The 72,089-nt window shown below is 39.1% G+C and overlaps 2 protein-coding genes across 2 annotated transcripts in view; both read right to left on the bottom strand.

Annotated features, from left to right (window-relative positions):
• Window positions 1–24,825: 24,825 nt before the first annotated feature.
• LOC130033546 (amine sulfotransferase-like) lies at window positions 24,826–53,470 on the bottom strand. The gene is made up of 7 exons (XM_056125311.1): window positions 53,352–53,470; window positions 49,527–49,675; window positions 47,043–47,251; window positions 43,362–43,488; window positions 42,475–42,569; window positions 26,417–26,600; window positions 24,826–24,966 (listed from the first exon to the last, which is right to left on the bottom strand). The coding sequence occupies exons 2-7, from the start codon at window positions 49,663–49,665 to the stop codon at window positions 24,845–24,847; spliced, it is 876 nt and encodes a 291-aa protein (XP_055981286.1). The 5' UTR covers window positions 49,666–49,675; window positions 53,352–53,470; the 3' UTR covers window positions 24,826–24,844.
• A 12,343-nt stretch (window positions 53,471–65,813) lies between these two features.
• The window catches only part of LOC130033578 (amine sulfotransferase-like), a 16,915-nt gene continuing 10,639 nt past the window's right edge, over window positions 65,814–72,089 (bottom strand). Inside the window, exons 6-7 of the mRNA XM_056125353.1 lie at window positions 69,100–69,286; window positions 65,814–66,263 (exon numbers count right to left, since the gene is read on the bottom strand). Of these exons, the coding sequence (XP_055981328.1) occupies window positions 66,142–66,263; window positions 69,100–69,286 (309 nt within the window). The 3' untranslated portion in view covers window positions 65,814–66,141. The remainder of the gene's footprint in view (window positions 66,264–69,099; window positions 69,287–72,089) is intronic.

Below are 72,089 nucleotides of genomic sequence, written 5' to 3'. Positions count from 1 at the left end.
GCAATCAACATGTTTATCAAGCCTTTCTGACCACCTGCAGCCCATGAGGGAAAAACATCACTTAAGTTGTGTTTCTTCTCTCCTTAGTACAGTGACTTACTTAATTAACATCTTAATTCTACTTCCTAATATTTGCCATTCTGTATAGACGCAGTTATAGACACATTTAGGCTTCTAGGGTGACTCTCCTGGAGACATCTCGCCACAGAATCAGACTGAACGGGCAAAGAGAGAGAACTTTGAGAGAGAGAGAGACTTGTGGAGTGAGTTGGGAAGAGAGTTGTGGCCAGAGATGGAGAGAGTTGTGGAGAGACAGAATTTGGAAGAGATGAGAGATGGAATAAACAGAAACTGATCACCAAACATCTTTTTTTTAATGTTAATGATTTATTCCTAGATATAGTGAATAAAGAAAAATATTGTAGTCCCAAGTTCCTAATTATCTTTATGCTCTTTTTTAAAAAAAATTGGTAACATTGACTTATAAATTCTTATAGTCACTGTTAGCTAAGTTACATAAAATTGGTAGTACATTTTCATGGTATTACACAGCACAGCATAATTAAAGTAAAGAGCAAGATGTTCTGTGCTCACCAAACATTTTCACCCTTCTTCCTGCCAGTTTAATCATTTCTAACCCTAGCAGAGCCCGTATCTAGCAATTACATTTGGGATCATGACAGAATTTGCCCAAGACCATGCTCTTAACTTGTAGTTAAGCATTATGGCACTTTGGTCTGGCCCATCGCAATGCCAGGGTAGCTCACAGCCTGCCCTGGGTCCATCCAGTCTCTCCTCAGGATCCTGCTTTTGGAATCTAGGAAGAAAGGACAACTGAGGCTTAAGGTGAGAGAGCAGATGTCCAGGAGGTAATATACTCTGGAGTCAATTAGCTCCCAAGTTTCAAAGCATATCTTTTTATTTTTCTTTCTTTGTCCATACAAAGATCAATTCCTCTGAAGTTAATAACCATGTGGAACAAATTAAGGAGAAGAGAAAAATAATTATTTACAAATGAACAGAGTCTGATCAGGAGACAAAGGTAATTAACAGGTTGGGGGAGCAATCAACAAGCTTAAGCTCCCTGTGGCTAGGGAGGAAGGGCAAACCAATGTAATCCTACAGCTAAGGACTAGATATTGAGGATGAGAAAGTCCAGACAAAACATTGAAGATGAGGAGGAGAACTGAGACTTTGGAGATGTTGAGATCTACGAGGAAACTAAGATGATAGAACTGTGACGTTACAAAGTGGAATGTACTTTTCTGTCTGTGTACAATGGTGAAGGAGCAAAACTCGTCAAGGAATGATCCAAAGTTCGTTAGAGAACTTCACTAAACATTGATAATCGTGACTGGATATTCCATCTATCATCTCTCCCAAACTCTCACCACAACTCTCTCCGCAACTCACTCCACAACTCTCTCTCTACTCTCTCTCTAACTCTCTTCAAGGAATGATCCAAAGTCATGACTGGAGAGAGAGTACAGTGAGGTAGGCACTTGCCTTTCTCATGCTGATTGGAGTTCAATGCCTAGCACTCCAGATCCCCCCTTTAAACTTTCCAAAGTCATCCCTGAGCACAGAACCAGAGGATGTACTGCAGAGTGTGAACCCCTAAAACCTGCAGGGTGTGACCACCTCAAACAAAAAATAATATATGGAAAATGGGTGATAATGTGTAAATAACATGAAACTGAAAGCTGTACTTATTTATAAAGAATTGTGGACTAACAGTCTGAAAATAACAGCAACAAAGAAATCAGGAGAAAACCCCACTTACAAATAAGAAAACAGCCAGTACTTGAGACATGAGGAAAACAGTATCTCCATGTATAAGAAAGTTTCAGTTGGAAAGAAGATGAAGGACAAACTGTCCCAAACATGTTTAGATAACAGAAACTGGTTTATAATCTAACTATAAACTTCAAAGGCAGCACAAAGGATGCAATGGCAACAATTCTAGAAGGGTAGGATTAAGCCTCCTCAAAGTATACATATATATATATATATATATCTTTTTCTATTATAAATTTCTCTGTTGGTTTCTTCTTAATTTTATTGATTTATGCTCAAATTGTCACTATTTACTTTTGCTTTCATCTCTCTTTCTAGCCAAATAGTTTTTTAATAGGTGTATATATACCAGTTTCTTTGCCTAGACATTTGTTCTTAGATACTTGGGTGATTTCCAGATCAAGGCTATTGTGAATAGTGCTGTCATAAATATAGAAGCACAAATGCCTTATTAGAGAGTTTTTGGGGCCCCTTACAATATATGCTTAGAAGTGGAATTGCTGGGTAATTTGAAATTTTAATTCTTAGCTTTTATGATATTTTTTGAGTAGTGTTTTTCAAAAGGTTGGACAAGTCAACACTCCCATCAACAGTGGATGAGGCTTCCTGTTTTCCTTGACATCCAGCAAGCTCTGATTACTTTGGGTTTTGGTATGCACCAACCTCACTGTTGTGAGATACTATTATATTTTTTTCCATTAGCATCTTCTTGATCACAAATGCGGGGAATTTTTTCTCATACACCCAGTGCCCATCTATATGTCTTCTTTTGAAATAGATCTACTCATCTCTTCTTTTCCCCATGTTTTGACGTAACATGTTTATGTGTGTATATGTGTCTGTGTGTGTTGCTAAGTATTACATGTGCTTTTTATGTCTTGGATATTAATTCTTTGTCATATGAGTGCTATGCATAAATATTTCTCCCATTCTGTGGGCATTGTTTTATTCTAGTCATCAACACTTGATTTGTCTGTTGTGGTGCAGAAGCTTAAATTGATGTTATGATGAAGCTAGATTTGATTCAATTTCTACCTATGTTTCCCTCAATATACTTTATGGTGGGGATCTGATATTAATGTCATTGTTACATTTTAAAATGACATTTGTGTAAATATCACTTGTATCACTTGTCCTCCCCTTGCTCATTAACTTGAGCAGGCGCCAATAAGGTCTCCATTCCTCCCTGTTACTGCCACTGTAGCCCAATGGCATCTGCTCGCTTTAGGAACATGAAGAGCGTCAAATTATTCATTCAGGGTTTTGACAAAGAAGTCTGAATATCTCGTAGGTGAGAGGCCACACATTCTTTTGACTTCCCGTGAATCCAGTCGGTAACAGCTCTAGTCCGGAGGTCACCACTAAATCGGTTTACGTGTTTGGTCAATCTGATTTTTGATGCCTTGGCAAAACAGACAGCATCCCTAATTCTTGATCACCGATGGAAGCTGGAACTCCAGATTCCTTCTCCTGGTTGAGTGACATGTGATATTCCAAGCATAGTTCTTTCAATTCCTCTTTGGGATACCCGAATAGCATTCTCATCCTGTTTTTGTAGGGCCCGTGTCTCTGGGGTGTCTGTTAGTGGAGAAAGAAAGGTGGAGTTGAAAAAAATATGTCTAGAGCTGGACATATCATCCTTTAAACAACTTCTTGGACGCTATTAAAGGCATTTCATGCCTTTCCCTTCCTCCTGCACAACTCAGGTGCCAGGTCATTCATCATGTTGAGTTCTCCACCTAGGTACACATAACTACTGCATTCAGAGAATTTCGGTTCGTTGAGAGCAAATGGAACATCAGGAACTAGTTCATTTCTCGTGGACATTATCTTGGGGAGATTCATCTGCAGTCCAACGTTTCCACACTCACGGTTGAAGTCAGCCAGCATTTGTGCCAATACTTAGCTTATACTTGGTGTTATTAGATCAGTGTCATCAGCAAAGCAAAGGTGGTATAGTTGCCGACCGTTTAACTTCACTCCCATTCCTTCCCATTCTAGTCATTGCATGATGTTCTCGAGGGTGCACTGAAGAGTTTCGGTGAAATGGTATCACCCTGTCGAACCCATCTCTTTACGTTGATGATCACTTCCTTGTAGAACGGTGAGATCCTGGTGGTGAATCCGTAATACAGCTCACGGAGGATCCTGAAGTATTGAGTTTGAACACCCTCTTTTTCTAGGGCTTTGATAACTACTTCAGTCTCAGAATCAATGGCCCTCCTTAAGTGAATGAACATTAGGCAGAGCAGCATCTTGAACTGTCATGATACCTCAGTGAGCTTGGTCACCATGTGGATATCATCAATCATGCTGAAGCCTTTTCTGAACCTTGCTTGCTCGAATGGTTTTCCTTAGTCTAGTGTTCTGCCAATCCTATTTCAGATGACTAGAATGAATAACTTTTAGACAATGGACAACAGGCAGATAAGGCAATAGCTGCCGATGTCGTGAATGTCTCTTTTCTTGTACAACAGAGCAGTCCTGCTGGTTTTCCATTGGGACAGAACTTTGCATTCAGACAGGTAGTTTGTGAAGAGCTGAGCCAGTGTATTGATGACTACTGGCAGCAGATTCTTCAGGTGTTTGGGTCTGACCTTGTCTAGACCAGGTATTGTATACTCCTTTACAAATGAAACGGCGTGTCAGATTTTAGAAGGGAGAACACTGGGAACAACATATCCATCCTGTGGAATTTGGGACGTGGGCACGTGGACATGACTATGGAAGAGATCTGAGTAGAAGCTGTGGATAATCTTTTCCATTGCCCTTCTAGAAGATGTGATAGATCCATCAGAATGTCAGAGGGCAGACTCTTTGTCTTGTAGTTGGTGAAGGACAGGCAAGCGTTGCAAATCCTTTTCCTGGTTTCTGCAGCATCAGCCAATACTGCTGCTCTTCTCTCTTTGAGCGCTTGCTTTATCGCTTCTCTGCACAGCTTTGTGAACTCGGAATGCCATTTGTTGAAGAGACTGGCACTGCTCTATTTCACATTGTAGCTCCTTTGTTGAAAACTTAACTGACCATATTCATAAGGGTCTGTTTCTGTGCTCTGAGTCCTAGTTTGTTGATTAGAAATTCTTTTTATATTCAATTTCTTTCTTCATGTGTTACTATCCCTTATTTTAAGTAATCTAATGACTTGTTTTTTTTACCTGTTTATGATTCTGACCCCTCTAAATGACCAGTCTCAATCTAAAATCTAAGACTAATACCAATTGCTTATATAATAAACGGTGCAAAAAATCTGCTCTTTTATTTTATATATATATAATCAGAACTAGTAATTCATGCATTATTACTAATATTTTCTGCCATTTACTTATTTCACTGTGGATAGATATTGTGACATTCCTATTTGTTGTTTTCATGTTTGTTTGTTCTTTAAATTATTGTGGGAGTTCCTTCCTTACTATTTGGAAGGAAGCAACTTCAAAATCCTAAGTTGGAAGTATCAGATCCTCAAAGGCCCATGCAGTGTTCAAGGGACCATACAGTCCTGTGTAAGATTTTGCACATGAATAACACGTGCTTTGCCAACTTGAACATTGCCGATTTTTATATTTATATTTTTTGGAGGAAGATGCTTTAAAATACTTATGTTAGACAATTTTATAAATTTGTCCTATTATGTTTCTTTCTAGTTATATTTTTCCCTTTAAAATTTGTTAATTGTAGTTCAGGTAATAGAATTACCGCAGTATTTAATTTTATGAAATTGATATAGAACGTTACTGCACACCACTGATATCAATGTGCCCATGATTCTCCACCCTTATTTTGATGTCACCTCTGGTCTGACCCTCCTTCGCTCCAAACAATTATTCTATTGTTTGTTGATTAACAGTAATGGTTTTGTTATATATCTTTTTTCAATTAATTCACTATGAGGTAGACCCTTATAAAGCTGTCATGATTAGATTTCAGTCATATAGTCTCCCATTCTTATAGTGTCCCAGTCATATAGTGTCTCCTCTTCCTCCACCTTCTTCTTCTCTTTCTTCTTCTCCTCCTCCTCCTCCTCTTCCTCCTCCTTCTTCGTCTTCTCCTTCTTCTTCATCTCTCTGTCTCTCTGTCTCTCTTTCCCTTGTGTTTGCAATACAGATACTGAAAGTTTATCAGGAATATTCCCTTACGTACTTTTAAGACTCAGTCTTGTTCGTTCAGCGTGATTCTTTCCAGTTATTATGGTCATATAGTTCCCTTCTCTATGTTACCTACCTCAATCCCCACACACACAGTCTTGTTGTTGATTCCAACGATTGACAAGACCTCCCAGCTCCTATTTTCCCAGGCCATGGATATTAGTCTTCTATGAATGAATGCAGAATTCTATATCTGTTCTCCTCCTTCTCACTCATTTCACTCAGCATGATACTCTCCATGTCCATCCATTTATAAGAAAATTCATGAATTCATTTTTCCCAACGCCTGCATAGTGTTCCATTGTATAGACGTTCCATGGTTTCTTTATCTATTCATCTATCTTGGGCTCTAAATTGTTTCCAGATTCTGGCTATGGTGAATAGTGCTGCAATGGACATAGGAGGGCAGATGGTGATGGGGAGGGCATCATATTTACAAACTTCAAACTCTACTACAAACTAGTAGTAACTAAAACAGCATGGTATTGAAATAAAGAAAGACCCACAGACCAATAGAATAGGGTTGAGTATCCTTACACACACCCTCAAATATATGCTCATTTAATCTTTGACAACGCAGCAAGAAATATGAAGTGGAGCAAGGAAAGTTTCTAACAAGTGGTGCTGGCAAAACTGGAGAGCTACATACAAAAACAGTTGGCTGAGACCAATATCAAACATGCACAAAAGTCAGATTAAAATGAATTAAACACCTCGACATATAAGATACACGGAAGAAAATATAGACTAAACACTCCATGATATTGAAGCTAAAGGTATCTTCAAAGATGAAATGCCACTGACCAAGCAAGTGGAAACAAAGATAAACAAATGGGACCACTTTAAACTAAGAAGCTTCTGCACTTCAAAAGAGATAGTGACCAAGATACAAAGACAGCCTACTAAATAGGAAAGGTTATTCACCCAATATCCTTCTAATAAGGGGTTAATATCAAAGATATACAATGTTCTGGTTCAACTCTACAAAAAAGAGAATCAAACTCCATCAGAAAATGGGGCAAATAAATGAACAGAAACTTTCTCATAGGAAAAATTTGAATTGCCAAAGGGTACATGAAAGAATGCTTTTCATCAATAGTAATCAGGGAGATGCAAATCAAAACAACAATGAGGTGCCATATCACAACACAGAGATGGCACACATCTAAAAGAATGAGAAAAACAAAGCCAGTTCTGGTGTGGATGTGGGGATAAAGGGACTTGTCTTCGTTGTTGGTGGGAATACCTACTGGTAGCTCTTTAGGAAAACAACATGGGCATTCCATAAAACAAAACAAAAGAACTAGAAATTGAGCTCTCATTTCACCCAGCAATACCACTTTGGAATATACCATGTTGTATACTTTTAACTCCCTTGGCCACTATTCATGTTCCAGACCCTCAACTTATGTTCCCATGTAACTTCAATCAACCTGATAGTGTTCCCTTACCCTCTCCCCTCCAACATGGTACTATCAGTTCTGAAATCTAGTGTACAAGGTTTACTTTCTAGTGATATTATCCATATATGTGATTTATTTTTCTATACTACTCATTAGTGAGATCATCTTTTAGTTGTTCTACACTGTTTTTCTTTCATTAAGCTTGGTATCTTCCAATTCCATTCATCTTACCATAAACTATGAATTTTTTGCGGTTGCACAATATTTATTGTGTATGTTTGTCACAATTTCTATACTTTATTCATCGGTCTTTGAGCATTTGGGTTACTTTTGTACATGGCTATTGTATTAAGTGATGCAATGACCATAAATATTTTCAAATTAATGTATTTGTGTATTCAGGGCAGATACCTAAAAATGGGTTAGATGTGTCAAATGCATGTTCCATTATTAGTTTTCTCAAGAAATCTCCATATTGTTTTCCAGAGTGAATGTACCATAAAACATTCTTACCAACAGCACAGTGGGTGGGCGTTTGCCTTGCAAGCGGCCGACATGGCCGACCCGAGTTTGATTCCTCCACCCCTCTCGGAGAGCCCGGCAAGCTACTGAGAGTATCTCGCCCACACAGCAAAGCCTGGAAAGCTACTTATGATGTTTTCAATATGCCAGATACAATAACAAGTTTCACAAGGGAGATGTTACTGGGCCCGCTCGAGCAAATCGATGAACAATGGGAGGACAGTGACAGTGAGAGGACCAAGAGTGAAAAAGGTTTCTTTTTTTCCTATACCCCTGTAAACACTTGTTTCCTTTATTTTTGATATATGCCATCCTCACTATCATTTTGATTTGTGCTTCCATCATTCTAATAGATAAAATGACCTCTTTTTCATAAGCTTCTTATTCAAATTCTTCACAGAAGTGTACATTAATCCCTTCTCTCCGTTTTTTTCTGGATTTTGGGTCACATCCAGGATGGTCAGGGTTACCCCTGGCTCTGCTTTTAGGAATTACTCCTGGCAGTACTTTGGGGACTATAAGGGGTGCCGGGGATTGAAACAAGCTCGGCCACATGCAAGGCAAACACCTTTTCTTTAGTACTATTGCTCTAGCCCTCCTCATTTTTGGGGGGGGGGATATTGTCTTTTCCATCTTCTGTTTTCTCCTATCCCTTTCTTAAGAAATGGTCCTTTCTATTCATTTCATATCTCTTATAGCTTAGGTATTTCGTATTCATTGTTAAATTAATTACTAGATATTTAATGTTGTACCACGACTTTAAAAGAAATAGATTTTCTGATCTTTATCTCTTTTGGTCCATTGTTTGAATTATAAAAATGGAACATATTTTGTGTATTCATTTTGTAGCCTATTACTTTGCTATCCTGGTTTATTATTTAAAAAAGGATAATTTGACTTTTTTCCGCTTGTATCCCCATGGCTTCTTTTTTACTGTCTACTGGCTCTTGCATGTCCTCTTAAGATAATATTGAAAAGTAGTAAAAAAAGTGGATATTCTTGCCTTGTACTTAAGAGGGGATATTTTCATTTGTTATTTTGGGTAAGATTTAGCTGTGGGTTTGTTTTAAATAGTTATTACTGTCTTGAAGAATGTCCCTTTTATACCAGTTTTGTTGAGGGCTTTTATTGGTCATGAACTGATGCTGAATTTTGTTAAAATATTTCTCAGTAAAACATGATATATCATATTATTTTTATCTTAACTTTTGTTGATGTTTTGGCACATAACATTAATAATTTGCATATCTCAAAACAACCCTGCTCTCCTGGAGCGAATCTTTATTGTAATGTATCACCCTTTTGATTTGTTGTTGGATTCCATTCATTTAGAATTTCTTGAAGATTTCTGTGCTGTATATCAGGCATATAGATATGTAATGTTCTTTTGCATTTTTTAGAAACCTCTGCTTTTAGGTACTACAATGATGTCTTTATAGAGATATTAGTTTTCTTCAAAGTTTTGAAATATTTTCACAAGTACAGCTTGTATATTTTCTTTCAAGTTTTGGTTGGACTCTCTAGTGAACCTATCTTCCTGTTGAAATTTATTCTTGAGGAGATTTGTTTTTCTTTTTGTTTTTGTTTTATTAGTGAAACACCATGAGCTACAGTTGTAGACTTACAAGTTGTTGTGCTTGGGTTTCAGTTATACAATGATCGAGTACCCATCCCACCACCAGTGCCCATTCTTCACCCCCACCAATCCCAGTATCTCTCCCACCCCCCTTTCCCCCATCCCACACTTCCTCTGTGGCAGGGCACTCCCTTTTTTTCTATCTCTCCTTTTGGGTGCTGTGGTCTGCAGAAGAGACATTGGGTGGCAAACATGTTCGGTCTATAGACTACTTTCAGCATGCATCTCCCATCCTGGGCGAATCTTGCCAGCACCCTTTATTTGGTGCTCTCCTTCTCTCTCTGAGCTGCCTTTATCCTTAGAGTGTGCAGCTGGCCTCTAAGCCATGGAGTGAACAACCTGGTATTTATCACAGCTGTTCTTGGGTGTTAGTCTCTTATTTTGTTACTTTATGTTACCCAGATGAATGCAATCTATGTCTGTCCCTCTCTTTCTGACTCATTTCGCTTAGCATATTATTTTTCATGGAGTACCAATTGTATGTAAATTTCATTGACTTCATCTTTTCTAACAGCTACATAGTACTTCATTGTGTAGATGTACTAAAGTTTCTTTAACCAGTCATCTGTTTTCGGGCACTCAGGTTTTTTCCATATTCTAGATATTGTAAACAGTGCTACAATGAACAAACAAGTGCAGATGTCACTTCGACTATACTTTTTAGCCTCTCCGGGGTATATTCCCACCAGTGGTAATGCTGGGTCAAATGGGAGCTCAATTTCTAATTTTTTGAGAATCGTCCATACTATTTTCCAAAAGGGTTGAACCAGCTGGCATTCCCACCAGCAGTGAAGGAGGGCCCCTTTCTCGCCATATCCCCGCCAGCACCGGTTGCTTTTGTTCTTTTGAATGTGGACCAGTCTCTGTGGTGTGAAATGATATCTCATTGATGTTTTGATCTGCATAGCCCTGATAATTAATGATGTAGAGCATTTTCTCATGTGCCTTTTAGCCATTCAATTTCTTCTTTGCGAAAGTCTCTGTTCATTTTGTTGCCCCACTTTTTGATGGGGTTGGATGTTTTCTTCTTGTGGAGTTCAACCAGTACTTTGTATATCCTTCATATCAACCCCTTCTTGAATGTGTATTGGGCGAATATCCTTTCCCATTCTGTAGATTCTCTTTGTGTTTTGGTCACTGTTTCTTTTGAGGTGCAGAAGTTTCTTAGTTTAAGATAGTCCCATTTGTCTATCTCTGTTTTCACTTGCTTGGCCAGTGTCATGACATCTTTGAAGATACCATTAGCTTCAATGTCATGGAGGGTTTTGCGAACTTTGTGTTCATTGTACCTTATGGAATCAGGTCTGATGTTGAGGTCTTTGATCAATTTTGATCTTATTTTTGTGCATGGTGTTAGGCAGAGATCTAAGTCCAGTTTTTTGCATGTAGTTGTCCATTTTTGCCAGCACCATTTGTTAAAAAGACTTTTCTTACTCCACTTCGCATTTCTTGCTCCTTTATCAAAGATTAGATGATCATATGTTTGAGGGGAGATATCAGTATTTTCAACCCTGTTCCATAGGTCTGCAGCTCTGCCTTTGTGCCAGTACCATGCTGTTTTAATTATTATTGCTTTGTAGTAGAGTTTGAGGTTCGGGAGGTTAATTCCTCCCATTTTCTTTTTCCCAAGAACTGTCTTAGCTCTTTCTGGGGGCTTATTGTTCCATATAAATTTCAGGAGTGTTTGCTCCATTTCTTTGAAGAATGTCGTGGATATCCTAATAGCATTGAATTTGTACAGCGCTTTGGGAAGTATTGCCATTTTGACAATATTAATTCTCCTGATTCATGAACAGGGCATATTTCTCCATTTCCTCACATTCTCTTTTATTTCAAGAAACAGCATTTTGTAGTTTTCTTTGTACAGGTCCTTCGCTTCCTTAGTTAAACTAATTTCTAGGTAGTTGATTGTCTGGCGTACAATTGTGAATGAAACTGTTTTCTGAATGTCATTTTATTCTCTCTTACTATTTGTGTATAGGAAAGCCATGGACTTTTGGATATTGATTTTATAGCCTGCCACTTTACTATACAAGCCTATTGTTTCTAGGAGTTTCTTGGTAGAGGTTTTAGGGTTCGCTAAGTATAGTATCATATCATCTGCTAATAGTGAGAACTTGATTTCTTCCTTTCCTATATGGATGCCCTTAATTTCTCTTTCTTACCTAATAGCTATTGCTAGTATTTCCAGTACTATGTTGAACAGTACTGGAAACAGTGGGTATCCTTATCTCATCCCTGATCTTAGGGAGCAGGCTTTCAGTTTTTCCCCATTGAGGATGACGCTTGCTGTAAGCTTGTGGTAGATGGCTTTAACTATATTGGGGAAAGTTCCCTCTATCCCCATTTTGGCGAGGGTTTTCATCATAAACGGGTGCTGGAGCTTGTCAAATGCTTTCTTTGCATCTATTGATATGATCCTATGATTTTTATCTTTTCTTTTGTTGATATGATGGATCATGTTGATTGATTTCCGAATGTTAAATGATCCTTGCATCCCCAGGAGGAATCCCATTTGGTCATGGTGTATGATCTTTTTGATGAGTTGTTGAATTCTATTGGCTAGTATTTTGTTGACAATCTTTGCGTCCATGTTCATCAGTGATATAAGCCTTTGGTTTTCTTTGTTTGTGGTGTCTTTGTTTCCTTTTGGTATTAGAGAGATATGGGTTTCATAGAAACTGTTTGGGAGAGTTTCTGATTTTTCAATTTCCTGGAAAAGCTTGAGAAGAACTGGCAGTAGGTCCTCTTTGAATGTTTGGAAAAATTCTCTAGTGAATCCATCTGGACCTGGGCTTTTGTTTTTGGGAAGACTTTTGATTACAGTTTCAATTCCCTTGATGTTAATAGGTCTATTCAGGTATTCTATATTTTCTTGACTCAGATTTGGAAGATTATAGGAATCCAGGAATTTTTTCATTTCTTCTAGGTTCTCTTGTTTCGTGGCATAGAGACTTTCAAAGTAGTGTCTGATAATCTTTTGAATTTCTTTGGTTTCCGTTTTGATATCCCCATTCTTATTTCTGATTCGGTTTATTAGGATTCTCTTTCCATATCTTTGTGAGTGTTTCTAGGGGTTTATCTATCTTGTTTATTTTCTCGAAGAACCAGCTCTTGGTTTCATTGATCTTTCGGATTGTTCCTTTGTTTTCCATGTCATTGATTTCTGCTATAGGTTTTATGATCTCTTTCCTTCTGCCCGATTTGGGCTTCTTCTGTTGATCCTTTTCTAAGATCTTGAGCTTTGAAGTCAAGTTGCTTATGTGCATCCTTTCTTACGTCCTTACATGTGCTTTCAGAGCTATAAATTTTCCCCTTAATACAGCTTTAACTGCATCCCATAAATACTGGTAGCTCATGCCCTCATTCTCGTTTGTTTCCAGGTGTTTGATTTGGTTCTCCATGCCTGTGTGTGATTCACTTCTATCCTCAGTGCATCGTGGTCTGAAAAGATTTTTAATACTATTTCTATCTTCCTGATTCTATTGAGGTATGTTTTGTGGCCTAGCATTTGTGGTCTAGCACATGGTCTATTTTGGAAAATGTTCCATGCACACTGGTGAAGAATGTGTATTCTTTTTTGGGGGGGTGTAGAGCCCTGTATAGGTCTATAAGTCCTTTCTCTTCTATTTCTTCATTCAAAGTCAATGTTTCCTTGCTGAGTTTTGTTCTTTTTGATCTATCCAGAGGTCATAAGGTGATATTGAAGTCTCCAACTACTATTGTGTTGCTAGCAATGTCCTCCTTAAAATCTGTAGCATTCGTTTTAAGTATCTAGCTGTTCCTTCATTATGTGTGTATACATTAAGAGTGTGATTTCTTCCTGTTGTACGTATCCTTTGATGAAGAGAAAATGGCCTTCGCTGTCCCTTCTAATCTTTTTCAGCCTGAAATTAATGTTGTCGGATACTAGTATGGCCACCCCAGCTGTTTGAGAGAGCTGTTTGCTTGCAGAACTGTTTTCCATCCTTTAACTTTGAGTCTGTGTTTGTTCTTATTGTTCAGATGACTTCTTTGTAGACAGAAGAATGTTGATTTCAGTTTCTGGATCCATTTTGCCACTCTGTGTCTCTTGGTAGGTGCATTTAGACCATTGACATTAAGGGAGATTATTGTCATGGGTTTTGTGCCATTTTTCTGTAGGAGTTGGTTGTGTTTATACATGTTTTCCTTCTTATCTTACAGGAGCCCCTTTAGTCCTTCTTTTAGATTTGGTTTTGAGCCTATGAATTTCTTGAGCTGTTGTTTATCTACAAAGTGGTGTATCATTCCGTCGAATTTGAGTAAGAGTTTAGCTGGTTATATTATTCTTGGTGAGGTGTTCATTTCATTGAGTTTTTTCACTATTTACCACCATGGCCTTCGGGCTTGGAGGGTTTCTTCCGATAGGTCTGCTGTGAATCTAAGGGGTGCTCCTTTGTATGTAATTTCCTTCTTTGACCTTGCTGCTTGTAATATTGTGTCTCTGTCCACATCATCCATCATTCTGACTATGACATGCCTTGGAGTGTTTTTTTCTGGGGTCTCTTTTAGCTGGTACCCCTCTGGCTCCTTGGATCTGGATGTCTCCATTTGTTAACTCTGGGAACTTTTCAGCAATGATTTCTTTGACTGTAGCATTTTCATTGGGGTTGTCTCCCTGTCCTTCTGGTACTCCAATGATTCTAATGCTATTCCTCTTGGCATCATCCCCTAGGTCTCTGTTTCTCCTTAAAGCCATTTTGAGGTCTTTTCCTATTGCTTGTTGTTCCCTGTCAGATTTTTGTTGCTCATCTTCAAGCTCGATGATCCTCTCTTCAGCTGCACTTATCCTATTGCTAAGGGCACTTACTGACTTTTTAATTTCATCTACTGAATCCTTTATTTGTGACACTTCTTTTTGTAACTTTTTTATTTCTGCTTTCATTTCTTTCTGTATTTTCTCGACTATCTGGTCTATTGTTTCTTTCATTTCTTCTTTTAGTTTTCTGGATATCTTTTCCATTGATTCTTGGAGTAGATCCTTGAACACCCTCTGAATTTCATCCTGGAATTCTTTATTGAAGAGAGCATAATTGTGGACAACCTCAGTTGAGGATTCAGGATTCTTTTCTTCGTATTCTCCTTGTAGTGGAGATTTGCACTATTTCTTCATGTTATTTTGCTTGCCTAGATGTAGAACCCTGAAATCACAGTACTGTTCCCTCTTATCGTGGCAAAGGATTTTGGATAAGGTTGGTCCATGGTAGCCACCCTTCTCCCTTTCTAGAGTCCAACCTTCTTCTCAATCAGGCATTATTCTTTGTTTTATAACCGACATTGAGTGAAGCTTTGGAGGAGATGCTTTTTTGTATTGAGCTTGTACAGCTCATTTCATACAGGTCTTTACTTAGAAATGGAGTAGGCAAGTGGGATGTTGCTGTATTGTAGTAGATGTGGTCAGAAATTTTTGGTCAGTATCAGGCGACAAGGTGTGGGATAAAAGTCCTGAGTGCTAGGATTGGGAAATATAACTGCGGCTGCATGAGCGCTGTGCCCAGGAGAAGGCCACGCCCGTTTCTGGGAGGCCACGCCCCCTACGTAGTGGCCATGCCCCTGTCCCTTCCCAGGGTCACTCCCACCCAAGATCCTGGAATGGAGGAGGGGCAATGGACAGTCCCACAGAGCTGCGGCAGGTTTCCCTGCTGGCGGCTGTTGGGTTCCTCAGGAAAAGGCACGGGGCTGGGGGAGAGGACCAGCGTTTCCAGCTTGGGCTCCCCCTACCCACCTGGAGGGGAGGGGCCAATTAGGTGATGGATAATCCCACAGAGCTGCGGGAGGTGTCCCCGACTGGGGGCTGTCAGGATCGGCACTTGAGTAGATTTTTTTAAATTACTATTTTCATTTCCTAATTTACATTGGAATATTTAAATTTCCTCTTACTCTTGTTTGAGATTTGAAAAGTTGTTTTGAAATTCATCCATTTGTGTAGGTTCTCCAGTTTGATGGCATAGAGTCAATCATAATGTCTCTTATGATCATTTGCAGTTTGGAATATCCATTGTAATCTCTCTCCTTTCATGCCTGATCCATTTTATTTTGTTTTCTCTAGTGTGAATCTAGTTACAAGTCTCTCTCTCTCTCTCTCTCTCTCTCTCTCTCTCTATATATATATATATATATATATATATAAAGGTAAAGGTAAAGGCCCTCCCGTTGATCGTCGATTTGCTCAAGCAGGCCCAGTAACGTCTCCATTGGAGACTTTGTTGTTACTGTGTCTGGCATATCGAATACTCTCGGTAGCTTGCCGGGCTCTCCAAGAGGGGCGGAGGAATCGAACTCGGGTCGGCCATGTTGGCCGCTTGTAAGGCGAACGCCCTACTCGCTGTGCTATCGTATATATATATATATATAAAGCAATAGCACAGCGAATAGGGTGTTTGCCTTGCAAGACGCCAACATGGCCAACCCGAGTTCAATTCCTCCACTCCTCTCAGAGAGCCCAGCAAGCTACTGAGAGTATCTCGCCCACTCAACAAAACCTGGCAAGCTACCCATGAAGTATTAGATATGCCAAACACAGTAGCAATTGTCACAATGGAGACTTTATTGGGCCCTCTCGAGAAAATCGATGAACAATGGGAGGACAGGGAGAGATATGTAATATATACATATATACATGTGTATATATATATATATAGAGAGAGAGAGAGATGGCTTAATTTATAAGAAAAGAGAAAAACTAAAAAACGTATATATACATGTATATTTACACATATTGCACATATATTTATATATATATATATATATCACTGTATAACTGTCATCCCATTATTCATCGATTTACTGGAGCAGGTACCAGTAACACCTCTATTCCTCAAATCCTGAGATTTTAGCAGCTTCTTCTTACTTGTCTTTTCCCAACAACTGGAGGCTCTTTCAGGGTCAGGGGAATGAGACCTGTTGTCATTACTGTTTTGGGCATATCAAATACGAAACAGGGAGCTTGCCAGGCACTGCCCATGAGGGTGGGAAACATTTGGTAGCTTCTTTTGCTCTCCGAGAGGCATATATTTATATATTTCTCTCTATGATTTCTTGTCTACTGTCTGAACCCATCAAATATGGTGTGGTAATTATGGAAAATGTGTAGGTCCAGAAATCTGCCTGGAGCATGGCGGCTGTTGGGTAGTGGAGGTCAGCTGTGGGAGCTGGGTCCCTTTGGTGGGGCGGGCTCTCACCCACCCCCCTCTAGGGCACCCGATTTGGAAACAGCATGGCGCAGAGTCCAGTAGCATTGTTATGGGGGCCTCATTTTATACTTCCACCTGAGAGTAGCAGCCGTGAGTTCTGGAGGGTGACTGATGAGATTATCTGGTGCTGGCAAGGTGTGGCTTATGGGTATGATCCCTGAGTCACCAGAGACTGGGGAAAACAGTAGGAGGATCTCTGCTCCCAGAGGGTGTTGTGTCTGGAGTCAAAGGTCACAAAGTTAAGCATTATCTGGGTTCTATGGGACTTCATTTATGTGTGAAGCTCTGCCTAAGTGTTCGGAAAGCAGCCTGGAGCGTGGTGGCAGTTGGGTAATGGAGGTCGGCTGTCGAGGTTGGGTCCCTTTGGGTGTGGAGAGTTCTCACCTACCCCGCTCTGGGGAGCGCCGGGTGAAAACAGCCTGGCGTGGATATATACATATGTTCTGGGACTTCCCATAACTACTAGTTTGACTCACACACTGGCCCTGCTCTAACGATTCCCAACTAAATCTCCAAAGAGTTGCAAGTAAGTCAAGCAGTTAAAATTTATGAAAACACAATTCTCTGCAGCTCTAGGGGACTCTTGGGAGGTAGGGGACATAGTAACTGCCTAACTAAAGTCCCAGTAGCTGTGCACACAACTCACCACTGCACCTACGTGCAGGGTTCAACTCCATTACTTCATAATATTCCCTACAGAGACTCCAGACTGTGAATAATTTCAAGTATCCAAGTGCCCAGCCTGAGAACTCATGTGTCTTCTTGGAGTAGGGAGGGAAACCTCCGTTCCCTGCTCCATATTTCTTGAAGCCCCAGAAGGCACACCAAATTCCCACAGCTGCTGCCATGTCAACTCCTTGACTCAAACCATAGATTCTGAAATCTCTGGACCACAGGAGCAGCATAGGCCATGTGATACCTCCTAATTCCTCTATAATGAAATTCCAGTAGGAGCACCCCAAATTAGATGGAAAAGTAGCACAGAAGGCAACTCAACTAACAGAAACAATGACACAGGATTTGACTAGCAAAAAACAGCTTAGTAAATTCTTAGACAGAGTCTCCTGCCCCCGCGCCTGGCTGTCCTCACCGGGGCCCCTTGGAAGGAAGTGGGTTGAGTTTCCCTCCCTGCCCAGACCAGGGCTCCAGCAGCCGAAGACATCCAGAACAAGCCACCACCATGCTGAGACCACTCTCCACACGCATGAAGGTACCGGTAGAGGAACAAAGGCATGCGGGGACCGGGGCTGAGATCTCCAAGCCTGCTCGAATTGGGGCTGAGCATCCTCCACCCAGATCTTCCTGATTCCAGTAGTCAGGGGTCACAACCACCAACTGGCCCCCTGGCACCGAGTAATCCCATCAACGGCCAACACCCAGAGACTATAAAACTACTTCAATTTTAGGCCGGAGGACAGCGCGGACCCCAGCCCCCAGCCCCAGCGCGCGTCCAGCTCTGGACCGGCGAGCACAGCAGCCAACCGGCCCCCCGAATCCAGGTGGGTTGGAGGAGCCCAGCGGAGCCCCGCCCCTGACCCCACACGTGCCGCCCGCCGAGCGAGCCCCGCAGGAGGACAGCGCGGATCCCAGGATCCTGGGAGGGAGTGGCCGGGGACTGGCTAGGGGCGTGGCCTCTAAGAAGGGGGCATGGCCTCCTAAACGTGGGCGTGGCCTGCTTCCGGGCGGGCGGACGCTTATGCGGCCGCAGGTATACCACTCACTCCAAGCAATTTGGACCTTCATCCTTTCATCCTTTTCATCAACTTGTTACCTAATACCAACCAAAATTTCTCACCTCTTCTACTACAATTCAACAAAATCCCACTCGCCTACTCCATTTCCAACAAAAGTTCTGCTTCAAAATAGCTATACAAGCTCAGTAGTAAATAGCAACTCCTCCAAAAGCTTCACTCAATGTCAGTTATAAAACAAAGAATAACGCCTGATTCAGAAGAAGGTTAGACTCAGAAAGGTAGAAGAGGCACATCTAGCAGCAACAAAGCTGAACGGCTCCTGGCAGTCTCTCCTCACTCAACCAGAACAGTAGCAGCGAGTGTGAAGGACCAAACCACACTGGTCACAATGGTAAAGCAACGCAAAAGCCCACCAAACTTTCTTATTCACGAGGCTAGCCCAGAAGACACCAACAGTACTATAGCGTTAGACAACCTCTCTGACAAGGAATTCAGAATGGAGCTATTCAGGATGCTTAGGGAACTAAAAGAAACAATGGAAACCAATGCCAATAAAAGACAAGACGATTTGAAGGCAGAAATGAGGAAAATGCAATCGGAAATGTCAGACCTGAAAAACCTGGTAGCCGAATTGAAAACCACAGTGGAAGGCCTCAGCAGCAGAGGAACAGCGGCTGAGAACAGAATCAGTGAGCTCGAAGATGAAGTTCAGAGACTCTCCAGAAAAGAGCAGAAAATGGAAAAGAGACTCACAGTTCGAGAACAGATGGCAAGAGAAGATCGTGATGAAGCCAAGAGGGGTAACGTAAGAATTATTGGAGTCCCAGAGGGACAGGAAGAAAACCTTGATGAAGAAGAAACTGTCAAAGAAATCATTGCTACAACGTTTCCAGAGCTGAAGAAAACTTGTGACCAAATCCAGGAGGCCCGAAGGGTACCAGCTAGAAGAAATCCGAATAAAAATACCCCAAGACACATCCTGATCAAAATGACCAAAACCTTAGACAGAGACAAAATTCTGAAAGCAGCGAGATCGAAGAAAGAAATCTCTTACAAAGGAGCATCCTTAAAATTCACAGCTGATTTTTCTGATGAAACCCTCAGGGCCCGAAAACAGTGGTGGGACATAGTGAAAAAACTCAATGAAATAAATGCTTCTCCAAAAATACTTTACCCAGCGAGACTCTCATTCATAATAGAAGGAACAACACACAGTTTCACAGACAAACAACAGCTCGGGAACTTCATAGACTCAAAACCATGGTTACAAGTACAACTGAATGGGCTACTTTAAGGCAAGACAGGCCTCTCAAATACACCAAATTTCAACGGAACAATGGGACAAAATCCCATAACAATAATCTCTCTCAATGTCAATGGGCTAAACGCACCAAATTAAAGACATAGAGTGGCAGGATGGATTAGAAAATTGAACCCAACATTCTGCTGCCTGCAAGAAACACATCTCAGTAGTCAAATCAAAAACAGACTCAGAGTCAAAGGCTGGAAAACAATCCTACAGGCAAGCAGCTCCCAGAAAAAAGCTGGGGTAGCTATCCTAATATCAGACCACATTGATTTCAGAGTGAAGAAGGTCATAAGAGACAGTGAAGGCCATTTCCTATTGACCAAAGGATCTGTACAACAGGAAGAACTTACAATAATAAATGTATATGCACCTAATGAGAGACCAGCAAAGTACTTAAAACAATTACTCATAGATTTGGAAAAAGACATCGATAGCAACACAATACTAGTGGGAGAATTCAACACTGCTTTGTCACCTCTTGGTAGATCAACCAGACTCAAGCTAGCAAGGACATACTTCATCTGAGGGAAGCAATGGAAGAAAGGGACTTAGTAGATATATACAGGACACTTCATCCACAAAAAGCTGAATACACATTCTTCTCAAGCGTACATGGAACGTTCTCCAAGATAGACCACATGCTGAGCCACAAAACATGCCTCCATAAAATTAAGAAGATAAAGATTATATCAACAATCTTCTCAGACCATAATGCGCTGAAATTAGAAGTAAATCACACACAAAAATAGAAAACTAAATTAAACACATGGAAATTAAACAGTGCGCTATTAAACGAGTGGCTTAGACAGGAAATTAAAGAGGAAATCAAAAGATTCTTAGAAACGAATGAAAATGAGAACACGAGTTACCAAAACTTATGGGACACAGCAAAAGCTGTGTTAAGAGGAAAGGTTATAGCTCTACAAGCATTCCTCAGAAAGGAGGAGCGAGTCCACATAAATAAACTAACCTCACAGCTTAAGAACTTGGAGAAGGAACAACAAAAGGAGCACAACCCTTACAGGAGGAAGGAAATAATAAAACTCAGAGCAGAGATTAACGAGATGGAAACCCAGAAAACAATCCGAAAGATCAATGAAACCAAGAGCTGGTTCTTTGAGAAAATTAACAAAATCGATAAGCCCCTAGCAAAACTCACAAGGAAAGGGAGAGAGAAAACCCTAATAAACCGAATCAGAAATGAAAAGGGGGTCATTACAACAGAAACTACAGAAATTCAAAGGATCCTCAGGGAGTACTTTGAAAAGCTTTATGCCACGGAACATCAAAAACCTCGAGGAAATGGATAAATTCCTAGACTCCTACAGACTCCCAAGGCTGAACCAAGAAGACCTGGAATACCTGAACAGACCAATCACCATCAAGGAAATTGAAATGGTAATAAAAAGTCTCCCCAAGCACAAAAGCCCTGGCCCGGATGGATTCACCAGTGAATTCTTCCAAATCTTTAAAGAAGACTTACTCCCAATCCTCTTTAAGCTTTTCCATGAAATTGAAATATCAAATACACTTCCGAACAGTTTCTATGAAGCAAATATCACACTGATACCAAAAGCAGACAGAGATAACACAAAGAAAGAGAACTACAGGCCGATATTCCTGATGAACACAGATGCAAAGATCCTCAACAAACTACTAGCAAATAGAATCCAACTACTCATCAAAAAGATCATACACCATGACCAAGTAGGATTCATCCCAGGGATGCAAGGATGGTTTAACATTCGGAAATCAATCAACATAATCCATCATATCAACAAAAGAAAAGATAAAAAGCATATTATCATATCAATAGATGCTGAGAAAGCATTTGACAAGATCCAGCACCCCTTTATGATGAAAACCCTAGCCAAAATGGGTATAGAGGGGACTTTCCTCAGCATAGTTAAAGCCATCTACCACAAGCCTACAGCAAGCATCATCCTCAATGGGGAAAAACTGAGAGCCTTCCCTCTAAGATCAGGGACGAGACAAGGATGCCCACTCTCTCCACTGCTGTTCAATATAGTACTGGAAGTACTTGCAATAGCAATTAGGCATGAAAAAGATATTAAGGGCATTCAGGTAAGAAAGGAAGAAATGAAGCTCTCACTATTCACAGAAGATATGATACTATACTTAGAGAACCCAATAACCTCCACCAAAAAACTCCTAGAAACAATAGACTTGTATAGTAAAGTTGCAGGCTATAAAATCAATACCCAAAAGTCCATGGCTTTCCTATACGCAAAAGTGAGAGAGAGGGAAGCTATATGAAAAAATCAATCCCGTTCACAATTGTGCCCTAGAAAATCAAGTACCTAGGAATCAGCTTAACTAAGGAAGTAAAGGACCTGTACAAAGAAAACTACAAAACGCTACTTCAGGAAATAAAAGAGGACATGAGGAAATGGAAAGACATCCCCTGCTCATGGGTCCGGAGACTTAACATTGTCAAAATGGCAATACTACCGAAAGCATTGTATAAATTCCATGCAATTCCTATAAGGATACCCATGACATTCTTCAAAGAAATGGAGCAAATACTCCTGAAATTTATATGGAACAATAAAACCCCACGAATAGCTAAAGCAATTCTTGGGAAAAAAAAATGGGAGGAATCAACCTCCCGAACTTCAAACTTTACTACAAAGCGGTAATAATCAAAACAGCATGGTACTGGAACAAAGGCAGAACTGCAGACCAATGGAACAGAGTTGAATACACTGACATCTCCCCTCAATCATATGATCATCTAATCTTTGATAAAGGTGCAAGAAATGTGAAGTGGAGTAAGGAAAGCCTCTTTAACAAATTGTGCTGACATCACTGGATGGCTACATGCAAAAAAATGGGCTCAGAACTCTGCCTAACACCATGTACAAAGGTAAGATCAAAGTGGATTAAAGACCTCAACATCAGACCAGAAACCATAAGATACATTGAAGACAAAGTTGGCAAAACCCTCCATGACATTGAGGCTAATGGTATGTTCAAAGATGACACGCCACTGGCTGAGCAAGTGAAAACAGAGATAGATAAATGGGACTATCTTAAACTAAGAAGCTTCTGTACCTCCAAAGAAACAGTGACCAAAATACAAAGACAGTCTACAGAATGGGAAAGAATATTCGCTGAATACACATCTGACAAGTGGTTGATATCAAGGATATACAAAATATTGGTTGAAATCCACAAGAAGAAAACATCCAACCCCATCCAAAAATGTGACAATGAAATGAACAGAAAGTTCCTCAAGGAAGAAATCCGAATGGCAAAAAAGCACATGAGAAAATGCTCTACATCATTAATCATCAGGGAGATGCAGATCAAAACCACAATGAGATACCATCTCACACCTCAGAGACTGGCCCACATTCAAAAGAACAAAAGCAACCGATGCTGGCGCGGATGTGGCGAGAAAGGGACACTCCTTCACTGTTGGTGGGAATGCCGACTGGTTCAGCCCTTTTGGAAAACAGTATGGACGTTCCTCAAAAAATTAGAAATTGAGCTCCCATTTGACCCAGCGATACCACTCCTGGGAATATATCCCAGAGAGGCAAAAATGTGTAGCCGATGTGACATCTGCACTTGTTTGTTCATTGCAGCACTCTTTACAGTAGCCAGAAACTGGAAGAGACCTGAGTGCCCAAGAACAGATGACTGGTTAAAGAAACTTTGGTACATCTACACAATGGAGTACTATGTAGCTCTTAGAAAAGATGAAGTCATGAAATTTACATACAAGTGGTACAATATGGAAAGTATCATCCTAAGCGAAATGAGTCAGAAAGAGAGGGATAGACATAGAAAGATTGCATTCATCTGGGGGATATAAAGTAACAAAATATGAGATTAATACCCAAGAATAGCTGAGATCAACACCAGGAGAATTACTCCATAACTTAGAGGCCAGCCGGATATTCTAGGGGAAAGGACAATTCAGATAGAAAGGGGAACACCAAGTGGAGGGTGTTTGGAGGATCCTCCCAGGAGGGGAGATGCAGGTTGAAAGTAGACTGGACTGAACATGTTCGCCACTCAATGCCTCTTTTGCTGATCACAACACCCAAAAGGAGAGAGAGAACAAAAGGGAATGCCCTGCCACAGTGGCAGGGGGGGATGGGGGGATGGGGGGAGGGATATTATCCTGGTGGTGGAAAATGGGCACTGGTGGAGGGATGGGTATTTGATCGTGGTATGACCGAGATCCAAGCACAAAAATTTGTAAATCTACAACTGTACCTCATGGTGTTTCACTAATAATAATAAAAAAAAAAGTGACTCAGAAAATGGTAGGCCCAAATTCAAGTCTCAGTTTTCTGGTCCCAGAAACTTTGGTTCTATAAGACATATGCTGATTCTATAAAATAAAAATGATGTAAGCATGCCAAAAAAAAAACTACTTCAATTTTAAACTATTTATATTCATGTTAAATTAGTCATTGAAAGGCATAATGAACACAGTTTTCCTAGCAAAGTATTAAAGTAGTACTGTAGCACTGGCCTCCTGTTGTTCACCGATTTTCTCGAACAGGCACCAGTAATGTGTCACAACACATTGTGAGACTTTTTGTTTCTGTTTTTGGCATATTGAATATATTAAGTGTAGCTTGCTAGGCTTTGCTGTGCAGGCAAGATATTCTCAGTAGCTTGCTGGGTTCTGTGAGAGGGACGGAGGAATTGAACCCGGGTCAATTACATGCTTGATTCATCTTTGGAATTTGGTGCAAACTTTGTGATCTAATAAACTATCAAAGAGATACTTCATTTTTTGACATGGAACTTATATCAAATAATCAAAACTTAAATATAAGGATACAATGATTTTAATCTTTATTGATATGAAACATAATAGTAAACAAGGGAAAAAACGCATACTACTGAAATTTCAAGACACTTCCAAATCCTGTTGCAAGTTTCCCACTACTCCTTTTTGTACATGAAAACAATACATAGCATCTCCCAAGTGCTTTTAATTTTTAAAGTTTCACTATGCATCAGACAGGCAGCATTTTTATTAATCGACTTTTATGACTAATTTTTTATGGGAAGCACTATTGAAAATTTATCTAAAATGTGTCCTTTGATAGATTCTTACATGATTCTTTCAAACCGATTCTACTCCTCATTTATATCCCAGATGAACTTCAATGGCATGTCTTTCATCTTCCTTTGGAATATCATGTCAAATCTTTCACTTTGCGCCACAGTGAAATGGTTTTTCCAATCACCAATGGTACCTAATGTGATAGTTACATGTTAGATCCTAGTTGAGAAATTAGATCTTTCAAGGCAAAAAATTCCACAACACTGTTTACTCTCCTTTTTAAGAAAAGATAATAATTATTCATTGTCAATTAGGCTTAAGAATTCATTTTTCCTTATGTAAGTATGTCAAATTATTCCTCTTTTAAATTTCATCAACTACCATAATTCAATTATAACCTTTCTTTAGAGAAAAATAAATATGAATTGAATAACATTTAAAGATATATTTTAATAAATTCCAGGCAACATACTTCTCATTAAGCTATAGTTGATACATCACATAATTGCAAAACACACATACAATTGAGTATGTCTTAAATTTTTATAAATAAATCAGTATTTTCTAAACTGCGTAAACAGAACAGAGCTATTTAAGCAACAATGTCATATTAAAAAATGATTCCCAGAACTTCCATTGCTGTAATTTTACTGGAAAATGGAAATTATAGCAGATCATGTTAATGAAATTCATAGCCGATTTGTTACAATATTTGCTGCTTCCAGAACTCATTCAATTGGATTAATGTCATCACTTTTTTCAACATAAAAATTGTTGACAAAGAAATATGTTCATCCAAATTTCCTCCCCTGTACAAATCTGATACCTCTGTGTATTTTTTATATTTATGCTGTATTTGAGGTAACATATCTATTATAGTATGAATGTTTGTGGTATGCAATGTACAAGCCCCATCAAAATGCAGAAGACTCTTTTCCTCTCTCTGTATGTCCCTTAAATATGTTTTAAATTAGAGAGATTTAAAATAAAACTTCTAAATTAAATTTTAAAATAAAACTGAAGTATAACTTTAAAAGTACTATGAAACTAGCAAAGAGAAATAAAGAAAAATTGATAGAAATGCTCTAATATCCAAATATATTTAGGAAAGACTTCCTGGAATATTTTAAAATATAAACACTTATAAAAGAAAAATAACTTAAGACTAAACTTTAATATTAAGTTTAGTTATTGATTTTCTTTTTTCAAAAAAGTGCTTAGATTAATAGGATATTTTTTAGATATTTTCAGGTGAGAACTTGATTTTGCTTAAAAGCCCAATTTGTTATGTTTTGAGGGTTATTGAGGAATTATGGGCTAGAGCGATAACACAGCGGCTAGGGCATTTCCTTGCATGTGGCCAACACTGCTGACCCAAGTTCGATTCCACCACCCCTCTCAGAGAACCCAGCAAGCAACTGAGAGTATTTCGCCCCCACGGCAAAGCCTGGCAAGGTGCCCGTGATGTATTCGATATGCTAAACACAGTAACAAGTGTTACAATGTTACTGGGCCCGCTTGAGCAAATGGATGAACAACGGGAGCACAATAACAGTGACAGTGACAGTGAGGAATTATAATATATTTAGCCTAAAATAAATAGGATTCAAGGAAATGCCAAAACCTAAACCACTGACTGTTACCTTTGCGCAGAAAATGCCCTTCACTTTTTGTTCCAACTTCATTTTTGAGTATATCATTGTAATTTGCTCGTGAATCAGATTTCATATTCTTAAATGTAGCTTGTCTCACAACAGCATCCACATCATCTTCACTGAGTTCTTTCCCAAGAAAGTTGCAGAGTGTTTGCACAGCACTTTTGAGATCCTGAAAGAGTTTTGAGTTTAAAAGCCTATTCAGTTTATAAGGAATGCATAAGATACAGATTAGTATCTCTCTCACATTTTAGAAAACAAAATCTATTTGTTCTTACTGTAAGGCTGAAGTTTAAAAAGGATCTAGTGCTTGCCAGTTTTTTGTAGAAAGGCAGGTTATTAGCTTTGTTAGACCTTACAGTTCTTTAATTTTATGAAAACAGCTTATTTTTATTTATTCATTCATTCATTCATTTAACCAATATTTTTAGAATCTTATGTTTGAGCTGGTGCTCAACCTGATGAGAAAAGTAAATATATGCTACCTGTATTTACTGAGCTTACGTTTAATAAGAAAAAAACTAAAATAATTATAGGTCTTTCTTGAATTACAAAAGGATTATGTTCCAACGGGCTCGAGCAATAGCACAGAAGGTAGGGCACTTGCCTCGCAAGTGGCCAACATAGCCAACCTGAGTTAGATTCCTCCGCCCCTCTTGGAGAGCCCTGGAAGCTACTGAGAGTATCTAGTTTGCACAGCAAAGCCTGGCAAAAAACCTGTGATGTAGGTTATATGCCAAACACGGTAACAACAATTCTCACGATGGAGACGTTACTGGACACGCTCGAGCAAATAGATGAACAACGGGAGGACAGACGCATTGACAGTGATGTTCCAACAAATCCACACAAATTGAAAATATCTCAAGTCAACAATGATTTTATAAACTAGAGTATATTTTAATATCATGTACTTGAACACAAACACACTCAAAATATTTGTTTTAGTTTACAATTAAGAAAATAATCCTCTAGCAAAACTCACAAGGAAAGGGAGAGAGAAAACCCTAATGAACCAAATCAGAAATGAAAAGGGGGTCATTACAACAGAAACTACAGAAATTCAAAGGATCCTCAGGGAGTACTTTGAGTAGCTTTATGCCACAGAACATCAAAACCTCGAGGAAATGGATAAATTCCTAGACTCCTACAGACTCCCAAGGCTGAAACAAGAGACCTGGATTACCTGAACAGATTATCGCCATCAAGGAAATTGAAATGGTAATAAAAAGTCTCCCCGAGCACAAAAGTCCTGGCCCGGATTGATTTACTAGTGAATTCTTCCAAATCGTTAAAGAGAACTTATTCCCAATCTTCTTTAAGCTTTTCCACAAAATTGAAATATCAAAAACACTTCCGAACAGTTTCTACGAAGCAAATATCACACTGATACCAAAGGCAGACAGAGATACCACAAAGAAAGAGAATTACAGGCCTATATCCCTGATGAACACAGATGCAAAGATCCTCAACACACTACTAGCAAATAGAGTCCAACTACTCATCAAAAAAATCATACACTATGACCAATTAGGATTCATCCCAGGGATGCAAGGATGGTTTAATGTTCAGAAATCAATCAACACAATCCATCATATCAACAAAGGCCCTCCCGTTGATTGTCGATTTGCTCGAGCGGGCCCAGTAACGTCTCCATTGGAGACTTTGTTGTTACTGTGTCTGGCATATCGAATACTCTCGGTAGCTTGCCGGGCTCTCTGAGAGGGGCGGAGGAATCGCGCTTGGGTCGGCCATGTTGGCCGCTTGTAAGGCGAACGACCTACCCGCTGTGCTATCGCTCCAGCCCTATCAAAGAAAAGTTAAAAAGCACATGATCATATCAATAGATGCAGAGAAAGCATTTGACAAGATCCAGCACCCCTTTATGATGAAAACCCTAGCCAAAATGGGTAGAGAGGGGACTTTCCTCAAGACAGTTAAAACCATCTACCACGAGCCTACAGCAAACATCATCCTAAATGGGGAAAAACTGAGAGCCTTCAGTTTTTCCCTTATTACTGCTTTGTAGTAGAGTTTGAAGTTAGGGAGATCAGGGAAAAGACAAGGATACCCACTCTCTCCACTGCTGTTCAATATAGTACTGGAAGTACTTGCAATAGCGATTAGGCAAGAAAAAGACATTAAGGGCATTCAGGTAGGAAAGGAAGAAATCAAGCTCTCACTATTCTCAGATGATATGATACTATACTTAGAGAACCCAATAACCTCCACCAAAAAACTCCTAGAAACAATACACTTGTATAGTAAACTTGCAGGCTATAAAACCAATAACCAAAAGTCCATGGCTTTCCTATTCGCAAAAAGTGAGAGAAAAGAAAGCAACATGAAAAAAACAATCCCTTTCACAATTGTGCCCCAGAAAATCAAGTACCTAAGAATCAGCTTAACTAAGGAAGTAAAGGACCTGTACAAAGAAAACTACAAAACGCTACTTCAGGAAATAAAAGAGGACATGAGGAAATGGAAAGATATTCGCTGCTCATGTGTTGGGAGACTTAACATAGTCAAAATGGCTATACTACCAAAAGCATTGTATAATTTCAATGCAATCCCTATAAGGATACCCATGACATTCTTCAAAGAAATGGAGCAAACACGCCTGAAATTTATATGGAGCAATAAGCCCCCACGAAAAGCTACACCAATTCTTGGGAAAAAGAAAATGGGAGGTATCAACCTCCCTAACTTCAAACTCTACTACAAAGCAATAATAAGTAAAACAGCATGGTACTGGAACAAAGGCAGAACTGCAGACCAATGGAACAGGGTTGAATACACTGACATCTCCCCTCAATCATATGATCATCTAATCTTTGATAAAGGTGCAAGAAATGTGAAGTGGAATAAGGATAGCCTCTTTAACAAATTGTGTTGTCATCACTGGATGGCTACATGCAAAAAAATGGGCTCAGAACTCTGCCTAACACCATATACAAAAGTAAGATCAAAATGGATTAAAGACCTCAACATCAGACCAGAAACCATAAGGTACATTGAAGACAAAGTTGGCAAAATCCTACATGATATTGAAGCTAATGGTATCTTCAAAGATGCCACGCCACTGTCTGAGCAAGTGAAAATAGAGATAGATAAATGGGACTATCTTAAACTAAGAAGCTTCTGCACCTCCAAAGAAACAGTGACCAAAATACAAAGACAGTCTACAGAATGGGAAAGAATATTCGCTGAATACACATCTGACAAGGGGTTGATATCAAGGATATACAAAATACTGGTTGAACTCCACAAGAAGAAAACATCCAACCCCATCCAAAAATGGGGCAATGAAATGAACAGAAACTTTCTCAAGGAAGAAATCCGAATGGCAAAAAAGCACAAGAGAAAATGCTCTACATCATTAATCATCAGGGAGATGCTGATCAAAACCACAATGAGATACCATCTCACACCTCAGAGACTGGCCCACATTCAAAAGAACAAAAGCAACTAATGCTGGTGCAGATGTGGCGAGAAAGGGACACTCCTTCACTGTTGGTGGGAATGTTGACTGGTTCAGTTTTTCTGGAAAACAGTATGGACGATTCTCAAAAAATTAGAAATTGAGCTCCCATTTAACCCAGCAATTCCACTCCTGGGAATATATCCCAGAGAGGCAAAAAAGTATAGTCGAAGTGACATCTGCACTTGTTTGTTCATTGCAGCACTCTTTACAGTAGACAGAAACTGGAAGAAATCTGAACGCCCAAGAACAGATGACTTGTTAAAGAAACTTTAGTACATCTGCACAATGGAGTACTATGTAGCTGTTAGAAAAGATGAAGTCATGAAATTTACATACAAGTGCTACAACATGGAAAGTATCATGCTAAGCAAAATGAGTCATAAAGAGAGGGATAGACATAGAAAGATTGGATTCATCTGGGGAATATAAAGTAACAAAATATGAGATTAATACCCAAGAATAGCTGAGATCAGCACCAGGAGGATTACTCCATAGCTTAGAGGCCAGCCGGGCATTCTAGGGGAAAGGGCAGCTCAGATAGAGAAGGGAGCAACAAATAAAGGGTGTTTGGAGGATCCTCCCAGGAGGGGAGATGCATGTCGAAAGTAGACTATGGAGTAAAAAAACTCAATGAAATAAATGCCTCCCCCAAAATACTTTTCCCAGCAAGACTCTCATTCATAATAGAAGGAACAACACACAGTTTCACAGACAAACAACAGCTCAGGAACTTCATAGACTCAAAACCATGGTTACAAGAACAACTAAATGGGCTACTTTAAGGCAAGAAAGGCTCCTCAAATACACCCAATTTTAACATAACAATGGGACAAAATCCCATAACAATAATCTCTCTCAATGTCAATGGGCTAAACGCACCAATTAAAAGACATAGAGTGGCAGGATGGATTAGAAAATTGAACCCAACATTCTGCTGCCTGCAAGAAACGCATCTCAATAGTCAAAGCAAACACAGACTCAGAGTCAAAGGCTGGAAAACAATTCTACAGGCAAACAGCTCCCATAAAAAAGCTGGGGTAGCCATCCTTATATCAGACCACATTGATTTCAGAGTGAGGAAGGTCATAAGAGACAGTGAAGGCCATTACTTATTGATCAGAGGATCTGTACAACAGGAAGAACTTACAATAATAAATGTATATGCACCTAATGAGAGACCAGCAAAGTACTTAAAACAATTACTCATAGATTTGGAAAAAGACATCAATAGCAACACAATACTAGTGGGAGACTTCAACACTGCTTTGTCACCTCTTGATAGATCAACCAGACTCAAGCTTAGCAAGGACATACTTCATTTGAGGGAAACAATGGAAGAAAGGGACTTAGTAGATATATACAGGACACTTCATCCACAAAAAGCTGAATACACATTCTTCTCAAGCGTACATGGAACATTCTCCAAGATAGACCACATGCTGAGCCACAAAACATGCCTCCATAAAATTAAGAAGGTAGAGATTGTATCAACAATCTTCTCAGACCATAATGCGCTGAAATTAGAAGTAAATCACACACAAAAACAGAAAACTAAATCAAACACCTGGAAATTAAACAGTGCACTATTGAACAACGAGTGGATTAGACAGGAAATCAAAGAGGAAATCAAAAGATTCCTAGAAACGAATGAAAATGAGAACACGAGTTACCAAAACTTATGGGACACAGCAAAGGCTGTGTTAAGAGGAAAGTTTATAGCTCTACAAGCATTCCTCAGGAAGGAGGAGCGAGCACACATAAGTAACCTAACCTCACAGCTTAAGAGCTTGGAGAAGGACCAAAAAAAGGAGCACAACCCGAACAGGAGAAAGGAAATAATAAAACTCAGAGCAGAGATTAACGAGATGGAAACCCAAAAAACAATCCGAAAGATCAATGAAACCAAGAGCTGGTTCTTTGAGAAAATTAACAAGATCGATAAGCCTCTAGCAAAACTCACAAAGAAAGGGAGAGAGAAAACCCTAATAAACCGAATCAGAAATGAAAAGGGGGTCATTACAACAGAAACCACAGAAATTCAGAGGATCCTCAGGGAGTACTTTGAGAAGCTTTATGCCACGGAACATCAAAACCTCGAGGAAATGGATAAATTCCTAGACTCCTACAGACTCCCAAGGCTGAACCAAGAAGACCTGGAATACCTGAACAGACCTATCACCATCAAGGAAATTGAAATGGTAAGAAAAAGTCTCCCCAAGCACAAAAGTCCTGGCCCGGATGGATTCACTAGTGAATTCTTCCAAATCTTTAAAGAGGACTTACTCCCAATACTCTTTAAGCTTTTCCACGAAATTGAAATATCAAAAACACTTCCAAACAGTTTCTACGAAGCAAATATCACACTGATACCAAAAGCAGACAGAGATACCACAAAGAAAGAGAATTACAGGCCGATATCCCTGATGAACACAGATGCAAAGATCCTCAACAAACTACTAGCAAATAGAATCCAACTACTCATCAAAAAGATCATACACCATGACCAAGTAGGATTCATCCCAGGGATGCAAGGATGGTTCAACATTCGGAAATCAATCAACATAATCCACCATATCAACAAAAGAAAAGATAAAAAGCATATGATCATATCAATAGATGCAGAGAAAGCATTTGATAAGATCCAGCACCCCTTTATGATGAAAACCCTAGCCAAAATGGGTATAGAGGGGACCCTCCTCAACATAATTAAAGCCATCTACCACAAGCCTACAGCAAGCATCATCCTCAATGGGGAAAAACTGAGAGCCTTCCCTCTAAGATCAGGGACGAGACAGGGATGCCCACTCTCTCCACTGCTGTTCAATATAGTACTGGAAGTACTTGCAATAGCGATTAGGCAGGAAAAAGATATTAAGGGCATTCAGGTAGGAAAGGAAGAAATCAAGCTCTCACTATTCGCAGATGATATGATACTCTACTTAGAGAACCCAATAACTTCCACCAAAAAACTCTTAGAAACAATAGACTCGTATAGTAAAGTTTCAGGTTATAAAATCAATACCCAAAAGTCCATGGCTTTCCTATACGCAAACAGTGAGAGAGAAGAAAGCAACATGAAAAAAACAATCCCATTCACAATTGTGCCCCAGAAAATCAAGTACCTAGGAATCAGCTTAACTAAGGAAGTAAAGGACCTGTACAAAGAAAACTACAAAACGCTACTTCAGGAAATAAAAGAGGACATGAGGAAATGGAAAGATATCCCCTGCTCATGGGTCGGGAGACTTAACATTGTCAAAATGGCAATACTACCGAAAGCATTGTATAAATTCAATGCAATCCCTATAAGGATACCCATGACATTCTTCAAAGAAATGGAGCAAACACTCTTGAAATTTATATGGAACAATAAGCCCCCACGAATAGCTAAAGCAATTCTTGGGAAAAAGAAAATGGGAGGAATCAACCTCCCGAACTTCAAACTGTACTACAAAGCAGTAATAATTAAAACAGCATGGTACTGGAACAAAGGCAGAACTGCAGACCAATGGAACAGGGTTGAATACACTGACATCTCTCCTCAATCATATGCTCATCTAATCTTTGATAAAGGTGCAAGTAATGTGAAGTGGAGTAAGGAAAGCCTCTTTAATAAATTGTGTTGGCATCACTGGACGGCTACATGCAAAAAAATAGGCTCAGAACTCTGCCTAACACCATGTACAAAAGTAAGATCAAAATGGATTAAAGACCTCAACATCAGACCAGAAACCATAAGGTACATTGAAGATAAAGTTGGCAAAACCCTCCATGACATTGAAGCTAATGGTATCTTCAAAGATGCCACGCCACTGGCCAAGCAAGTGAAAACAGAGATAGACAAATGGGACTATCTTAAACTAAGAAGCTTCTGCACCTCCAAAGAAACAGTGACCAAAATACAAAGACAGTCTACAGAATGGGAAAGGATATTCACCGAATACACATCTGACAAGGGGTTGATATCCAGGATATACAAAATACTGGTTAAACTCCACAAGAAGAAAACATCCAACCCCATCCAAAAATGGGGCAATGAAATGAACAGAAACTTTCTCAAAGAAGAAATCCGAATGGCAAAAAAGCACATGAGAAAATGCTCTACATCATTAATCATCAGGGAGATGCAGATCAAAACCACAATGAGATACCATCTCACACCTCAGAGACTGGCCCACATTCAAAAGAACAAAAGCAACCGATGCTGGCGTGGTTGTGGCGAGAAAGGGACACTCCTTCACTGTTGGTGGGAATGCCGACTGGTTCAGCCCTTCTGGAAAACAGTATGGACGATTCTCAAAAAATTAGAAATTGAGCTCCCATTTGACCCAGCAATACCACTCCTGGGAATATATCCCAGAGAGGCAAAAATGTATAGTCGAAGTGACATCTGCACTTGTTTGTTCATTGCAGCCCTCTTTACAATAGCCAGAAACTGGAAGAAACCTGAATGCCCAAGAACAGATGACTGGTTAAAGAAACTTTGGTACATCTACACAATGGAGTACTATGTAGCTCTTAGAAAAGATGAAGTCATGAAATTTACATACAAGTGGTACAATATGGAAAGTATCATGCTAAGCGAAATGAGTCAGAAAGAGAGGGATAGACATAGAAAGATTGCATTCATCTGGGGGATATAAAGTAACAAAGTATGAGATTAATACCCAAGAATAGCTGAGATCAGCACCAGGAGGATTACTCCATAACTTAGAGGCCAGCCGGGTATCCTAGAGGAAAGGGCTATTCAGATAGAGAAGGGAGCACCAAATAAAGGATGTTTGGAGGATCCTCCCAGGAGGGGAGATGCATGTCGAAAGTAGACTATGGACTGAACATGTTTGCCACTCAATGCCTCTTTTGCAGACCACAACACCCAAAAGGAGAGAGAGAACACAGGGGATTGCCCTGCCACAGAGACGGGGGGATGGGGGGATGGGGGTGGGAGGGATATTATCCATGGTGGTGGAAAATGGGCACTGGTGGAGGGATGGGTATCTGATCATTGTATAATTGAAACCAAAGCACAAAAAATTGTAAATCTACAACTTTAAAAAAAATAAAATAAAATAAAGGGGAAAAAAAAAAAAAGAAAGTAGACTATGGAATGAACATGTTTGCCACTCAATGTCTCTTTTGCAGACCACAACACCCAAAAGGAGAGAGAGAACACAAGGGATTGCTCTCCGACAGAGGCAGGGTGGGATGGGGGGGATGAGGGTGGGAGGGATATTATCCATGGTGGTGGAAAATGGGCACTGGTGGAGGGATGGGTATCTGATCATTGTATAATCAAAACCCAAGCACAAAAAAATTGTAAATCTACAACTGTACCTCATGGAGTTTCACTAATAATAAAAAAAGAAAGAAAATAATCAAATTCAGTTTCTTTGTAATAAAATATTAAATAAATTATAATTTATAAACAATTAAACTGAAATATATTTATAAAAATATTATTCCCTAACTACAAAGATTGCTTCTACTAAATTGATATTGTTGTGGTACCATTGTAAAGTTTAAAAGTCATCATGCTTTCCAGAGAAAAGATACAGTGATAAGGTAATGTGCCAACCAGGATTCAGTTTCCAGCAATACAAATGGTCCTTATAGCATTGGCAAAAATTTTCCCTCAGCACAGAGTCAGGAATAATCCCTGAGCTTAGACAGTAGTGGCACAACAATTGAAAGTAAAAAATGCAGTTATGCTAAGGACCATCTTTAATAATAGTATGTATCCAGAAAGAAAAGCTCAAACGTTTAAGATTTAACATAAGCTTTGCAGTAGCACTTTCAAAAAATTGAAGATGAAATAATTCCAAAATCCTTCTATTTGGTAGCTTTAGCTTGATACACAATTTAGAGCATGCATATTAAGGACTATTTGGAAACTACAGGTTCTTACGTTTGAGTCAGAATACCTCACACAAGTCTTCAACAAAGGCAGGAACTAGATTCACTCCTGAATTCCTGTTGAAATAACCTTAACAGTAATGGAAATAGAACAAAAAACAGGCAGAAACAGCAATGTGTTATTGACGGAATTTAAAAAATAATTGTGAGTCACAAGAACCAAATTCTGAAGGACGGTGACAGTGGTAGTTGGATTAGTGTTGAAATACTGAATGCCTGTAACAAATCCTCATGAATAACTTTGTAAACCTTGTTGTTGAAGTAAACTGGAGAGAGGAATTACTGAAAAATTGAAAAGAAAAGGCAAATGGCCAAAAGCAAAAACAACACAACCACATTGGAAAAAGGCAACATAGCCCTTCATATCAATAATTTGTCTGAGTCAATGGACTGAAATCCCCTCAATTAAAAGGCATAGAGTGGTGGGATGGATCAGGAAGTAAGACCCAAACTCTGCTGCTTGAAGGAAATTCACTTGAATTTCCAAGTTAAACACAGACTCAGAGTGAAAAGATGGAAACAACACACAAGCTAAGGGTGAATGTTGGGGGTGGTGGAAAGGAAGGCTGGGACAGCTCTATTCAGATCAAATAGCTTATCTTGCTATATAATAAGAGATAAGAATAATCACTTTACTGTGGTAAGCAACCAGTTGAGAACTCTCTGACCTGATACCCAACATATAAGCAGTGAAAGATAGGGCAGCAAAGTTTATAAAGATACTATTCACGGAATGAAATAAAAACATCAATAGAGACAAAGTCATAGTTGAAGACTTCAACACTCCACTTTCACCATTGGATAAATCAACCAGATGGCAAATCAGTAAGTATAAAGTGCCCAAAATGAGCATCTGGAAGAGCTGGGATTTATTGATAGCTACACGATTGTATCCCCTCGAAAAGCTGAATACAGTCTTTAGTAGTGTCCATGGAGCATTGTTCAGGATAGATCATATACTAGGACATAAAATAAAATAGAGAAAGTCACAAAAATAGAAATTTTTTTAAGCATCGCAGATATCATTATGAAGGTTGAAATTAAAAAGCAAAGGAGAAGATCGGGGAAAGCTCCAATACTTGAAAACTGAACAGAATGGTGCTAAATAGCAACTGAGTCATAGAGGAAATCAAGAAGAAATTAAAAGCTTGCTTGAAACTATTTAGAATTAAGATGTAAACTACCAGAATTTATGGAAAGCAGCAAAGGTAGTATTAAAGAGAAAATTTATAAAATTACAGGACTATGGGCTGGAGCGATAGCACAGTGGTAGGGCATTTGCCTTGCACACAGTCAACATGGCCGACACGAGTTCGATTCCTCCGCCCCTCTCGGAGAGCCTGGCAAGCTACCAAGAGTATCTCGCCCGCACGGCAGAGCCTGGCAAGCTACCCGTGACGTATTCGATATGCCAAACACAGTAACAACAAGTCTCATGATGGAGACATAACTGGGCCTGCTTGAGCAAATCGATGAACAACGGGAAGACCGTGAATGTGACCGTGACAGACCTATATTTTAAAAGAAAAAAAAGTGCATATGAGTGTCCTAAACACTCATCTTATAGTCCTAGCAAAGTATGTGTCCAAAAATTAGCCAAAGAATGGAGATAATAAAAATGAGAAATAAAATAAGTAATATAGAAATCAAAAAACAATATATAGGTACAATGAAACAAAGATCTTGTTCTTTGAAAGAATAAAGAAGACATACAAACTCAACCCTTAGCTTGTCATAAGGGTGGGTGGGAATAATAAATGGGTAAATGGATAAATTGGATCACAGATGAAAGGGGAGAAATTACAATAGATTTCTCAGCAATACAAAAGATCATAAGAGTTCAGTTCTTATGAAAAACATTATGGATATTCCTCAAAAATTTAAGACTAGACCTCTCATAAGAGCCAGAGATCCCACTGCATGGTATTAACAGAAGACGCTAAAATAAAGACATGGAGACACCAGTACTCATTGTGGTACGTAGCACAATAGCTCTCCAAGCCCTGGCAATTTGAGAGTGTATAACAAAAGGGCTGGAGTGATAGCACAGCGGTAGGGCATTTGCCGTGCACGCAGACAACATGGCCGACACGAGTTCGATTCCTCCACCCCTCTCGGAGTGCCCGGCAAGCTACCGAGAGTATCTCGCCCACATGGCAGAGCCTGGCAAGCTACCCGTGACATTCGATATGCCAAACACAGTAACAACAGTCTGCAATGGAGATGTTATTGGGCCCGCTTGAGCAAATCGATGAACAACGGGAGGACAGTGACAACAAAGTTGTGGTATACATATACATGGAGTACTACTTAGTCGCAAGGAGAAATAAAACCATGCGATTTTCTGCAACATAGATGAAACTGTAGGTTCTTATATTAAGTGAAATAAATCAGAAAGAAAAAGGTCAAGCCTGGATGTTCTCACACAAGTCATAGAATAATATGCCTACCCAGTGATATACAACAAAGCTCAGAGAAACACTAGTTCTAGGTCATTTGTTACCAAAACCAAAATTGTCAAGGAAAGCAACATGAAGAAGAGGTAAACAAGAAGAGGAAGTCTGGAGGAACAAAGATCAGGGACCTTGAGTCCCTCTATGGTATAGAAACAAAGTGTTTATATATACCTATATATACACACATACATATGTATATATATATACACATATATGTATATGTAGTTCACTGTACTTTACTGCACATTATTGTAGCAAGGGACCCAAACTATAGCAATGAATCTTAGATTTGCTACTATCAAGGTGTGAGACTTCCAATGAGTTGTAATCTGGAGTAAGTGCTATTGGGATGGAGAATGGAGGTAGTGTAGTGGAGGTGGGAACATTATGTAACTAAAACTCATGTAAATATCTACTTAAATCACAGTGTCTAAACTGGAGCGATAGCACAGCGGGTAGGGCATTCGCCTTACAAGCGGCCAACATGGCCGACCCGAGTTTGATTCCTCCGCCACTCTGGGAGAGCCTGGCAAACTACCGAGAGTATTGGATATACAGTAACAACAAAGTCTCCAATGGAGACGTTACTGGGCCCACTCGAGCAAATCGATGATCAACGGGAGGGCCTTACAGTGTCTAAATAAAAGAAAAATAGGAATGATAATTTTTTATATAAAACCAAGATTTTATTCACAGTACCCATAATCTCCTCTGGCTAATCAGTCATATTTTAGTGACTAATTGTCCTTGGGCTCCAGAGTGCGCTCGCTCTCGTTTATTAAACTGCTGCCATAGAAATGTGAGCCTGCCGTCTTGCTCTTACTGCCTACATAAAAAGTAATCACAAATATATTTACTTGTTGAGAAGAAAACCCTTATGAAGACCAATACTTGAGGGCTGAGCATGAAATTAGTACACAAGAAACCTATTAGATATGACAATAACTGAGTAAACATGTGGCATTGTCGTACCATATTTGATAGGGTTCAAATATGGTAACACCTACAAGGGTGATTAGAGGTCGCCCCAAAAGCCTCTATCCCTCTTGGAAAGACTGGCAAGCTACTGAGAGTATTCCGCCCACACGGAAGAACCTGGCAAGCTATCCGTTGTGTATTCGATATGCCAAAACCAGTAACTACAACTGGTCTCATTCACCTGACCCTGAAGGCTTCACCGACATGGCAGCACTGAGAAGGATGAGAAAGGAGAGGCCGACAAAATCTCAAGGTCGACCTAGGCTGCCACAACGAAGGAAGACAAAAATGATCGTCTGTACTTTCAATGCACGTATGCTAGCATCAGATGCATCCATCGAGGACCTGATGGTACAAGCGCGAATGATCAAGTACGACATCATTGGTCTGACCAAGACAAGAAGGCACGAATCTCACCATGCCGTTTTCGACACTGGAGAAGAATTGTTCCTCGGAACATGCAATAAAAGAGGTGTTGGAGGCGTCAGTGTCCTTGTCAACACAAACTTGGCCAAGAGCATTGATTCATTCGAATGCCTAACAACCCGAATCGGACGTTTACCTTTGAATAGATGTGGTTCACTGCCTGCAGTTTCTATCTTCGTTGTCTACGCACCAACATCTCATTATGATGAAAGAGAAATCGAGAAGTTCTACCTGGAGCTAGAGAAGTTCTATAAAGAAGACCACACCTTCTAAAAGATCATTGTGGATGATTTTAATGCCAAGATAGGACCGAGAAGATCAGCTGAAGAACTTCACATCGGGACCCATGGCCTAGAATGGAACGAACAGGGTGAGAGATTGCCTGAGTTCATCATGTCAACCAAGACCATTCATGGTAACTCACAGTTCCAGAAGGCAGAATCTAAACGATGGACATGGGAGACTCCCGGTGGATGATTCCACAACGAAATAGACCACATCATATTCAATCGATGGTTTTGCCTGACTGATGTCGCTGTTGTCCCAAAATTTCGAACGGGATCGGACCACCGTCTCCTTCGTGCAAAATTCTATTTCACAGAGCAGGGAGAAAGGGCTGCAAAGTTCAAAAAGAGAACTCCCAGAATGACCACCAACTGGGAACTCTTTGGTACTATTGTGGCAACATGGGAAGAGGCCATTGTTGACAACATGGACGAGGAATACGATCGACTGGTTCAGCACCTCCATGAATGTGCGAGGAACGCCAAGAGAGAGAGATAGCCACAAAAAATCACCTATCTTCGAAAACTCTTGAGCTAATTCGCCAGCGTGGTTTGGCGCATGCCTCAGGCAACCGCAAGCTAACTTCCGAGCTCGCAAAGCAGTGCAGAGATGCGATCAAGGAAGACCTCAAAGAGAGAAGAGCAGAAGTACTGGTAGATGCAGAGAAGCCAGGAAAAGTATTCGTAACACCCGCCTGTCCTTCGCCAACTACAAGACCAAGATGACTGCCCTCCGATGTCCTGATGGATCCATCACATCCTCCAGAACGGCAATGGAGAAGATTATCCATGACTTCTACTCAAATCTCTTCGATAGCCATGTCCACTTGCCGACATACCAAATTTCACTGGATGGATATGTTGTTCCCAACGTTCTCCCTTCCAAAATCCGACACGCCATTTCATCAGTAAAGAAACAAACAGCACCCAGCCCAGACAAGGTCAGACCTGAACACCTGAAAAACCTGCCGTCAGTACTCATCAATACACTGGCTCGGCTCTTCACTCGCTACCTGTCTGAATGCAAGGTTCCGTCCCAATGGAAAACCAGCAGGACCGTACTACTGTCCAAGAAGGGAGATATCCATGACATTGGCAACTATCACCCGATATGCCTATTGCCTGTCATCTACAAGTTGTTCACTCGAATCATCCTAAATAGGATTGGCAGAACACTAGATGAAGGACAACCATGCGACCAAGCTGGGTTCCGCAAAGGATTCAGCACCATCGACCATATCCACACGGTAACCAAGCTCATTGAGGTTTCTCGGGAGTTCAAGATGCCGCTCTGTTTAACGTTCATCGATTTAAAGAAGGCCTTTGATTCTGTTGAGATGGAAGCGGTCATTGAAGCCCTAGCCAATCAGGGCATTCAAGCCCAATACATCAGGATCATCCGTGAGCTGTATTGCGGATTCACTACCAGGATCTCACCATTCTACAAAGAAGTGATCGTTGATGTCAAGAGAGGGGTGCAGCAGGGTGATACCATTTCACCGAAACTCTTCAGTGTCACCCTCGAGAACATCATGCGACGACTGGAATGGGAAGGAATGGGAGTGAAGATAGATGGTCAGCAACTACACCACCTCCGCTTTGCTGATGACATTGTTTTAATAACACCAAACATCAGCCAAGCGGCACAAATGCTGGCCGACTTTGACCATGAGTGTGGAAAGGTAGGACTACAGCTGAATCTTACGAAGACAATGTTTATGAGAAACAGCCTCGTTCCTGATCCCCATTTGCTCTCAACGGAATGACCATCGCCGAATGCAACAGCTATGTGTACCTAGGTCGAGAGGTCAACATGACAAATGACCTGGCACCCGAGCTGCGCAGGAGGAAGAGAGCGGCTTGGAACGCCTTCAAGAACTCGAAGAAATACTTAAGAGGACGAAGACCCTCCGGCTCCGGGCACATCTCTTTGATTCCACTGTTCTTCCTGCATTAACATATGCCTCAGAGACCTGGGCCCTACGCAAACAAGATGAGAACGCTATTCAGGTCTCCCAAAGAAGAATAGAAAGAGCTATGCTTGGAATATCACGTTTCACTCAAATGAGAGAAAGAATCCGGAGTTCTGACATCCGTCGACGATCAAGGATCAGGGATGCTGTCTCATTTGCCAAGGTGTCGAAAATCAGATGGGCTGGTCACGTAATGAGATTTAAAGACGACCGCTGGACTAGAGCTGTTACTGACTTTATTCCACGGGATGTCAAAAGACCGCGTGGCCGCCCACCTACCAGATGGTCAGACTTCTTCGTCAAGATCATGAACGATCGGTTTGAGGCCCTTCATGTTCCCGGAGCGAACAGATGCCATTGGGCTACACTAGCACGCGACAGGGACAAATGGAGATGTTACTGGCGCCTGCTCGAGCAAATCGCCAACTAACGGGAAGTTAAGTGATTAAGTGATTAAGTGAGTAAACATAGGTCATTGATACAAACATAAGAAAGGTTTCAAAAAAACATATACTTATGATACTTTTCTTACCTTTTTCATCTGCTCATATGACAAAAACAGAATATTAAATTTATGTCTGTGTTCATACCAGTCTTTGATGTGATCAAACCAAATGCTTCCTACCACTGTGAGGGAAATGAATAAATAGCAAGGTAAGTGTGTTGCTTTATTTTTATTTGTCTTTTTTTCTTTTTAGCAGAAGGTTTTCTAAAGAAAGTTCCCAGCCCTTGACAACTGTGTTTCCTTTTAACATGAAGTCTGGGGAAAGAATAATATGACTTTACTAAAACCTACTTTAGTTAGCCACTCTTTCTGTGAATAACCAATGAAAAATAGTAAGCCCAAAAAACAGACATTTTCTTTAGGTTAGGCAGGATCCTTTTTCTACTTCTTTCACATTCAAACACCTCATTATTTTTGCCTTTGTTTATTTTAAAATATGTGATAAACAACTTCAGCTATCCATAATAAAACAGAACCTGAATATAATCTTCTAAATGAGTGGCACCCCAGTTCTACATTCCACAAGCCTTGTGCATCATTCTGCTCTCTGTAGTAGATGAATGTACCACAGTACCATGTGATTCCTACACAGGACGATGACAGACTGCAAAAGGCACAATAATTCTTTACATAGCTATGCACAAACATATCCTTCTAGCTTTGGCTCTAACTAGTTAGGATGACAAGTTCACGGGAAGTTCTCTTATGATCTAGTCAAAATACTATTTCAGCAGCACGTGACTTTGCAATACATGGTTGAAAATCTCCATCATAAAGAGATGATAAAAATCATGAAGTGGCAGGTTAAATTACCCTAATGTAGTAACATAAGGTCCCTCCCACCGATCATTTGCTTTTCTCCATCTTTCAAAATATTTTTCTTAAATTGGTTAACACTAAATAAATTCAGTTACCTTTCCCTTCTAGAAAATTATCCATGAAAAGGTCCATATTTTCACATCCTTTTAATACTGCCACAAAATTTGAAAAATGAAAATATGAGGTAATAACATCCTTGGGGTTTCTGTAGATATATACAATCTGTAAGAGAAGAATGAAATAATTTTAGCATGTCCTGACTTAAGCCCAGTTTCTTAAACTCCTATTTAATATATCATGATAATCGTTTATTTCATTTAATCATGGTCATTTATATTGTCAATAGTTAGTACTATTTTAAAGACAAAATCCAACAGACATTCACAAATCAATTCGTATGTACAAGAACAAATTTCAAGAAGAGAAATTATTTATATGAATTTTATTAACATAGCAAATTAGTCCCATAGTAAATTATTTAATATGCAAAGTTTCACTGCAAAATAGTGACTAAAGCAAAAACTAATTAAATGGTACAAAAAGGGCTGAAGAGATAATATAGATGGTATGGTGGTTAGCATGCGTGCCTTTCATATGTCCAACCTGGATTCAATCTCTGTTACCCAATATGTCTCCTGATCCCCCCTCAGTAGTGATCCCTGAGCGCAGGGACAGGAGTAAGCCTTGAGCACCACCAGCTGTGGCCCATAAAGCAAAGAAACAAAAACAGGATGGTTTAAAATACTAATAAAATACATAAAAATAAAATACTATTAAAAACTGTAAATGGATTAAGGATTTAAGTATGTAAGTAAAACTGATATTAAAGTTATTTTACTTTTTTGGTGAAGTGTTTTGTAATCAAGAAAAAATTGTACTTAAAAACAAATTATTCTATTTGACTACATTAAGTTTAAATAGATGGTGCTAGTGAAAAGAAGCTTAATGTGAGACAAATCAGCACATATGATTAGTAACAGATTGGTCTCCAGGATATGCACCTAAAACACATAAATAATACAAATATATAATAAATTAGATAATAATACACAAAAATACTATTTAATAAGAAATAATTGCGATCAACAAATGTATAAAAATACTCCTAATCTCATTAATCATTAGAGAAATACAAACTAAATCATATAAATATAGTTAGTTGAAAATTCAAATATAAAAAGAGAAAATTTAAATATCATTGGAAAAATGACTGGCAAAAAATTTATATAACTGTTGTTTCATGAAAAATTGTTACAAATTCTTGTTTTAAAAATATGCATACATCGGGGCTGGAGCGATGGCACAACAGGTAGGGCGTTTGCCTTGCACGCAGTCAACATGGCCTACACAGGTTCGATTCCCAGCATCCCATATGGTACCCCGAGCACCGCCAGGAGTGATTCCTGAGTGCATTAGCCAGGAGTAACCCCTGAGCATTGCGGGTGTGACCCAAAAATTCAAAAAAAAAAAGCATACTTTGTGGCTTTGCAATTTTATTCTTGGATCATACATTAAATGCTTTAGAATTGTCTTAAGCATTGTCTTAAGCAGTCTTATAAAGTAACCCAATTAAAATTTTAATACATTATAATAACAAATTAATGAGCAAAATTACACATTTTTTAGTGGTGTGTTAAAATAAGTATTACATGCAGTTTGGAGTTAATCCATAAGCAGAAAGTGATTAAATTATTAGTGAGTCTTATTGCATTCAAGAATAAAGTGGGTGAAATGTTGGTTTTCTTCATAGTTGCAAAAAAAAAAAAGTCATTTCACATTAGGGTTTTTCTGAAAAAAGAGCAAAAACAAAAACAAAAGTAAGCTCCAACTAAAAAAAGAGTAGAGAAATTATCAGCATATATGTTCCTAAAGTCAATTGCAAACAAAGAAAAACTAAAAAAAATTGGCAAATATGTTAAAGAAATGGATGAATGGAGAATATTTTTATCAACACTTATATTTTTCTATAGGTAAAACTAAAGAAATAGAAATATTGGAAAATCAAAGGGAGAGACTGTGGAAACTTATTATGTATAAAGGTAGATTTCAAAAACAGTAGCAAAAACTACCAAAATTATACACTGGGATGCTCTTGCAAAATAGCATGCAACAACAATATTTTAAATAAAATGCAGCATTACACAAATTACAATTTTATGTAAAAAGTGAGCTAGAAAGATAGCACAGCAGGTAGGGCGTTTGCCTTGCACACAGCCCACGCAGCTGACCCGAGTTCGATTCCTCTGCTCTGGCCCTCTCGGAGAGCCCGGCTAGCTACTGAGAGTATCTCGCCCACGTGGCAAAGCCTGGCAAGCTACCCGTGACATATTCGATATGCCAAACACAGTAACAACAATTCTCATGATGGAGATGTTACGGGCTCACTCAAGCAAATCGATGAACAACAGGGGAACAGTGCTATGTAAAAAGCAAAACTATGTATATAATGAACATGTATAGAGAAAGCTGGAGAAATTGTATAACTACTATGATGGGGGAAGTATTTTCCAGCAAGACACAAAACGTAAAAGTTATAAAAATAATATTAATATACTGGGCTTCCAAAATCAGTAAAGATAGTTTAGAAATAAGAAGTCTACATACTCTCTAAAAAAAAAAATACTGGCAAAATAGATGCATCATTGAAATGCTTCTAAAAACCATAAAGTGAAAGACAAGCTAAGAAAAATGGCACAATAGTAGAAACAATTCTTAAACAATTAGAAATCTATAAAAATTGCATTCTAATTTATTAAAACTAAAAGATACACAAATTATTGCTAATGCCAAACATTGGTGAACATGTGAAGACACAAATTATCTTAAATGCTTTTTTTAAGCATAAATTGTTAGATTATGAAAACAGTAATAATACCTAAGAACATAATACTGAAAAATTTCTTTGGAAACTTTAAATGGAAAAGTCCTCTTTTGGGAAAATATTTCATTGGAAATAAATGTAGAAATATTGCTGTTACTACATTTGCACATGCGTTGTCTAACAATAAAAAGGTAAAGGCCCTCCCGTTGTTCGTCGATTTGCTCGAGCGGGCCCAGTAATGTCTCCATTGGAGACTTTGTTGTTACTGTGTTTGGCATATCGAATACATCACGGGGAGCTTACCAGGCTGTGCCGTGCGGGCAAGATACTCTCGGTAGCTTGCCGGGCTCTCTGAGAGGGGCGGAGGAATCGAACTCGGGTCGGCCATGTTGGCTGCATGCAAGGCAAACGCCGTACCGCTGTGCTTTTGCTCCGCCTGTCTAACAATATTCCTTAAATATTCTTTTCACCATATGAAATCCTACTAAAACATTTAAAATACGATTTTATGGGTATACATAAGAGAAAATTTGCTATGTGTTTTAAGATTACAAAGCAAAAAAATCTTCATGATGACATAATTTAATTGCTTAAAATTGCACATTAATCTTATTTATGTTTGGGGTCTCCCAAGCAAGTGATTCTACGGAGGCGAGAGGGTCTATTCCAGAGAATATTAGTCCATCAGGCCACCAGTTTAATGCAGGGGCCTGAGTATACAGCATTACTCCAGAATCAGGGGCCTGAAGTGATCACTATACAGTGTTCCTTGAGGAATCATGTAGCACTGGGATTAAGAAAAGCACCTAACCCGTGTACCATCTGCTAGCCCCTAATATGTAAAACAATAATATAGGCATGTAATAATAATTTTTAAAGGATTTGGATGAGTGGAGATAGGGAAAGAGACTTGCAGGTATTTTTGTTTGTGCTAAAAGATATTTCCATGACATACTTTTGCTTTTTTGTTCTTGAGACCATTTGGTACTAAATAATACGGCAGATGAGAACAGAAAATGCGAGGGGATGGTCTCTTGGTGAAGTCCACCTTGCGTATGTTGTATTCCAGGAAGGGAGCTCGGTCAAGTGTTTCCATATTTTCAGTTTGTTTACGATGTGTCTCAAAATAAATCAAACTTAATATCTGCTGAGTCCAGATGGTACCTATGAAAATAGGAAATCATTTTCAACCCTAAATTCATTTTAACTCATTTTAATTTTTATTTATTTAATTATTTTTTGGTGAAGTAAGGAAGCTTTTATTGAAACTTATTAAGAAAAATGTGAGGTGAGAGAAAAGCGAAGTACATGTTTGAGAACACGGGCATCTCCAGAATGGAAATAAACAAGTGAAGGAACATAGAGAAAAGCAAGTGAAATTTCTGTTTAAGGGAGAATCCAGACTTGAAGAATAAGCTTGGCCTTTTGGAAAATTGTATGGACGATTCTCAAAAAATTAGAAATTAAGCTCCCATTTGACCCAGCTATACCATTCCTGGGAATGTATCCCGGAGAGGCAAAAAAGTACAGTTGAAATGACATTCACACTTCTATGTTCATTGATGCACTATTCACAATAGTCAAAATCTGGAAAAAAACCTGAGTGCCCGAGAACAGGTTAAAGAAACTTTGGTACATCTACACAATGGAGTACTATGCAACTGTTAGAAAAGATGAAATCATGAAAGTTACATACAAGTGTTACTACATGGAAAGTATCATGCTAAGTGAAATAAGTCAGAAAGAGAGGGAGAGTCATAGAAAGATTGCATTCATCTGGATATCACAATCACGATCAAGATTATCCTGTTGTTCATTGATTTCCTCAAGCAGGCACTAGTAATGTCTCCTTCTTCCTAGCCCTGAGATTTTAAAAGAGCCATTTTAATGCTCTTTCAAGATTAGGAGAATGAGACCCATCATTGTTACTGGTATTTGGCATATTGAATACGACACGGGAAGTTTGCCAGACTCTGCCGTGCGGGCAGGATACTTTTGGTAGCCTGCCAGGTTCTCCAAAGGAAAGATAAAATAATAAGATGTCACATGGCAGCAAATGCAGCCGCGTGCTTCCGGGACCTGGGTTTTATAGTCTCTGCGTCTTGGCCATTGATGGGACCAACCTGGCGCTGGCAGCATCTGGTGGGTATGACGCCTACCTACTGGAAGATGGAGGGTCTAGGAGGAGAAGACCCAGTCCCAATCCAAGTAGGCTTGGAGACCTCAGCCCCGGGACCTGCATGCCTGGGTTCCTCTGCCAGTTCTTTAATGCATGAGGCAAGTCCGGACGTGTGGAGAGTGGTCCCAGCATGGCTGTGGCTGGCTCCGGAGGTCCTCAGCTGCTGCGGCTCTGCTTGGGGCGGGGGGGGGGGGGAAGAAACTCAACCCTTCCCACTCCAAGGGGCCCTGGTGAGGACAGCCAGGTGCGGGGGCACGGGACTCTGGATATAAAGTAACAAAATAGGAGACTAACACCCAAGAATAGATGAAGTAATTACCAGGAGTTTCACTCCATGACTTGGAGGCCAGCCACACATGCTAGGGGAAAAGGCAGCTCAGAGAGAAGGGAACACCAAATAAAGGGTGTTGGGAGGATCCTCCCAGGATGAGAGAAGGATACTGAAAGTAGACTATAGACCGACATAATTGCCACTCAATGACTCTTTTGCAAACCACAACACCCAAAAGGAGAGAGAGAACAAAAGGGAATGCCCTGCCACAGGGGTGGGGTGGGATGGGGAATGAGGGTTGGGAGGGATACTGGGTGCACTGGAGGTGGAGAATGGGCACTGGTGGAGAGATGGTACTCAATCATTGTATAATTGAAACCCAAGCACAAGACTTGTAAATCTACAACTGTACCTCATGGTGTTTCACTAATAAAAAGAAATCCTCTAGACTTGAAAAAAAAACAAGCTTGGAAGTTAATTTTTAATAACAAATGTCATTTTTAATGCCATACATCTCTAAAGTACTTGGAGCTTTTAATTTCTTTTATGCTCTTAGTAGCCTTGTGAATTTACCTGTTTGTTGCTACCTTACATTGAAATTGAAAAGAATAAAGCAAGAGTTCTTAGTTCCATTTGTTCTCTGCTGGAGAATCATAGTTGTTATATTTCCATTACAGTGATTTATATTAAAACTTCTCAATTTCCTGTCTTTTCACATACTTCCTCTTATGCTTCTATGTGGCTTCCTGTGTCTATTTCTTTTTCGTATTTCCCTTTATTGAAGTTTAATCTTTCAAAATTATAGGCAAATTGAGAGCTCAAGACCCCGTTCATACATTAATTTTTGTTATAACAGGGCATACTGTTTCCTTACAAAGCTTAACAAATGAATGTATACATAAAATACCCTGGAAAAGGCACATTCATTCATATTTATTACAAAATCAGAAGGAAAACTAATAACATGTGGTCCCATACTTCTAACTTACCAGATTTGGGGTATGTAATTATGAAGATATCATCATCTCTAATTTCAAAATCCTCTAGATTCTCTAGGAAGTCAATATCAATCATGGAACGTTCAAAATTATAGCCTTTAAAGTGCAGTAAATACTCATCGATGTCCATAATTATTCACCTACAAGTGAAAAAGAGAGAAAATTATTTCATTTTCTTGGAATTGTATAATAATCTGTTGGCACTTACTCAGTATTAAAGCTGTGGCAAGCTCCGTTTAAATGTCAGATGTGTTTTAACTCATTTAGTATAAAATGCAGCATTATTCACAATAGCCAGAATCTGAAAACAGCACAAGTTTACAAGAACAGACGTCTAGTTGAGGAAACTGTGGTACATCTACACAATAGAATACTATGCAGTTGTTAGGAAAAATGAAATCATAATATTGGCTAATAAAAGGATCAACATGGAGAGTATCATGCTGAATGAAATGAGTCAAAAGGAGAGAATCAGACATAGAATGATTGCACTCAACTGTGGGATATATATACATATATGTAGATATATTAATAAACAACATAGTATGAGACTAATACCCAAACACAGTACGAAACTAATAACAAGGACAGTAGAAACAAGGGCCAGGAGTAATGGTCCAAGATTAAAAGCCTGCATCTAATGCTGCGGGAGAAGACAATTGGGATAAATAGGGACCATTATGACAATGATACTTGAAATGCTCACACTGGATAAGACCAGATGTGATAACCTCCCAGTACCTGTATGATGAATCAAAATACCCAAAAGGGGGAAAGAGAGAAAGAAAAAAATGTGCCTGCCATAGAGGCAGACTGACCGGAAGGGGGCATGGTGGGAGAGATCCTGGGGACATTGGTTATGGGAAATGTACATTGGTGGAGGTTCGGGTGCTGGAACATTGTATGTCTGAAACCAGATCAGGAACAGCTTTGTAACTGTGTCTCGCGTGGTGATCCAAATAAAAAAAAGAAGCCGGCCATACATTGTCATTTAACATACATAGAAACTCTGTTTGATATTAGTATTACTATTATTACTATGTGAAAGAGAAGGAAACTAGGATAATAGAAAACTAAAAAGGCTTTCTTTGAAAATTCACAAGAGAGGATTGCAGTTTTTGAATGTCTGATGAGGAAATGAAGGTGAGAGCACTGTAGCACTGTCCTCCCATTGTTCATGATTTTGCTTGAGCGAGCGCAGTAATGTCTCCATTGTGAGACTTGTTACTGTTTTTAACATATCGAATATGTCACAGTTAGCTTGCCAGGCTTTTGCTGTGCAGGTGCGATATTCCACGTAGCTTGCCAGGCTCTCCGAGAGGGACGTAAGAATTGAAACGGAGTCAGCCCGTGTCGGCAGTGTGCAAGACAAATGCCCTCCCACTGTGCTATCACTCCAGCCCAAAGGTGAGAGTATCAGAAAATTAATCCCAATTGTCTTGGTGGTAAATGACAGATTTTGCTTACAATTTGGTCAATATCCTTCAATAGGGCCTGAGCGATAGCATAGCTGGTTTGGTGTGTTTGCTTTACACGCGGCCAACCCGTATTCGAGTTCTCCACTCCTCTTGGAGAGTCCGGCAAGCTACCAAGAGTATAAAGCCTACATGGCAAAGCCTGGCAAGCTACCCATATCGTATTCGATATGTCAAAAACAGTAGCAACAAGCCTCACAATAGAGACTTTACTGGTGCCTGCTCAAGCAAATCAATGAACAACGGGAGGACAGTGCTACAGTGCTACGTCCTCCAATAACTAGACCATTTAGTTTTTTACTACGTTACATTTTTTTTGCCACTTCCCCATAAAAAATAGGAAATTGTTTACTGGATTTTCTTCCTTCCTTTTCTTTCTTTTTCCCACCTGTCTTTTTTTCTTTTATTCTTCCTTTCATTCCTTCGTTCTTACTTCTGTCTTTTCTTTTTGTTTTCTTTAAGGTCACACTCCCAATGCTCCGAGATTACTCCTGGCTTTGCACTTAGAAATTACTCTTTCCTGGTGGTGCACGGTTGGGTGATGTGGGGTGCGGGTTGTATGGAATGCTGGGTTCAAATCAGTGTTGGTCATGTACAAGGCAAATACCCTACATGCTGTACTGTCACTCCTTCCTTCCTTCCTTCCTTCCTTCCTTCCTTCCTTCCTTCCTTCCTTCCTTCCTTCCTTGCTTCCTTCTTTCCTTCCTTCCTTCCTTCCTCCCTCCCTCCCTCCCTCCCTCCCTTCCCTCCCTCCCTCCCTCCCTCCCTTCCTTCCTTCCTTCCTTCCTTCCTTCCTTCCTTCCTTTTTATTTCATAAATAATCTATCTCTGAAAGACACATGTTAGACTTTGGGATATGATTCACTGTTCCAAATGAATTATGGGGCAAAATCTTCATGAGCAAAATTGTTTTACGTTGTAAAAGTTACCCTCATATGGTTCCATGGCACTATATTTTTATTACAACTTTATTTGCTCATACCTATAATTAATTTAAATGAGAAAATAAAATAAAAACTGGGAGCAAAGAGCACAAAATAAATCTGCTCAAATTAGCATAAATACTTGCTTCTGTACCACAGATACTAAAATTGGAATGCCAATAAGATTAGTATAATTCCTGTGTAAATATGGTACATTATTCTGAAGCATTCCATAATTTAACAAAAAAATAATTAGCTATGCCTGAGAAATATGCCTTTTAATGTGAAATAGGTAAGAGAATCTCAGAAATTTGAATAATGTTAGGCTAGAAAATTAGAGATTTCAGATAAGTACTTAAAAATTAAAACATACAAATGCCTTTAAAAATAATAACTCACTTGACTAAAGAGTTGATTAAAGAGTAAAGTCAGTTTAAAGTTTTGCAATATCAAAGTAAGCAATCACTTATGTGGAAATCACATTTTTAAGTAAACGTTTATTTTTCTAACTTATAAACAGAAAAACAGGATGAAAGGATCTGGATGATATGACCTAGTAACACCATTTAATAATTCTAGTACTCACACAAAAAATATATGTTGGTTAAAGTGGATAAATTTATTTAGATAGATATTTTATCTCAACCTTCAGAGAATCCTTTTAGGGTTTTATTTAACTTCTAGTGAAGCATCTATATAAGAACCAACTAACTACAAAAGATTCTCTCACTATCAGTTGAAGTGTAAGTAACTGTTTAGAACGAACTCAGTCATAATCACATGGTACCTGATACTCCACAATGCTAAAGATGCTCCTCAAGTCATCAATTCTAGACACTGGAAGCAAAGATTAAAGAGCACCAGGTAGACCACATAATCCGAACATTACTTAAGAGTGCATTTTGATTATTATGTTTCTCTGTCATGTTTTGTCTCACAAGAGAACGCTGTAGTGTTTTTAAAACAAGGCAAAAGAGATAGGGTAACAAGTAGAACGATGCAGTTCTTGGTAGTGATATGTCACATATTTCATACATTTCTGATGATCATATGAGAAAGAAATTTACAGAGATAATGAATATCATGTGTCTCCTTTATCACTGCTATTTGGACAGGTTGGGGGGAATAGGTAGGTGGGAGAAGGAAGCTCCAAGTGTTGCTCAGGAGGCCTGAGGTTACCAATGGTGATTCTCATTCAACCAGTACTCAGGGCTGCACAATATTCAAACTAGGTCAATAACATGCTAAGGCATCAACCCTAAACCAGACTATTATCTGCCAGCCCTCTTCTTATTCTTATGTTGAAATCCAAAGGTGAGCAGAAAACTGAATGTTAAGGTGAAAGAAAATGCATTCTATTAAATTCTGATGAGAAAGACTTTAATGGCAGTATGTAAGTCTACCCTTTTATTACTCACTGTTTGCAGATCTGCTGAAGCAAAATCCACTTCGGTTACAACTTAAAGGTTATTAGGAATTGACATATTGCAGAGATATAAATACTCAATGCAGACTTTTCTTGACCAATGAGAAGTGTTTGGAGCAGTCAGCAGGTAGCTCAGTTTGGATTAACATATTAAGTAATATATTGTGACGTACATAGAAGCCTATTGATTTACTATTTCAGAACAAAAAAGGTTTCAAAAGTTGTATTGAAGAGGAACTGTGGGTGAATTTTAGTCATATTACTTAACTTTGGCAACTAGAGGAGCATATTGACAAAATGTTCAAGCATAAGGAACTGCAGCAGCAACTGATCGATGCCAAACTTCAGCAGATGACACAGCTGATAAAAAACGCTGATGAAAAGCATCAGCAAGAAAAGTTTGTAAATTGTGCTTCTTCCCAAGAGGAGTGAACAACAGGCGGACACCAGAGGACTGGTCCTTGGGTTTTTGCTCCGAGTGAGACAGACTGTGTGTGTGTGTGTGTGTGTGTGTGTGTGTGTGTGTGTGTGTGCTTTTTAACATCTCTCTTACTTTTCACACAGAACACAAATTGGTGAGGTTGGACGGCCATGGTAGTGAGATGCCAAACACAGTAACAACAAGTTTCACAATGGAGACATTACTGGGCCTGATGAACAATTGGGGGACAGTGCTACAGTGCAAGAAATAACAAATGAACTTGAAAATTAAAACAACTTTAGGGGCTTTTGCTTTTGTGAAGACTTTTGATTACAGTTTCAATTTCTTTGATGTTAATAGTTTTATTCAGGTACTCTAGATCTTCTTGATTCAGCTTTAGGAGATGATAAGAATCCAGGAATTTATCCATTTCTTCTAGGTTCTCTTGTTTCGTGGCATACAGACTTTCAAAGTAGTTTCTGATAATCTTTTGAATTTGTTTGGTTTCTGTTCTGATATCCCCCTTCTCATTTCTGATTCAATTTATCAGGCTTCTTTCTCTCTGTTTCTTTGTGAGTGTTGCTATTGGTTTATCTATGTTGTTTATGTTCTTAAAGAACCAGCTCTTGGTTTCACTGATCTTTCAGATTGTTTCTTTGGTTTCCATGTCATCGATTTCTGCTCTAAGTTTTATGATCTCTTTTCTTCTGCCTGATTTGGGCTCTTTCTGTTGATCCTTATCTAAGGTCTTGAACTGTGAAGTCAAGTTGTTTATGTGCATCCTTTCTTCCGTCCTAAGAAATGCATGCAAAGCTATAAATTTTCCCCTTAATACGGCTTTCGCTGCATCCCATAAGTTCTGGTAGCTCGTGTCATCATTCTCATTTGTTTCCAGGTATCTTTTGATTTTGTCCTTGACTTTGTTCCTGACCCGCTTATTGTTCAGCATTGAGTTGTTTAATTTCCAGGTGTTTGATTGGGTTCTCCATGTCTGTATGTGATTCACTTCTATCCTCAGTGCATCGTGGTCTGAAAAGATTGTTGATACTATTTCTATCTTCCTGATTCTATTGAGTTATGTTTTGTGGCCTAGCATGTGGTCTATTTTGGAAAATGTTCCATGCTCACTGGAGAAGAACGTGTATTCTTTCTTTTTGGAGTGTAAAGCTCTGTATAGGTCTATAAGCCCTTTCTCTTCTATTTCTTCTTTCAAAGCCTATGTTTCCTTGTTGAGTTTCGTTCTTGTTGATCTATCCAGAGGTGATAACGCGATGTTGAATTCTCCGGCTACTATTGTGTTGTTAGCAATGTCCTCCTTAAAATATGTTAGTAGTTGTTTTAAATATTTAGCTGTTCCTTCATTAGGTGCATATACATTTAAGAGTGTGATTTCTTCCCCTTGTATGTATCCCTTGATGAATATAAAATGGCCTTCACTGTTCCTTCTAATCTTTTTCAACCTGAAATTGATGTTGTCAGATACTAGGATGGCCAACCCAGCATTTTTTAGGGAGCTGTTTGCTTGCAGGATTATTTTCCATCCTTTGACTTTGAGTCTGTGGTTGCTCTGACTGTTGAGATGAGTTTCTTGTAGGCAGTAGAATGTTGAGTTCTGTCTCTGAATCCATTTTGCTACTCTGTGTTTCTTAATTTGTGAAATTAGACCATTGACATTGAGAGATATTATTTTTATGGTTTTTTTTTGTCATCTTTCTGTAAAGGTCTGATGTGCTTGTAGACTTTGTCTTATCTTATAGTAGGCCTTTTAGCCCTTGTTTTAGGTTTTGTTTTGAGTCTATGAAGTTCCTGACCTGCTGTTTATCTAGAAAATAGTGTACCGTTCTTTCGAGTTTGAGTGAGAGTGTAGCTGGATAGAGTATACTTGGTGAAGCATTCATTTCAGTGAGTTTTTTCACTATATCCCGCCATTGCCTTCAGGCTTGGAGGGTTTCCTCTGATAGGTCTGCTGTGAATCTAAGGGGTGCTCCTGTGTATGTGATTTCCTTCTTTGACCTTGCTGCTTGCAGTATTGTGTGTCTATCTGTGGTATCCATCATTCTAACTATGATATGTCTTGGAGTGTTTTTGTTAGGGTCTCTTTTAGCTGTCACCTTTCGGGCTCCTTGAATCGGAATGCCCGCATTGTCGAATTCTGGGAATTTCTCAGCAATGATTTGTTTGACCATGGATTTTTCATTGGGATTGTTTCCCTGAGATTCTGGGACTCCTATGACTCTAATGTTGTTCCTCTTGAATCATCTCCTAGGACTATGATTCGCTCTTGAGCTATTTTGAGGTCTCTTGCCATTGTTTGTTGTTTTCTGTTGGCTTGATGCAGCTGATCTTCCAGCTCACTGATTTTTTTCTTTAGCTGTGGTCATTCTACTTTTGAGGGCACAGACTGAGTTTTTTATTTCATCTATGGAATCCTTGATTTGTGACAATTCTGTGCGTAGCTTTCCAATTTCTGCTCTCATTTCTTCCTGTATTTTCTCGATTGTGCAATCCATTATTTCTTTCATGTCCTCTTTGAATTTACTGGATATCTGTCTGACTGTTTCATTGAGTTCATTGAACATCCGCATGACTTCATGTCTGAATTTTTTGTCAGACAGATCCCTTAGGTGAGTAGCACGTACTGAGGCTTCTGGACTCTTTACATCGTCCTCTCCATGTGGTGGGGATTTGCATTGTTTCTTCATGTTGTTGTGTAGGTATAGGAACTGGGATATCACAGTAGATGTCTTGGTATAGTAAAGTACCTGTGGCCGCGTTATCGGCTGCCAGCCTAAAATTAAACCACGTCCACTTCTACCAAAGCCACGCCCCTTCTGAAGAGGCCAAGCCCCCACGGGAGCCAGGTGTGTGTGAGGAGTGAAGGCTGAGTTGGGGAGGAGACCTGCGGAGCAGCGTTGGGGGCGAGTGAGGAGGAAGGGGCTGAGGTCCACTTTTTTTCCAGGATCTGAGAGGATGCCTGGGCCTTTGCAGGGCGAAAGCCAAGTCCCGGATTCGAATGCTGGTGGGTGGACTGACCTGGATGGGGAGGAGACCAGCGGAGCAACGTTGGGGGTGGGACTGGGGGATATTTTTTAAATTCCAATTTCCTCATTAAATTGATCATTCTGGGTTTTCCTCTTCATCTTCATTCAATCTTAGGCTATTTATGTTTCTGGGATTTATTCATTTCCTCTAAGTTTTGCAGCTTAGCATACAGTAGTTCATAAGGAATTATGACATTTTGAGTTTGTGAGGTATTTCTTATAATTTCTTCTCTTACATCTTGATCCATTTTTTTTTGTTTTCTCTCTTTTGCATGTCTAGTCAAAGGATTTTTCAACCTTGTTTATTCTTTTGAAGATCCAGCTTCTGCTTCCTTTGATGATTTGTATGTTTTCTTTTTTAAAAAAAAATTAATCAGCTTGATTTACATTACTGGGCTGGAGCGATAGCACAACAGTAGGGCGTTTGCCTTACAAGCGGCCAACATGGCCGACCTGAGTTCGATTCCTCCGCCCCTCTCGGAAAGCCCGGCAAGCTACCAAGAGTATCTCGCCCCACTGGCAAGCTACCCATGATGTATTCAATATGCCAAACACAGTAACAACAAGTCTCATGATGGAGACATTACTGGGCCCGCTCGAGCAAATCGATGAAAAATGGGAGGACCGTGACCATGACCGATTTACATTACAATGATTCTTTATATCCCTCATATTAGAGAGATTATTTTATTAATCTTATCTCTATTAATGGCTGACTTAGCTCAGCATGCTAACCTACAATAATATCCATGTAGTAAAAACTTACATGATTTAAGCCCCAGCAATTGCTCCCACATCCCAAAGCCACTGCCATTCCTCCAGTCAGAATTTTTCACCTTAAGAATGAGCCTCACAAAGAATTTAATCTGTCAAAAAAAATCAAGTACATAGGTCCATGTGGCTGAACACTTCAGAGTTTCTCAGAGTCAGGATTAGTGACCTTCCCTACCTCCCCACACTTCTGGAAGAACTGGCAGTTACACCCATGTCCCATCACCACTGTCATGTAAGCTCATCTACCAGCCTTGTTCCAAAGACACATAAATATAGCTTGAAGGAGATCAACTACCTTCAAAATTTCTCAGACACCATTCCCAGCTAAGACCTCTGGGGCACTCTTGGAGTAGGTCGAACCAGCTCTCACACCCCAAAGCCACTGTTTAGTTAGATATGTAACTCTAGCTGGACTGCCCAGTTAAAATTTCTGGATTTTTCTGAAGTACACAAGCACATGACATCTCCAATATCTACAGCACTCACTTCCAGTAGTGGATGGATGCAATATTATATAGAAACTAACTAATATCAGTTAACAAAAACATTAACATAGAAGGTTAACTTGCAACAACAACTTAATAAAACCTCAGACAAGGACTTAATCTCCCCAATGTTGAGATACAACATTTTTTACAAATTTTCTTCTACAGAAACATTTTCAATCAACTTGTTAACCATTTAGTGATAGCAAGTCATATAAAGTAAATTATTGTGGCCTGCTGATGGGAGAGGCTTGAGGGATGAATGCCTGTAACAAATCTTCATCAAAAACTTTGTAAGCTACGATGTCTAAATAAAGTGTTTGGGGGCAAATTCAAACTGTACTAAAAAGTAGTAGTAATTAAAACAGCATGGTATTGGAATAAAGACAGATTTGCAGACCAATGGATTATGGTTCAATATCCTTATACATGCCCTCAAATATATGATGATTTAATTTTGATAAGGGAGCAAGATATATAAAGTGTAGCAAACAATTCTTCTTTAATAAGTAGTGCTGGCAAAACTGGACAGCTATGTGCAATATATATATATATATATGTATAGCACTATATGTATATATATATATATATATATACATATAGCACTGTAGCACTGTCCTCCCGTTGTTCATCGATTTGCTTGAGCGGGCCCAGTAATGTCTTCATAGTGAGACTTGTTGTTACAGTGTTTGACATATCGAATACCTCACGGGTAGCTTGCCAGGCTTTACTGTGGTGGCAAGATACTCTTGGTAGGTTGCTGGGCTCTCCATATATATAGGCTCAGACCTCTACCTGACACCATGCACAAAAGTCACATTCAAATCCTCAATATCAGACAAGAATCCATGAGGTGCATTGAAGAAAAGTTCAACAGAATCCTCCACAATATTCAAGCTAAAGATATCTTCAAAGATGACCAGTAAGTGGAAGCAAGGATAAATAAATGGGACTGCCTGTAACTAAGAAGCTCCTGCACCTCAAAAGAAACATTAACCAGGATACAAGGAGCCTACGGAATGAGAAAGAATATTCATCCAATGCCTTTCTGATAAGGGGGTAATATCAAAGATACACAAGGAACTGGTTAAACTCCACAAGAAAAAAATCCAATCCCATCAGAAAATGGGCCTATGAAATGAACAGAAACTTTCTCAAAGAAAAAATTTGAATAGCCAAAAGCGCATGAAAAAAATTCTCACGTCACTAATCAGGAAGATACAGATCAGAACAGCAATGAGATATTATCTCACAGCATAGAGACTGGCACACATCCCAAAGAGCAAAAGCAACCAGTGTTGGCATGGATGTGGGGAGAGAGGGACTCTCCTTCATTGTTGGTGGGAATGCCAATTGGTCCAGCCTTTTTGGAAAACAATATGAACATTTCTCAAAAAACTAGAAAATGAGCTCCCATTTGACCTAGCAATACCACTTTCTAGAATATAGCTTGAGAGCCCAAAAACACATAGCAGAAACATCATCTGTACTTCTATGTTCATTTCAGCACTATTTACCATAGCCAGAATCTGGAAACAATCTGACTGTCCAAGAACAGACGAATGGATAAAGAAACAATGTCACATCTACACAATGGAATACTATGCAGCTGTTAGGAAAAGTGAAGTCATGAAATTTGCCTATAAATGGATGGACATGGAGAGTATAATGCTGAGTAAAATGAGTCAGAGAGGAACAGATATAGAATGACTGCATTCATTTGTGGTATATAAAAATATATACATAGTAGAAGACTAATATCCATGGCCAGGGAAAAAAGGGGTTAGGAGGACTGATCAACGGTTGGAACTAACCACAAGTGTATGGGGGTGAGAGTAGATAGGATAGAGAAGAAACAGTATGACAATAATAGCTGGGAATGATCATGCTGGACAAGATCTGAAGGTTAAAAGAAAGTAAAGGGATATACTTGATAACCTTCCAGTATTAATATTGCAAACCACAATGCCCAAAAGAAAAGAGAGAGATGGAGAGAGAGAAAGAGGAAAAGTGCCTGTTATAGAGTCAGGCAGGGGTGGGGGTTGGGGTGATGGGAGGGAACCTGGGGACATTGGTGCTGGAAAATATACACTGGTGAAGAGATGCGTGTTGGAACATTGTATGACTGAAATCCAATCATGAACAGCTTTGTAAAAAGGGTCTATCTCCCAGTGATTCAATAAAAATTTTTTTAAAAATGTGTGTGTTTGGTGGGGGGAGATTGCATGATTTCATCTTTCCTTATAACTGAGTAGTATCTCATTGTGTATATATACTGTCGTTTTAAATATATAGATATATATTTATTTTTATTTGAAGAACTGTGATTTTAAAATTTAGTAATAGATGAGTTTTAGGCATACAACACTCCTACACAAATCCTACCAACAGTGTCAACTTCCCTTCAACAGTGTTCCCATGTTCCTCTCCATGGCACAACCCCCACCCCATTCAAACCTGCCATAGTTTCTCAACTTGTCATCTGTTTTTGAACATTTGAATTGTTACCTGATTTTGGCTATTATGAATAGTGCAGCAGGACCGTACTACTGTTCAAGAAGGGAGACATCCATGACATTGGCAACTATAGCCCGATCTGCCTATTGTCTGTCATCTACAAGTTGTTCACTCGAGTCATCCTGAATAGGATTGACGGAACACTAGATGAAGGACAACCATGCGAGCAAGCAGGGTTCCGCAAAGGATTCAGCACCATCGCCCATATCCACATGATAACCAAGCTCATTGAGGTTTCTCGGGAGTTCAAGATGCCGCTCTGTTTAACGTTCATTGATTTAAAGAAGGCCTTTGATTCTGTTGAGACGGAAGCGGTCATTGAAGCCCTAGCCAATCAGGGCATTCAAGCCCAATACATCAGGATCCTCTGTGAGCTGTATTGCGGATTCACTACCAGGATCTCACCATTCTACAAAGAAGTGATCGTTGATGTCAAGAGAGGGGTGCGGCAGGGTGATACCATTTCACCGAAACTCTTCAGTGCCACCCTCGAGAACATCATGCGACAACTAGAATGGGAAGGAATGGGAGTGAAGATAGATGGTCGGCAACTACACCACCTCCGCTTTGCTGATGACATTGTTTTAATAACACCAAACATCAGCCAAGCGGCACAAATGCTGGCCGACTTTGACCGTGAGTGTGGAAAGGTAGGACTACAGCTGAATCTTACGAAGACAATGTTTATGAGAAACAGCCTTGTTCCTGACGCCCCATTCGCTCTCAATGGAACGACCATCTCCGAATGCAACAGCTATGTGTACCTAGGTCGAGAGGTCAACATGAGAAATGACCTGGCACCCGAGCTGCGCAGGAGGAAGAGAGCGGCTTGGAACGCCTTCAAGAACGTCGAAGAAATAGCTAAGAGGACGAAGAACCTCCGGCTCCGGGCACATCTCTTTGATTCCACTGTTCTTCCTGCATTAACATATGCCTCAGAGACCTGGGCCCTACGCAAACAAGATGAGAACGCTATTCAGGTCTCCCAAAGAAGAATAGAAAGAGCTATGCTTGGAATAACACGTTTCACTCAAATGAGAGAAAGAATCCGGAGTTCTGACATCCGTCGACGATCAAGGATCAGGGACGCTGTCTCATATGCCAAGGTGTCGAAAATCAGATGGGCTGGTCACGTAATGAGATTTAAAGACGACTATTGGACTAGAGCTGTTACTGATTGGATTCCACGGGATGTCAAGAGACCGCGTGGCCGCCCACCTATCAGATGGTCAGACTTCTTCGTCAAGATCATGAACGATCGGTTTGAGGCCCTTCATGTTCCCGGAGCGAACAGATGCCATTGGGCTACACTAGCACGCGAAAGGGACAAATGGAGACGTTACTGGCGCCCGCTCGAGCAAATCGACGATCAACGGGAGGGCCTTTACCTTTACCTTTAATCTTTTGGCCGTTGGGGTAAATGCCATAAAGTGAAGTTTTTAGTGAAAATTTTTAGTGAAAACTCAAGCCTTAGCACTTTGATGTTGTGAACATTTTCCCCTAATGTGCCCAGACACACTGGGCACTGGATCCAGGCATATGTGGAGTGAAAGATGACAGGCATGTGGAGAAACAACCTCCAGGAGCAGCTGATGGCTGTTCACTTTTTTGCCAAAACCACACACATTTTATAGGGGTCTCATCTTAAAAGGATGGTCCAATCACAGAAAGTTTACATTACTGACCTATCACCACTCCAACTCTGCTTTGCTCTGGTCCAATCCCAAGCAAGGCTATATGCTGCAGTTAGGATGACTTGCTAAGCATATGTGACAGCTTCTGTGTCTTGGGCTCATGTGACCAGGAGGTCGAGTGAAGCTCAAGGTCCAATACCTGGTGCTGGCTGACACCCTGTTCTTGCCAACTTTGCCCATATACTACCTCTTTCAAAGCGTTGCTTCTGGGCCATTTTGCAAGGTTGGGTCTTATCTGCTCCAGTGCCTGTCACCATCCTCCATATTTTGGCTTTTTGAGAAGTGTCCATATTGTTTTCTAAAAAGATTAAACCAGTGTATATTTTCATTTTGATTCTGTTGAGACGGAAGCGGTCATTGAAGCCCTAGCCAATCAGGGCATTCAAGCCCAATACATCAGGATCCTCCGTGAGCTGTATTGCGGATTCACTACCAGGATCTCACCATTCTACAAAGAAGTGATCGTTGATGTCAAGAGAGGGGTGCGGCAGGGTGATACCATTTCACCGAAACTCTTCAGTGCCACCCTCGAGAACATCATGCGACAACTGGAATGGGAAGGAATGGGAGTGAAGATAGATGGTCGGCAACTACACCACCTCCGCTTTGCTGATGACATTGTTTTAATAACACCAAACATCAGCCAAGCGGCACAAATGCTGGCCGACTTTGACCATGAGTGTGGAAAGGTAGGACTACAGCTGAATCTTACGAAGACAATGTTTATGAGAAACAGCCTTGTTCCTGACGCCCCATTCGCTCTCAATGGAACGACCATCTCCGAATGCAACAGCTATGTGTACCTAGGTCGAGAGGTCAACATGAGAAATGACCTGACACCCGAGCTGCGCAGGAGGAAGAGAGCGGCTTGGAACGCCTTCAAGAACATCGAAGAAATAGCTAAGAGGACGAAGAACCTCCGGCTCCGGGCACATCTCTTTGATTCCACTGTTCTTCCTGCATTAACATATGCCTCAGAGACCTGGGCCCTACGCAAACAAGATGAGAACGCCATTCAGGTCTCCCAAAGAAGAATAGAAAGAGCTATGCTTGGAATAACACGTTTCACTCAAATGAGAGAACGAATCCGGAGTTCTGACATCCGTCGACGATCAAGGATCAGGGACGCTGTCTCATATGCCAAGGTGTCGAAAATCAGATGGGCTGGTCACGTAATGAGATTTAAAGACGACCGTTGGACTAGAGCTGTTACTGATTGGATTCCACGGGATGTCAAGAGACCGCGTGGCCGCCCACCTACCAGATGGTCAGACTTCTTTGTCAAGATCATGAACGATCGGTTTGAGGCCCTCCATGTTCCCAGAACGAAGAGATGCCATTGGGCTACACTAGCACGCGACAGGGACAAATGGAGACGTTACTGGCGCCCGCTCGAGCAAATCGACGACTAACGGGAAGTTAAGTGATTAAGTGATTAAGTGAATGAAGGTTCCTTTATCCTCACATATTTTATTTGTTCCAGTCTCACTGTTGAACATTTGTTCACTTTTGCTTCCACTTAGTTGGCCAGTGGTATTGAGTCCTGATAACACATCTAGTTCCAATGTCATGAAGTATTCTACCTGTATTTTCCTCAATACTATGATGAATTCAGATCTTATATGGAGATCTGTAATCCATTTTTTTTAATTTTTTTATTAGTGAAACACCATGAGGTACAGTTATAGACTTATAAATTTTTGTACTTGGGTTTCAGTTATACAATGATCAAGTACCCATCCCTCCACCAGTGCCCATCCTCCACCACCACGGGTCTCATTTTGAATCAACTTTTCTTCTTGGTTTGAGTTAGGGATCTGAGTCCATTATATACGTGTCTGACCTGTTTTCTCAACATTGCTAAAGAGGGTTTTCTTGCTCTACTTAATATTAGTAGATCCTTTGGAAAGATCAGATGACCATATACTTAAGGCTTTATAGCTGAGCTCTCAATTCCATTCCATTGGTCTGAGAGTCTGTCTTGTAGCACCACAAATCTTGTTTACAATAGTTTTATTGTATAAATTAATGTTGGAAAGGAAATCTCCCATCTTGTTTCCTAGGATTGGTTTGGTGGTACTATAACTCCATATAAAATTAAGCAACCTATGTTTGTTTTTTTTAAATGTTATGTTTAAAAAATGTGTGTGTTTTCAAAAGGGCAGCAGCACTCTATCACTCCAGCACTTGCTTTCAGTGGTCTCTGCTTCCCCCACCCTGGGGAGGCCGACGGCAATAGGTAGGCGAAGGAAGGAATGAGAGCCAGGCTGGTCAGTATCAATTGTAGTTTATTCTAATCTCCACTCCCCTTATGCTTCTCTCTCCAGCCCCCTTCATCCTCCTTCTTGCTTCCCTCTCATTCTCTTTCTAGCCTCTGTATCTGACTCTGCCCCCCTCAGATCTTATTGTCTTTGTTTATATAGCAATAATGTAGGGTGGTGATACAAAGGTGGATTGAATACTAACAAATCAACAAAGAGGGGTAAGATCACTCCTCCAGGAGATTAGCTCAAGGATAAAATCTCATCTAAAGAGATTACTCCAGATTACTAGGAGATCCGCTCAAGGGTGGGATCCCAACAAGAGTGTGTCTCTTCCTTCTTTCCTCAGCTAGTACTCCACTTAAATAGTTGTAGTTCTATTTCTAATATTTCTAGCAATGTTATTCTGTATGAGCACAGTAAAAGACATAAATTTAAGGTTTGGTTCTTCCTATATATTCCGCAATATATCTCACTATATATTCTGCAATATATATATATATGTATATATATATATACATAGAGAGACAGACAGAGAGAGAGAGAGAGAGAGAGAGAGAGAGAGAGAGAGAGAGAGAGAGAGACTGCAGTCCTCAGACCAGGTTAGTCTTCCTAACCCCAGCAGTGTCTTAGTCTTTTGCATATAGGAATGCCATGGATTTCTTCAAAATCAAAATATATTGTTTCCTACAACTGTTGTGATTCCTTGTTTTGTCCTTCTGAGAATGATAAACATTCACGTATATTTTTATAATTGTAGCACTGTAGCACTGTCCTCTCATTGTTCTTTGATTTGCTTGAGCAGGCACCAGTAACATCTCCATTGTGAGACTTGTTACTGTTTTTGGTATATGAAATACTCCATGGGGAGCTTGGTAGTCTCTACCTTGAGGGCAGGATACTCTCAGTAGCTTGCCAGGCTCTCTGAGAGGGAGAAAGGAATCAAACCCAGGTCGGCTGTGTGCAAGGCAAACATCCTACCCACTGTGCTATAGCTCCAGCCCATTTTTATTTTTATAGTTATTCAACATAATTTTCCTTCAATTTTTAACTATAAATGCATGTGAAAGTAGTAAGATATTATGGACATAAATTTTCCCCACTCATAAATGGCCAAATAATTACATGATTGATTCATATTTTATACTTGATCAATTGTGCAAACTTTGAAAGCTGGTAAAATATCATAAATATCCATTTATTTATAATTTCTCTATTTGTTTTGACCAAAAATTTGAATCAGAGAATAAAAAGTCAAATATGGAAAAAGGAAAGGATTTTAATCTTGATTTCTCTTATATTTAGTAGTAGGCAACATAAAATGCACAATACAGAAAACTCAAGGCACTTTTAAGTTCTTTGGAAGTGTTCTACTTTTCCCTTTATAATGTGTGATAATACACAGTAACTTCAAAATAATTTATATTTTTGAAATTTTTCTGTTCATTAAGCTTACAGCAATGCATTTAAGCATAAATTTCTAATTTTATTAAGATTTTATAATTAATATTTAATGAGGAGCACAAATTAATATGTATACTCAAGTGCATTTTATGTTCATAGATTTCTTTGTTTCTTTTGAACTGATTTTACTCCTCATTTATATCCCAAATGAACTTCAGATTTACATCTTTCATCTTCTTTTGGAATATTTTGTCGAATCTTTCACTTTGCTCCACAGTAAAGTGATTCTTCCAGTCACCAATGGTACCTAGTGTAATAAGCACATATATAATACACAGTTGTGGTTATCAAGACAAAGTTTCCCCTAATCCTTTTTAATCTCCATGGTAAGCAAAGAAAATGATTGCCCATGTGGCTTGGGAATTAACTTTTCCTCATATTAGGTGTAAACTTCTTTATCTCCTAGACTTGCACCAACTACTATGATTTACTCATAATCTTTCTTTAAATAAAAACAGTAAAATATATAAAGCTAATTGAATTTTAAATATATTTTGCTAAATTCTAGACAATGTATTTAGTAATACATTATAACCAACTTTAAGATACTTTTAAACACATATGTACAAGTTAAGTATTTCTTAAATTTTAAAACTATGTTTAAAAGGTAAAGGCCCTCCCGTTGATCATCGATTTGCTCGAGCGGGCCCAGTAACGTCTCCATTGGAGACTTTGTTGTTACTGTGTCTGGCATATCGAATACTCTCGGTAGCTTGCCGGGCTCTCCGAGAGGGGCGGAGGAATCGAACTCGGGTCGGCCATGTTGGCCGCGTGTAAGGCGAACGCCCTACCCTCTGTGCTATCGCTCCAGCCCAAAAAACTATGTTTACAAGACCAAAACTATCGCTCCAGCCCAAAAAACTATGTTTACAAGACCAAAATTTTTGAAGCAAAAAATTTATGATCACAAATGATGTCTGGAGTTTCCATTATTACAGTTTTGCTTGGAGTGTTAGAATTCTCTGAATAGCAAAGCAACTCTAGTGAAGAAGAAGATGAAAGTCTTCTCTTTTCCCAACTTAAAATTATATAATAAAGCTATGGTAAACAAGATGGTGTGTTACAGGAATAAAGATAGAATCTCAGACCAATGGAATATAATTTCTCAGAGACACTATTAGGTATAGAGTCAGCTAATCTTTGACAAAAAATCCATTTTATCCCATAATCCAAAAATCATTGCCATACCCTTGACCAGACTTCACCATCTTGGGATGGACCTCTTGAGATATTAATCTGCTGAAAATTCAGATATGTGGGTTTTGTGACATAAATCTCCAGGTTTTCTCGGTATCTGGATGGGCTACTTCTTCCCACCTTTCTGTACCTCCAGAAGTCCCAGCAGTCACAGCCACACCTCAAAGCAGGCCCAGTTTAAAAAAATAAAAACTCTACTCCAGCTGTGCCTACCTCATGAGCAGTGATATTGTGTGACTGAAACCCAATCAAGAACAAATTGGTAACTGTTTATCTCATAGTAACTCAAAAAAAAAAATAGAGGAAGAAGAAGAAACCTTGAAAAACTTCAGGTGTGACCACCCAAAACAAACAACTCTGCCCACCAAAAAAAGTTCTCATAAAGTGGGGAGAAGAGATAAACATAGATTTCTCAATGAAGATCTATAGATAGCTGATAGGTATATGTAATACTTTTAAACATGGGGCTATAGAGAGAGTACTGTACGTAATACACTTGCTTTGAAAGTCACTGATCCAAGCTCAATCCCTGGCATCCCATATGGTCCCCTAAACACGGCCAGTAGTAGTTCCTGAGTGCAGAGCCAGGAGTGTCTCTTGAGCATCATCAGGTACTGGGCCAGAAATGAAACAAAACCAAAAAAAGCTCTATACCACTGATCATCAGGGAAATGTAAACAATACAATAACAGCAAGATATCACCTCACACTTGTGAGACTGGCACACTTCACAAAGAATGAAAACAATGGTGTTAGAATGGACATGGGGAAAAGGAGCCCTTATCCACTGCTGGTGGGAATGTTGAGTAATTCAACCTTTTTGCAAAACAAAATGAATACATCTCAAAAAAAGCAATGAATTGAGCTTCCATATGACCCAGCAATTCCACTTTTGCCATCTACCCCAAGGGCCAAAATCCTTGATTTCAGAAAGACATTTGTGCTTTAATGTTTATTGCAATACTATTCACAATAGTCAAAACTTGGAAACAACCCAATTGTCCAAGAACAGATGTCTGGATAAAGAAACTTAAATATAAACTGTAGAATACTACTCAGCTATAGAGATGAAATCATGCTATGTAGAAGGAACTGGAAGGTATTATTCTGAGTGAAGTCAGTCAGAAGGAGAATGACAATACAGAAACTCTCATATGTGGGATGTAAATTAGTATACTAAGGGAGTAACAAGTGACCAAAAGTAACTGAAGCTAAAAACGTTTTTACAGAATGGAACTTACCATATAGTGAGATTTAGGGTGGGGGGAAGTGTTCTCAGGAGGATCTAGGGATAATGGTGATGGGAAACAGATAAATTGGTGGGGAAGGTGTGTGATGTTAGGACGTTGTGTGTGTGTATAACCCTATCGTTAACAGTGTTTTAAATCATCGTGCCTCAAAAAAAAAAAAAGTTATTGCCTCTATCAAAGTGCCCAAACCCCTCTCCACTGTCCTTATGTGACTTTAAATATAACAAAATAAGAGAGAAATTAAAACTTTTAATTAAATTTTAAAATAAAATAACAATTTTAAAACTAATACTAAACTAAGAGAAATAGGGAAAATTTTGTTTGAAAGCTCTTCTGGTAATATATATTCAAATATGTTTAGGAAAGACTTATCAGCATATTTTTTGAATATAAGATCCTGTGAACTATAAAAAAAGAGCTTAATATTGGTCAGGTTAAGTTATCTTCACTAAACAGTGTTTAGCTTCATCGAATACTTTTTGCAACCATTTTTAGTTAGAATCTTTGATATTGTAAAACAGTATCAAAAATTATTTTACGTGGAGGGGTATGTTGGAAATGGTCCTTTTTTAACCCTATGACTAGGATTGAAGAAAACTGGACACCTATGTTTCTTTAAACCACAGAGTATATTACCTTTGCGCAGAAAATGCCCATTATCATTTCTTGTTCCAAGCTCATATTTTAGTACATCATTGTAATTTGCTCGTGGATCAGATTTCATATTTTTAAATGTAGCTTGTTTCACAACAGCATCTAAGTCATCTTCACTGAGTTCTTTCCCAAGAAACTTACAGATTTTTTGCACAGCACTTTTGAGATCCTGAAAGAGTTTTGAGTTTGAAAATCTATTTAATATATAAGGAATACATGAGATGCACACTTGCATCTTTATCACCTTCGGAAACCAAAATTGTTTGGTCTTATTCTAAATTTAAAGTCTAACAAGAATACGTATATATTACTTCTTCAATCCATCCATAAAAGTTGTCAGTTTTCTTAAAGCTTCCTATTGTTCCATTTTATGAAGACAGCATATTTTTGTCTGTTAACTCAGCCATTTATTCAACCAACATTTTGATCATATCTTACATGTTTGAGAAAGTGTGCTACATAAAAACAAATTTAAATTTACGCTAATTGTATTTATAAGGTTTATAATTTAATGAGGAAAAAAGTAAAAATTGCAAGTCTTTCTTGAATTTCAAAGGGGGGATATCCCAGAAAACCCATACAAACTGAAAATATCTAAAGTTGAAAACACAGTCTAGGGTACAGAGAGACAGGACAGGGAAGAATTTCTAAGCACCTTAAAGTGTGCCCCCCTCAAAAAAAAATAGATAAACACATTCTATTCACTAAATATACTAAAAAATATGTATTAGTATAATATACTTTAACATAAACATACCATGGATCATTTACACTAGTCTATAATCAGGAAAAATGATCAAGCACAAAGTCTATTATATAACAATAATATAATAATATTTATTATACAATAAATATATGATGAAATGTATTAACAACTTAATGAAATTTATATTTTATTTAAAAAGAACCCTCTAGTTCAAAATATGATTTCCAACAATTGTAAAGTTAATAAGTGCTACTGGGCCATCAGTAACTATAAATAGGATGTATCCAAGAAATAAAAGCTCAGGTGTGGACGGTTTTACTTATTTGTTTCACAAAATATTTTAAAAGGAAATAACACCAATGTTGTTCAGATTCTTCAAAAAAAATTGAAGAAGAAATAATTCTAACCCCCTTTGATAAGTCCAACTTTAGCTTGATACCTAAGCTATACAAAACCCTTTAAGAAAATTAAAGAAATAACTGATGTCACTTGTAAATATAAAAGCCAAAGTTATCAACTATCACTAGCAAAACAATTTCCATTTAAAACCATATTAAAATGAATCTATACAATGTTCCAAGGAAATTTCTTTCTGGCATGCAAAGATGGCTCAAAATATGCAAATCCGTCTATATAAAACAACATATTTGAAGAATAAAAACAGAACTGTGTGATAATAATAAATTATGTCAAAAATTTACATTTTAAATTATGATACATTTTCATCATTAAAAATACTCAAAAAACTATTTCTCAACAATAAGGAACTCTATAAAAAGGCTTACACTATTATGAGCATACTCAGTGGTGAAAGACTGATATCTTCCTGCTGCGATAATGAAAAAAAGGCAATGATTCCTACTCTGAACACTTATATTCAACATATTGCCATTTGACTGTAACAAGCAATATAAAATAAACTATTACTAAGGAGGCAGGCTTGTAAAGTGTTTGGAAAATGGAGACAATGGTGAAGGGAAGGTCACTCATGTGGTGACATTGGCGTCCATAACAACACATCAGAAGTCCATAACAACAATTATGAACTTTGGAAACCAGGGTGTTTAAATAAAGTATATATTTAAAAAGAATACTAAACCAAATTACATGAGATATTGCTCCCAAGAAGATATTAAACATCAACAGACATGTAAAAGATGCTCTGTGATGAATATTTGGTAAATACTAATCAAAAACCATAATATAATATAATAGTGTTTCCTAAGCATATCAATAAAGAACAGTTATCTACATAGGTATAGAAATTAGAAAAATAGGGGTTGTAGTGGTAGCACAATGGGTAGGGCGTTTGCCTTGCACATGGCCAACCAGGGTTCAAATCCCAGCATACCATATGGTCCCCTGAGCACCACCAGGAGTAATTCCTGAGTGCAGAGCCAGGAGTAACCCTTGTGCATTGCCAGGTGTGTCCCCAAAAAAGCAAAAAATAAGAAATTTGAAAAATAGAAGGCATCCATAGCATCTCACTTCCTCACTTTCTTCATTTTCTGGGTCATATTCAGCAGTACTCAGGACTTACTTTTATATCTATGTAAGGGATCACTCCTGGCAGTGCTCAGAGGATGAGGTGCAAAGGATTAAGACTAGGTCAGCAGTATAAGGCAAATGCCTAAGTCAAGCCACTGTGCTCTCTTCAGCCCTCCTCATTTTTTTCTATACATAATCCCTTTTCTTTTATGCCTACTTGTTTTAAAATTCTGCATTCTATTCCAATGATTCATTATCATTTACTATTACTTTTTTGAAGAAGCCTGGTTTGTTTTCAGTCTTTAGTTCAGACTCCTTTATTCCATATGCTGATCATGCCAGCAACTTTTTCTTTAACAGTTAAAGGAGTTTTAAATTATGTACACTTACTTGGGTAATTACTTTTCTCTGTGAGGTTATAATCTTTGTGAATAATGAATTTAGTTCTGTTTTTTCTAATAATTTGGTGCATGTCACATAGTAAACATTCAATATATCTTAAGTAATTGAATATATTATAAAGAACTGACTTATCAGCAATCACAAAATCAAATACAGTCTGTGTTAGATTTGCTCAATCATTTAAATAGCTATGATTGAATGAAAATATATAAATTTTATGTGTTTTCACCTGGAACTTACTTATCAATGTGTCTGTTTTGTAAAAAAAAAAAAATTAGTTCTGAATTTAAGAGTAAGCCGTGAGGATGTATGCATTGTGAACTAAATTCTGAACAGGATTTAGTTCACAATACATACAGTCTCTTTCTTAGTCAAA

This window comes from Sorex fumeus, unplaced genomic scaffold (assembly GCF_029834395.1).
Source record: "Sorex fumeus unplaced genomic scaffold, SorFum_2.1 ptg000054l, whole genome shotgun sequence".
NCBI classification, from domain to species: Eukaryota; Metazoa; Chordata; class Mammalia; order Eulipotyphla; family Soricidae; genus Sorex; species Sorex fumeus.
The sequence above is the reverse complement of the archived record's forward strand: the minus strand, read 5'-3'. Positions and strand labels throughout refer to the sequence as shown.

Coding starts and splice junctions, on each gene's coding strand:
- LOC130033546 (XM_056125311.1), bottom strand. CDS start 49,665: ATGGACATCGATGAGTATTTACTGCACTTTAAAGGCTATAATTTTGAA. Junction 47,252..49,526: donor AATTACATACCCCAAATCTG/GTAAGTTAGAAG, acceptor CTATTTTCATAG/GTACCATCTGGACTCAGCAG. Junction 43,489..47,042: donor TCAAGAACAAAAAAGCAAAA/GTATGTCATGGA, acceptor CTTCTCTTACAG/ATTGTATATATCTACAGAAA.